Below are 72,089 nucleotides of genomic sequence, written 5' to 3' on the forward strand. Positions count from 1 at the left end.
CTCCTTTAGCCCTCGCAAACTGGCTTCCGCCCCAAACATGGGACGGAGTCGGCTTTGTTGGCGGTTCTGGAAGAAACAAGGGGCATTTTGGATCGGGGAGGATCGGTGGCAGTCATCCTCCTCGATCTCAGTGCCGCTTTTGACACTGTAAATCACACCATCCTGCTGCAGCGCCTATGGGAAATTGGGATTCATGGAGGAGCTCTGGAGTGGATCCGCTCATTTTTATCCCAGAGGAAATTTCAGGTCTTTGAAGGAGCAACCACCTCCACAAGTAAGCCCTTGGACTGTGGAGTTCCGCAGGGCTCCTCATTAAGCCCGACGTTATTTAACGTCTATATGAGACCGCTGGCTGGGATCGTCCGTCCTTATGGCATTACTATCGTTACCTATGCGGACGATACCCAGCTGGTGGTCTCCCTTACGCGGGCAGGAGACCATGCGGGCACAGTGGACTTGGCAGGATGCCTGAGTGAGGTCAGCAGGTGGATGACCCTGTCTTGTCTCAAACTTAATGGGGACAAGACAGAGGTTATGATGCTAGGGCAACAAGCACCATCCACGATCAACCAGATCTGGCCAGGATGTCTGGGTACTCCTCCAGTCCCCAGGGAGACCATCAAGAGCCTGGGAGTCTGGCTGGATAAATCCCTGACGTTTAACCACCAAGCCGTCGTGCTATCTGCCACTTGTTTCGGCCTCATTAGAGTATTGAAGAAGATCCTCCCACTACTATCGTTTGAGGCCAGACAAACTGTAGTCCAGGGACTGATACTTTCAAGGTTGGATTTTGGGAACTCGCTATACCTTGGGGCCCCTGAATCCACACTAAAAAAACTGCAGATAATTCAGAATTGTGCGGCTAGAACTTTGCTTCAGCTTCCACGCAGGATTTCTGTGAAGGCCGGATTGATAAGACTTCACTGGCTCCCGGTGAAAGACAGGATAAGCTTCAAATCCCTTTCTGTTGCTCATCGATCTTTCTGGGACACTGGTCCAATAATTAGTCGCCCGTTAATTACCCCTTATCTTCCAGCCAGACAACTCCGTTCCACCAACGCCTCACTGGCTGTTGTACCTAAGGTTAAAAGATCAAGATCAGGAGGTCGCTCTTTCACTTTGAATGCGGCCAAATTGTGGAATAGCTTGCCCCATCAACTTAGGTCCAATCCAGATCTCACCTCTTTTAGGAAAAACTTAAAAACTTTCCTGTTCAACAAATAGTCTCTCTCTGGACCTTGTCTATTGGGGAGTATGTGATTAGCTTTTCAGCGCTGGGACGCCTCCGGGCAGCTAATTTGCGCTTTATAAAACTCATTTTCATTTCATTTCATTTCATTTCATTTCGGAGAGAACCTGAGATCTGCGAGCCGGAAGAGATGATACCAACCCACTCCCAATAGTGGGTTGCCCTGCGGGAGGTGCGCAATAGCTGGGACGGAGAGAGTCCATGATGCCCAGTTCCCCTTCGGTGTGATACCCGACTATGTTAACAGCCCCCCCCCCCCGGGAACCGGTGGGTGACTCCCGGGCAGCAGGGAGCTTGTTTAGCCTTTTGGTGACTCTCCTTTCTGCTGCCTGCCCCGACTGTTGAGATCCCGCTGTGGATCCTGCTGAGTCCGGGGGTCGGACCCGATCCTGAGGTGCGGTGGGGGGGAAAGAGAACGTGACGGCTGAAATGGCGGATGATATTTTCCCGTGCACCCCTCACCCGGGCAGAGAAACCGGTGTACAAGAGAATCCCGGGGTCTGGCTATGCGAGAAAACGCCCACGCCCACACTTATACTGGCTGCACTAACAACCCTGCAGACAGCCCTGATCCGGGAGGCCCGAGACTTGGGACAAAGAATGGCCGCCATTGTTGTCCCGCCATCTTGTAACGGCACGGATCGCTCTCAAGGAGGTGCCGATGTGTCTGCCTCTGCTTCATCGACGTATTCCCCGGATGAGTCTACATTCTTAGAGACGTGGGAAGATTTGGCTCATGAGCTTACTGTGGATGCACTTGTGGCGCATGTGATTGTCTCACCAGGGCCTTTCTCTGATCGGCAAGTGGAGGAACAGCATCGATACCCGGCTTGGGCGGCCCCGTCGGGGTTTTGGCGCTTCCCGCATTGTGTGTTTCCCTTCCCGTGTCTGGTGGGACTGTGTTCGGACTTGAGACTGTTGGCGGTGTTGACATTGTCACAATCAGACTTCCGCCATGCATCATCGGCGAAAATTCGGTGGCTGGGAGCCTATGGAGCGGCGACACTGCCTGACCCTCCCGGTGCAATCGGACCCTTTGTGCTACTTTATATCCTGTTGAACCATCCCGTTTGAGGGATGGTTCAACGTTGGTACTATTGACAGACGAGGCCAGGGGTGAATTTGCTTGGAACATGGAGGGACTCATGGTTGGTTGATGTTGACTTGAGGGGCGCTTAGCGGGGATGTCATTGATTGCGTTATACGTGATTGCTGCTATTTGTACTTCTTTTACCATTACTGTTTCTACGATTTTTGCACGCGGAGGTGGGAGGGGCCGGATAACCAGATCGAGGGCCCTTCTCCTGTATATTTTCTCTTCTTTTTCTTCTCTGTATTTAGGGTCTCTTATTTAGGGCGACAGGCACGCTGCTGGGGGGGTAGCCTTTTGCAGGGGTGCAGGGTTGAGGGTTGGGGGCTGGGGGGCTGGGTTTGTTATTTTGTTCTCTCTTTGTTTCTATGGCCCTTTGCCCTTTTCCTTTTTTGATGTCGTCGTCTTCCATGTCTCCCTTATAGTGTTTCGCCTTGAGGGGTGGGGCTAGTTCGCCATGATTGCTTTGTGTTTATTGCGTCTATCCTGACTCATGTGCCCCCTCCCCCGTCTCTTTCAATCTGTGTACATCACTTGCGTAAAATCTTTTGCTTTTCGTTAGCTATATCAGGGATGTGTGTGATTATGCGACATTGATTTTCACTTTCTTTTTCGTTCTTACAAAATGAACCGTCCCAGATCCTTCTTATCGCATGGTACCTAATTATCTGATATATCCTGGATGCTACTCAGCTTTTGAACTCCGGACCGATGTATGTTTTAATACTGCATTACTTGTTCCTCGATTTGTATAGCGGCCGGCCGGAGTGGTTGTAGGCCCATGTTTGTATCTCTGTACTATAACACTAAAGGTTCTTTAAAAAAAATAAAAAAATATATATTATTAAGTTATTTTATTTCTCGAACCAATCCAAGCCTGGCACAGTGAAATAAATGCTTTGCAAAATCTCATGCAATGTTTTACAATTGACTACAGGTTCAAATACAGGTAAGCCAAGTAGTCGAAATTACTTTTCAGATTACTTTTCAGTTACTTTACAGATTACTTTTAAAGTAAATTTTTCTACTCATTGTGATATGCCCAGATATCACACTGGGACATTTCCTGGAGAAAAGGTAAGTAAAATCAGCTTTGCATAGTTGTAGTTTTTTAAGTTCTCATACAAATCAACTCCACACTTAAAACTTTTTTCAAGGGAAAACAGTCAATGTATTCCTATGGAGAGAAATGAAGTTATTGGTTAACAAGTAAGTACTCAGTCTTTGGGGTTGAGTTTCTGGGTTTAGAACAAGGGTCCCCCCAGGGTCAAGGATGCACTCTCAAAGCACCCTCCGCGGCACTAGGTCGGCCGGGTGCAGAGTACTGCGGCCCAATGTTATCCAGTGGGTGATAGGGGGCCACAGGGGTGTGGAAGCAAAGCTCCTGGTGTTAGGCTCAGGGCTAAGGGGGATCCGAGTTAGCACCCAAAGAACACCCACAGCGGCACAGGGGTGGCTGGGTGCAGGGTGCTGTTTTGGCTTTGGGTGCCCTGCTGGTTTCAATGGGGATTCACCGGTTTTGACAAAGACTGCAGGCTTGGGGACGAAGATCTTCTGGAGGTGACCACCAGCTGGAGAGGTAAGTTGGGATACCTGGAGATGCTGGGACACTGTCGGTTGAGGCCACCCAAGACTGTGGGAAGTCGGGTGCTGGGGTGTCTTTAGGCACTGGGTTTCCTTACCAGCTCTGGTCGCGGTCAGAGAGATCCTCCAGAAAGAGACTGCAGGCGTCATGGAGAGGGTTGAGGCAGATCAGAGATCACCAGATCTCACTCAGGATCGCCAGGGAGACCTCCTCGTGGTGTTGGGCCACTCGAACTCAGGCCATGGGCATAGGGTGCAAAGTGGTGCAGGCTCGCGGATTTGGCCAGAGCCAGAGTCTGTGGATGAACAAATCTTGTGTTCACTAGAGACAAAGTCTTTGGGGTGGAAGCAGGGCAGGTCAATCGGGTTCTAGAGGCTGCTGGCTGCAGAAAACATTGGGATTTGACTTCCGCAGGTTCGAGGTGGGGACAGGCCGGTAGGACTGGGGCCAAGTCAGTGGACGTCCTCCTCTTCTTAGCTTTAGCAGAGCTTCTTCAGTCCTTCTTCTTCTTTTCTTCTTAGTCGGTTCTTGTCTGAGGAGGCAAGGTTCAGGGGTGCCCTTGAATACCATATTTAGGGGCGTTACAGGTAAGTAAAGGTTGGGACCAATGGGTCCCTTCCTTGGGGTAGGTACATTCCCTATTATGCAACCTTCCACTGGGAGGGGGGCACATGCCTTACTCTGGTTGGCTGGGTCCCCCTTCTGCAAGATGGCGGGGACTGAGAGTTGTGCTTCGCCTCGCTGCACCCACCTCAGGGGTGGGGTTGACAAAGGTGGGCACACCTCCCACTTGGTTTCCCCGTAGATTCTCCCACCCAAAGTGGGGGTCAGAACTGGTGGGGGCCAGTTGCTGAAAGGAGCAAAATGCCTGGGAAAGCTCACAAAGGTGGCAAGCCTTTTAAGCTTCCCCTTCGTGGACCCTGCCCATCCTGGGAGAGGAGGCTTGGCACCTCGTCCCAGGATGTGCATTGTTTAAGACCCCCGAGAGCAGCAGGCTCTCGACCCAGGGGTCCCAAAACATGTCTGGTGGTGGCATTTGGCGAGCAGCCACTCAGCCTGGACACTAGTGTTAGGTCGTTTTTCAGGGAGCATCTCTAAGATGCCCTCAGTGCGGGTTTAATGTGCTGAGAAGTTTGATACCAAAATTCCCAGTTATCAGTAAAGCCATTATGGTGCTGGGGAGTTTGTGATGACAAACTCCCAGTACCATATACTCTTAATGGCATTACTGCACTTACAATGTCTACAAAATGTCTTAGACACTGTAGGGGTACAAGGCTTAGGCCCCTGTACCCTCACCACTGCTATAGGGCACCCAGCTAGAGGGGTGGCTGACCTTTGCCAGGGCCGTGTGTTGTAGGCATGGCACACAGGGCTGTGTGCCATATCGACTCTTCACTTTGTTCTGCACCAAAACACACAGACTGCAAAGGCATTGTGTGTGTGTGTGAGTAAAGGTACAGGGCCTCTAAAAGTGGCACACTAAGTGCTGCAGCCCTTAGAGGCCTTCCCTGGCCACATTGCCCATGGTACCGGTGATACCATATACAAGGGACTGACCTGTGGCCAGAAGAGTTCCAATTGGGTTTTGTTTTCAATGCAGTTTTCGGGAAAGAACCTAGGCTCTGGGTACCTGTTTGGCAGGACTCCAGAGTACACTCAGTCAAAGCACATCAATAGTGTAGCAAAAAGTGGTGGCAACCCTGCAAAAAGAGGGCACTTTATTAACATAGCTTTTGAGTTTGGTTGAAAAACAGAGATGAAGCGAGTGATCCTGGGTCGTATTGAATCTGGTATGTGTAGCACTTGCTGATAGGGTAGTAAAGGTGAGTATTTAAGGGCAGATGTATCAAGGTGGTTTTTTTGTCGCAAATGTTGCGAATCGCAATTTCACAGCGTTAGCGACAAATTAAAGTGTTTCTGGTATGTATGAAAAATTTCGCATCGCAGATTAAGAATTAGCAATTTCTGCGATTTCTTAGTTTGCGAGAATTGTTTTTCTCAGAATTCATTGCGATTCCTTATTTTGCATGTTCTTAATTTAGCGATTTTCGCAATTTAGAAATCACAACGTAAGAAATCGCATCAGAATGTAAGAATAATTCGCAAATTGCGATTTTCAGAAAATCGCAATTTTAGAAATCGCAATTAACATCAAATAGAAGCAGGTGGTAACTGGAAAAAAATATAAAAAGGCAGCCAGAATGCATTTTTTTTGCTTTTCAAAATGGCGGGACTGTACCTCATTGCCAGGAGGCTGCGCATTCAAGCTCTTGCTCAAAGAAGACAAAGACAGGAGAGAATCTTCAGAATACGCATTACGCTGTTCCAGCAAACTCAGGAGGAGATATATGACAAATACAGACTTCATCCACACACCATTTTGGACCTGATTAATGAATTGGAACCTTTTTGGAACATCCTACAGGCAGGACACAATCAATCCCCACACATGTGCAGGTATTGTGTCCACTGCACCTTTTGGCTTCAGGGTCTTTTCAAAGTGTGATTGCAGAGGTTGGTGGAGTGTCGCAAAGTACACTATCACGCTTCTTCCATGTGTTCCTGGATGCAATGCTAAGGAGACTCCAACATCATATATATTTTTCAAATACACCACAAGCTTTACAGGAAGCAAAGTTGGATTTCTATCAAATAGCACGATTTCCACATGTGATAGGATGCATTGACGGTACCCATATTGCTATCACTCCACCTGCTGCCACAGAATATGTATTTCGGAATAGAAAAAGCTACCACTCTCTCAACATTCAGATCATATGCAATGCCAAAAACATTATCAATGACATTGTGGCAAAGTTTCCAGGGAGTACACATGACTCCTTTATATTCAGACATAGCGCAATACATTGATGTCTTAGTGCTGGTCAGTTTGGAGACGGATACCTGCTAGGTGAGTAACAGTCATGCAAACATCCATCCATCCATCCTTCTATCCTTTTTTTTTATTTTTAACATAGTTTCTATTTTCTCTTTAACATGCAGGTGATAGTGTCTATGCAGTGCGTGATTTTATTCTAACACCATATTTGAATCCTGCAAATGCAAGTGAAAGACGGTATAACAGGGCACACCGGTCCACATGTGAGATAATTGAACGTACATTTGGAATTTTAAAAAAGCCGTTTCAGATGCATACACAAAAGTGGTGGAGCTTTGCAATACAATCCTGAAACCTGTTGTAAGATTGTTACAACATGTGCAATGCTGCACAACATGGCCATGCGCAAAGGCACAGAGATTGAAGTGAGTGAGTCTGACCCAACTGATGATGAAGACATACCTCCACCTAGAATGGCTGTTGCAGGAGTTGGAGCAATGGCTGGCCGACAAAGAAGGACAGAGATTACACGAAATCATTTTTAGGTAAGAAAAGACAAACTACAGACTCATGTTTGCAAATGTTGTTTTAATTCACAACAGACAAACCGTGCAATGTCAGGATATGTGAATTTCAAAAAGAAGTTAAAGTAAATAATCATTCGTGGAACACAAAGACAGATTCCACAATGAAGTTATGCTAAGGTACTAATCCAAATGTTACTTTTTGCGCTGGCGGCTTGAAGCATGTTGCTCCTGTGAATTCATGGCTTCTTGTTCTGGTCCTGCACTGGCACGCCTTCCACTTCGGCGTTGGCTCAATTGGGATGTTGGGGTGGGGTTTCTACTGCTCCTACTGGAGTTGTCCTCACTTTCAGTTGAGCCTAGGAGAGCGCTTGCACCAGAGTTTGATGTTTGCATTGTTTCTAATACTGAGGTCATTTTGTCCAAACTTTTAGCCATTTCACGTGTGCAGTCGCTCAATTCACGCTGCATGTTAATGCTGCGCCTGTTGAAATTACTAGTGACAGCACAAAGCCTGTTAATTGCCTTAGTGTAAGTAAGCATCCTTACATGTGCTGTCTGTGCAGCCCTGTTACGAGCACTTTCTGTTTGTGCAAGGGTCAAGCAGAGTTTCTCAATAGATGCAGCCATGCCTTCTTGATTTTTATTAGATTTTAAAAGCTGCCTATTTATTGACCTCAGTGCCTTGTGTTGCAGGCGATGTACATGAAGCATATCCTGCTCAAGGCCAGCAAAAACAGTACCTCCATCATTTGACCCACTGCTGCTCCTACATGTCTCCAAAGGGAATGATCGTGCCCTCCTTGGTATTTGTGGTTGTTCTTGTGACTCTTGAGTGAACACTGTGTCAGTCTCATTGGATACTGAAACTACATTTAAATTATCATCTTCTTCCATTGCTGGCAGAGGAGCAACATGTCTGCACTTTCTATGTATGTTTCTATTATGGGCAGTGGCATCAGTGACTCCATCTTCTGTGTCAGTGGTAACATGTTGCGGAGAATTCTCCAAATCACTTTCTGCCCTGGATTCTCTTGACTGTTCTGTGGATGTAGAGTGTGATAAAGGAATTTGTGTTTGTAAAAAATAAATTAATTTCAATGCAGACAATAACTTCCACTACACTGTTTTATTAACCAAAACTATTATTTGCAACACACTCTTGTGTTCCTATGCTGACAATTGTGAGGATCAATATGGCACTACAACTCCCATGATGCATTGCTTACTTTACATTTTAAAGTCTCACTGGATTACTATGTTACTTAAAATGAGTATAAACACACAACACACACACATTCATTACACACATTCTTTAATCTACTTTACATGCTTCTTACCTTGTGTACTTGCTGTTCGGTCAGAGCTATCAATGCTAGCCACTCCACTCACACTCTCTGGTAACAGGGTTGATTCTATTAATTCCTCATGGGGTGTTGGTTGGTCTGCAGATGAAGTCCCACCACCTGTTTTATTTGCCTCTTTAATTCTGTCTGCAAGTCTCTCTTTGGACCTCAGTCGCATGTCATACCATCTCTTCTTGATCTCATCTATGGAGCGAGTGGTAACTCCAACTGAATTCACTTTTTCCTGAATCTCCATCCAGATTTTCCTTTTTCTTGAATCAGGTACTTTTAGTGCTTTTTTCCAAAAAGAACCTCATGGTTACAAACCATTTCTTCCATGAGGATTTCTTGCTCTTTTTCAGAAAATGTTTGTTTCCTTTTCCTCTTTTCAGCTAACATTTCCTCCTGTGCCTTTTGAGACTCCATTGCTCTCCAAACAGGTCTGCTCTGCCTCACAACACTCTTCCAACTGCCACTGGGTGTGGCTCAGGAAAGCAGGTGCAAGCAATCACTGGAACTGCCTGGTTGTGATGTCATCAGCCTGTTCCTGCATTGCATGCTCCTGTTTTTGCGATTTCTAAAATTGCGAAATTCGCTATTTAAGAAATCGCAATTTATTCGCAATAAATTCTGCGATTTTTAAGAAATCGCTAATTTCTCGTAAAAAAATACATACATTCCATTTTGCGATTCCAACATTGCGATTCGCAAAAAATCGCAATTAAGGACTCGCAAAATGAAATGTTGATACATCTGCCCCTTAGAGTGTAAGGGAGGATGTGGTCCTGTCTGAGGTTGTACAGTTAATTCAAAAGGGATGGCTGAAGCAGGAGGGGAAATGGATAGGCATACAGTTGCGGCTCCTCCGCTTTGGTGGAGGAGTGTTGTCCCAATGTTTTCAAGTAGTGCGAGAAGCAAAAACATAAAATGATAGTAAATTTCAGTTACTATCATTTTATGTTTGTGCTGCTTTGTGGGAGGGCGGGTGTGTGGGGCTGCTCAGCTCCTGGAGCAGGGCAGTGCAGGAGTGGGTTTGGTTGACCCTCTCGGGCCACCCAAGCCAGTCATGCAAACTTTCCCTGTTCTCCATGCAGGCTGCATTACCCCTGGTTGACCGCTGTGTCACGGCGCTCAGATCAATCACAATGCTGCATTGCAACATTGTGATTGGCCTTGGGGAGATAGCCTGGCTGCCTGCGTTCTGTTCCTGAAGTCGAAGGCAGGAGAGCAGGAGCAGAGACGCAGGACCCGGCGGCAAGTTAAGTTATTTTTTGTAATTTTTTTTATTTTGCTCACTCCCTCCTGCAACCGCAACTCCCCCGAACCCTCCGTGTGACTCCCCCAAGTGGCACACCGAACCCTCCTGCAACCCGCGCCCATCCCCCACCCACGAGCTATGCCGACTGCCACTGTAGGTAGGGTGACCAAGCGCCCGGATTTGCCAGGACTGTCCCCGTTTTTCACCAGCTGTCTGGGCAGATTTCGATAAATTTAGCTCATGTCCCGGTTTTTGGAGCGGGTCGACTAAAAATGGGGTAGGTGTTTTTTTATGTGTTACAAAGCAGGAATAGTTAGCAGTTATTCCCAAAAAACAATTTAATTCACAGGCAAGCTACTGGGTTTAAAAATTGCATCCTATGTATGTTCCCCTGCCTGTTTTGTAATTCTCTACTGAGGAGCGCTGTCATTCTATGCGCTCGGTTGACGTAAAATCATAGTCCTTCTTATATTTTTGTTAAATGTCCCGGTTTTTTGCAATACAATTCTGGTCACCCATCCTGTAGGCATAACCAATAAACAGACTTTGGAAGATGGAATTGTACTTAGGTGTACTAATGTTATAAGAGAAATGGGGATTTAATATTGGTGCCTAAAAGACACATTGGACTGTAGAGATTGACTGGGCGTGAGTGTTTGATTTGTACAAACGCTCCGTCCATCATCCCCTTTTGTATCACATTGGACTGTAGGCCATGAAGAGATGCTTAAGGGAGAATTTTTAGTGACCTGGTAAGACAGAAGTGGGCAAAATGTTGTCAGAGAATGTGTAACATTCCCAGTCATATCAATAGAAGTTCCAAACAACCATGGAGTATGTTGGCATTAGATGTAGCTAGTCCATATGGTGTTTTCAGTATAGGACCAAAGTACACCATGTTCCAATTAGGTAGAAGTTAAGTTAGATAACAGTATTGTTTATATTGTATTTATGTGTTTTATTTATTTATTGTTTATGTAAAGCACTAGAACCACAAGTTGTCACATTAGAGTGCTGGAGATAGGGTGAGAAAAAAACGTAGACAAAAAAACCTACCACATCATCAGAAATGTACATTAGTGGGATCAACAATAGAAAATACTCAGATGAGTTTTACATAGTAAGCATCCATAGGTTTCTTATGGTTTAAAAGCCTTTAAGAAAGATCTCTAGGCCTCAATGTGCATGTCATAGGCATATGACTATCAATCAAGTCTAAGAGGTCAGGAGAAAGGGGATTGGACAGAGTCGTATATTTTGTTTGCCAAAATTGGGTAGATCCAGGCCAAAGTAGGATCGTAATAGCTATATATATAGTTATTTTCCGAAATTTAGGGGGCCTTTTACCAATCTTAAGGGCTGAGGGAGGGAGAGAGCTCCAGAGGTTGGAGATCAGTGCGTGCAGGGTCTCACACACATGGGTTAACATACCTAAGAGATCAGACAGATTAAGCCTCTAGTAACTGATGGAATGAGGACCCATGTCATGTATTCAACTCTCAGCACAATTAAGTAAAGCGGGAAGACTCTCAATGTTCTTTTGTGACTGTAAACTCTGTAGTATTGTAGCCTTGTGAGCCTTGTGACGAATTTTAAAGTTATGGATGGAGTACAGTGCTGCTGAACCAATGTAGCAATGGGAACATCCATTGTGCTGATGCAAGAATGACATGAGCTGGTCTCTCTCAAATGAAGTGGAGCACAGCAGGTAGTGAAAGGGTGCCTTGGCCAACTTGCAAATGCTGTTTGCCTGTATAGGTTGTGTAGCTTTCTGTCTTCCTTGAATAGCACTGTCCACAGCCTTCATCATGGGAGGAAGGTTACTTCAATCAACTTAGTAACGAATGGTTGCAAATTCTTCATTTAATTTGTGAGAAAATAAATAGAGCGTGATTGGGGTTGATTAATCAAATCTTAACAATTACACCCACCCCAACCCATAGCATTTCCTCTTTTCAGCTAACATTTCCTCCTGTGCCTTTTGAGACTCCATTGCTCTCCAAACAGGTCTGCTCTGCCTCACAACACTCTTCCAACTGCCACTGGGTGTGGCTCAGGAAAGCAGGTGCAAGCAATCACTGGAACTGCCTGGTTGTGATGTCATCAGCCTGTTCCTGCATTGCATGATCCTGTTTTTGCGATTTCTAAAATTGCGAAATTCGCTATTTAAGAAATCGCAATTTATTCGCAATAAATTCTGCGATTTTTAAGAAATCGCTAATTTCTCGTAAAAAAATACATACATTCCATTTTGCGATTCCAACATTGCGATTCGCAAAAAATCGCAATTAAGGACTCGCAAAATGAAATGTTGATACATCTGCCCCTTAGAGTGTAAGGGAGGATGTGGTCCTGTCTGAGGTTGTACAGTTAATTCAAAAGGGATGGCTGAAGCAGGAGGGGAAATGGATAGGCATACAGTTGCGGCTCCTCCGCTTTGGTGGAGGAGTGTTGTCCCAATGTTTTCAAGTAGTGCGAGAAGCAAAAACATAAAATGATAGTAACTTTCAGTTACTATCATTTTATGTTTGTGCTGCTTTGTGGGAGGGCGGGTGTGTGGGGCTGCTCAGCTCCTGGAGCAGGGCAGTGCAGGAGTGGGTTTGGTTGACCCTCTCGGGCCACCCAAGCCAGTCATGCAAACTTTCCCTGTTCTCCATGCAGGCTGCATTACCCCTGGTTGACCGCTGTGTCACGGCGCTCAGATCAATCACAATGCTGCATTGCAACATTGTGATTGGCCTTGGGGAGATAGCCTGGCTGCCTGCGTTCTGTTCCTGAAGTCGAAGGCAGGAGAGCAGGAGCAGAGACGCAGGACCCGGCGGCAAGTTAAGTTATTTTTTGTAATTTTTTTTATTTTGCTCACTCCCTCCTGCAACCGCAACTCCCCCGAACCCTCCGTGTGACTCCCCCAAGTGGCACACCGAACCCTCCTGCAACCCGCGCCCATCCCCCACCCACGAGCTATGCCGACTGCCACTGTAGGTAGGGTGACCAAGCGCCCGGATTTGCCAGGACTGTCCCCGTTTTTCACCAGCTGTCTGGGCAGATTTCGATAAATTTAGCTCATGTCCCGGTTTTTGGAGCGGGTCGACTAAAAATGGGGTAGGTGTTTTTTTATGTGTTACAAAGCAGGAATAGTTAGCAGTTATTCCCAAAAAACTATTTAATTCACGGGCAAGCTACTGGGTTTAAAAATTGCATCTTATGTATGTTCCCCTGCCTGTTTTGTAATTCTCTACTGAGGAGCGCTGTCATTCTATGCGCTCGGTTGACGTAAAATCATAGTCCTTCTTATATTTTTGTTAAATGTCCCGGTTTTTTGCAATACAATTCTGGTCACCCATCCTGTAGGCATAACCAATAAACAGACTTTGGAAGATGGAATTGTACTTAGGTGTACTAATGTTATAAGAGAAATGGGGATTTAATATTGGTGCCTAAAAGACACATTGGACTGTAGAGATTGACTGGGCGTGAGTGTTTGATTTGTACAAACGCTCCGTCCATCATCCCCTTTTGTATCACATTGGACTGTAGGCCATGAAGAGATGCTTAAGGGAGAATTTTTAGTGACCTGGTAAGACAGAAGTGGGCAAAATGTTGTCAGAGAATGTGTAACATTCCCAGTCATATCAATAGAAGTTCCAAACAACCATGGAGTATGTTGGCATTAGATGTAGCTAGTCCATATGGTGTTTTCAGTATAGGACCAAAGTACACCATGTTCCAATTAGGTAGAAGTTAAGTTAGATAACAGTATTGTTTATATTGTATTTATGTGTTTTATTTATTTATTGTTTATGTAAAGCACTAGAACCACAAGTTGTCACATTAGAGTGCTGGAGATAGGGTGAGAAAAAAACGTAGACAAAAAAACCTACCACATCATCAGAAATGTACATTAGTGGGATCAACAATAGAAAATACTCAGATGAGTTTTACATAGTAAGCATCCATAGGTTTCTTATGGTTTAAAAGCCTTTAAGAAAGATCTCTAGGCCTCAATGTGCATGTCATAGGCATATGACTATCAATCAAGTCTAAGAGGTCAGGAGAAAGGGGATTGGACAGAGTCGTATATTTTGTTTGCCAAAATTGGGTAGATCCAGGCCAAAGTAGGATCGTAATAGCTATATATATAGTTATTTTCCGAAATTTAGGGGGCCTTTTACCAATCTTAAGGGCTGAGGGAGGGAGAGAGCTCCAGAGGTTGGAGATCAGTGCGTGCAGGGTCTCACACACATGGGTTAACATACCTAAGAGATCAGACAGATTAAGCCTCTAGTAACTGATGGAATGAGGACCCATGTCATGTATTCAACTCTCAGCACAATTAAGTAAAGCGGGAAGACTCTCAATGTTCTTTTGTGACTGTAAACTCTGTAGTATTGTAGCCTTGTGAGCCTTGTGACGAATTTTAAAGTTATGGATGGAGTACAGTGCTGCTGAACCAATGTAGCAATGGGAACATCCATTGTGCTGATGCAAGAATGACATGAGCTGGTCTCTCTCAAATGAAGTGGAGCACAGCAGGTAGTGAAAGGGTGCCTTGGCCAACTTGCAAATGCTGTTTGCCTGTATAGGTTGTGTAGCTTTCTGTCTTCCTTGAATAGCACTGTCCACAGCCTTCATCATGGGAGGAAGGTTACTTCAATCAACTTAGTAACGAATGGTTGCAAATTCTTCATTTAATTTGTGAGAAAATAAATAGAGCGTGATTGGGGTTGATTAATCAAATCTTAACAATTACACCCACCCCAACCCATAGCATTTCCATGTTCCTTATCTACCAACACCATTTGTAAATCATCTCATTATTCAAAATGGGATTCCCCTTATATTTACTTCTGATGATGATGACATAGGAGAGTGTAACTTTAGAATCCATAACTATCCCTGCACCTGGAATCCACAATCATAGCATCTGGAGTATGTAGATTGTGGGGACCCTGTGTTTCACTTAAACGAGACAATCATACATTTCTCATTGATCCTGTTGTTTCCCAGTTGATGACAGAATGGCACCCATCTCTCTGTGGAGCTGCGAGGTGGAATTATCAGTTTGTCTTAGGTAGCATATCTGACTGGTACTTGATTTTGTTTTTGACAATAGCTCTCATATTCTTCATATTAGCACTGTCTTGAGCTGGAACGTTTCTAATAATAGATCACATTTCTTGTAAGCCTTTCATGACCCTGCATTCTGTTCAGCTCACGTCTTTAAAATACGCCTTTCTGCATATACGTAATATTTTGCTTGGTAAATCTCTGCAAACGATGCATTGGTGTGTTATTTATCAGCGGAACAAAGTGCTTCTTAGTTTGAATGACTAAACATCCCATCCTTGAAGTACTCAAAATGTATGGCAATTTCAAAAAGTCTCATTAGTGTAATATTCCAGAGATGCAGAACCTGTTCCACTTCTGTCTCCCCTTTCACTGCCTGTGTAATGTCTAATTAAACACATTTAAAACATTGGAATCTTGCAATATCAGCCATGTGACTACATTCGGTTTTAATTTCTTTCATCCACTTCAAAGTACGTACCATGGCCTGTACAATGGCATTGACTTTTTACGGTCACGATTTTTAGCCAATGATTTCTCCTGTACATTTGAATGATCAGTGCACCAACTGTTCTCATATAAGAGATTTCATAATGCCCCCAAAGTAGCACGTGCGTGTCATACTGTTTACATTTGCCACATAGCTACTCACCCTTCCAGGCTTTCCTTGTACACATGCAAAGAACCTGTGCCTTTCCAGTACCACATTATATCATTGCCATTTCGTAGACACCTCAAAGTTCACCTTCCTCGATTCCTACCAGTAATTTTTCCATACTCTCATACTTGTTCCTTCCCTTAATGCCCACGTTATGAAGTAACACCCCTTGTTTCCTATGTGGTGACAATAGCATAGGAGTGAAATTTTTTTTCCGACAAAAATAGGTGCCATGCTTGCTCATGCCATACTAGTTACTAACAACACAGTAAGCTATATAATTAATAACACGCTAAAACAAATATTCACTCAACAAATTAACAGAAAAATCAAAAATAAGGAAACATCAATATATGGTGATTAAAATTCCTTTTCAGGACTGGCCATGACATTATGGGTCTTATTTACAAGCCCCTTGCGCCACGAGTAGTAGGGACTTGTAAATAAGCACATATGTTTCTTAGAGAAAGATCACTGTCTTCTATGGCGTTCACATTCGACTAAATAGCAACCTTCAATGTAAATATCTTTTTTTTCACTGAACTTGTTAGATAATGACTGAGCATTTCTCAATTTTCAGTAAATAGAGCTTTGGGTACATGTCCCTATAAACAACTCGGCTTCCCTTCCTTCTCTTTCAAATCAATCTAAAGCCTCATCGAATTGTTTTATTCTCCAGATAAATGTGTTTTGCCCAACAAAGTAGTAATAGCGCCTCTGAAACCAATCTGGGTTCCAGATCCAATGTGGCTACAGCATATACATGATACTATGCACTTGAGAGGTTGGGAGGTCACACTGGCTTCCACATTATTAGGTGTTCTTACCTCAACTAACTCGCACTGGGGAATTCTGACGGCTCGAACACAGGTGCCTCATGAAGTTCATCTATTGGTGAGGGAAAAAAAGCTGCTGTATTACCTCATGCACAGTCAACATGGAGTGTGCTGCACACTCCCCATAGTAAATCGCTCTTGGCTGCTCGGTGCCTATCCCTTTTAGTACTCCTTAATGAGATCACTGTATAACTGCACCACACAAGAAAATTGTTGTTGTACTTCATGTTCCTGGCCAAATTAACTGATATCAGACCATGGCTTTCCGCGGTATTCTCAGGTCACACAAAATTAGGTTGTGGTAATGTGCAACCAGTGGCAGCAGCCGGCACCGGTAAGAGCAGTGGGCGGTGTGGTAGGCGGGGGCGAGGCAAGATGGGGTGGGGGTGGGGAGTCGACAGACAATGGTATAGGTAAAATTAAATAAAAAATTAATAAAACCACTTACCTTGCTCTCGCCGCATCCCTGAGACAGCGATGCGGCGAGCGCAAGGTAAGTGGTTTTATACATTTTTTTATTTAATTTTACCTATTCCATTGTCTGTCAACTTCCCTCCCACCAGGCCCTGGTCCCGCCCTGTCCCACCGCCTAACCCCTGTTACCTGTGCCGGCCGACATTGCGTGCAACATTGCCTGCTGCACAAGTCGTCACCAGGTGTTGCAAGTGCTCCCTGCAGACAAATGAGGCAGATCACTTGGCATTCAGAAACAATGTTTAAAAGAAGATAAAAGCCACACCAAAAGCAAGACTCCTCTCTGGCAACTGAACTCCTAGAATTCAATAGGTCTCATACTGCATTCCACTGATGGCACGTTGGCCTTCCCAAAGGTTATGTGCTGAGGATGTTCCATAAGCAACAAAGAATGAGCAAGCACACTAGTAATGTTTTTTAGGTCGAGCCTAGCATTGCAGCGAGCATGCCCTGCTCGCTCTGCGAGGCATTCTGTAGTAGGGTATGATGTTGAAGTGCTGTGGAAGCCTCGCCCACTCTCCGTGCATATTTTTCATTGGCTGGTGGCATTGCCTTTGGTAAACGCTGGCTTCCAATTCAATATGAGGCTTCTTAGTCCCTCTTTGTTATCGCCCTGTCTCCTTTTGTGACCGCCCATAACGTCTGGACCTTTTACTTGCGGTGTTACACGGTCAGCGTTATGTAGTCGTGAGCACTATTTTCTTTCAGGCGCACACTGCTCAGCAGTGGTGCTGCTTTGCTTCTTTCCAATGCCATAGGTTTCTCGTTTAAATGCGAGACCTATTGCATTGAAAATATTTTTATTTCAAAGCTGAGAAGCTAGACCGAAAACACTTAGCAAACACGGCATAACCCACTCTTCTATGGATCTGGGGCCAGCCTCTGTGCCAACACCGAGGGCGGCGCCCTCCAGAACGGTGCAGAGTCTGCCTACAGCAGTGCCCCCGGCCCTCGAATTATCCAACTACATTTTGTTTAAACTGTTTCCGAACCGACTGATGGCAGCCACGTTTGCATTCGTTTTTTTTTTTTTTTCTCATTTTGTGGCAGTAAACTTTACCCTACCCTCCCTGCAAATTTGTGTCAGACAGACAATTAAAGAGGGCGAGAAGGGGGTTACAAATTTGGTTCCACCCCGAGTGCTATCTGAGCAAAGACCAGCTGTATCCACCCTTCCCCCTCTTGCATCAGACCCTGGGCTTGTGAGTATTTACCAATACCCAAAACAAAGGAAATATTAAAATAGGTCAAAAATCCTAGGGGACATTGACACCAAATAACTGAATCGAAAGTATAAAAGCAAATAAAAAAACATAATAGAACAATTGTCATTTAAAAATGAGGACGCAGTAAAATATGTATCCGTGATACTCTTGGTTGTATCCGATGCTGTATTTTGGAAAGACCGGCATGAGAATAATAAGCTCAGGGTACAATAATGCATGATATGAGGGCCTCGCCTAACGGGTAGATTTCAAACCTTGGTCCAGAAGTCTGTCATATCTTAGCTCATGCGTCATAGAATTGTACTCGTGTGAACTTTCTTTGCTCACTACGATCTGTTTCTACGCTGCTTGGTCTTATTGGATATTGTAGAAATTGTTTGTGTATTGCCCAGACTAAGCCCTATTGCAACAGCCTACTACTTATTTTATCGATCTTGGTATGATGAAGGTCTGCGCCGCCCAGGATTTCAATGCGTGGCCTGTAAGCTGCGCAGCTCTTGCGCACGTGTTAACCCACTGAACTCAGTTACAAATGTTGATAGACTGCTTGCTTGCATGTTAATTATGCAGTGACTCCAATATATCGAAGCCTCGCTGCAGGACACCACGGCCTGCCCCCGCCTGTCCACAACCAGCAGGTGACTCCAGGCCACCTTAGGATGCGTGAAATGGAGCAGGCGGGGTCCCAGCAATCCCGGGAGGTTTGGCATTGCAGTGAGTCAAGAGAAGGCCATGCGCCCATCCATCTGGTCGTGTCACTATCCCACTGCGTCACAGGGCGCCAGGGGCGACGCTCCGAAGGCTGCACTGCATAATTCATTAAGTAGTTAGGTTGTATCTATGAAGAGTTATGTTAGCATATGACCATAACGTATTTGTAATATGTGCTGGAAGGTTGGTGAAGCAAGTGGTAAGCAGAATTAATACCATCTTGTGTAACCGTTTGTGCTACGTTGTTGATGTTTCGTGGCGCTAAAATGTTAGGATCTCAGATGGTAATGGCATTTTAGTGGCTGACATTGAGAGAATGAACCGCCGAGTTGGCCCTGTTGGGATTATTACTCCCATCCGGTCCTGCAGGTTTTCCCATCAGCGCCTTTAGCTTGTCTCAATGTGTTAAGAATTTTTGGAGTCTCACTGCGTTGAGTGATTGCGTTCTCACTGCTTGAGTGATTGCAGCCTCACTGCGCTTGTCAGTGTAGAATCGTTTTACCCACTTAACTACCAGCCCCCGTGCAAATAAAGAACAGGATATGCATTTTGAAGTCTCTTCCTAAAAAGATTGCACCACACTGATATATTTTAAAAAAAAGCATTTGCAATACAATAGGCCGCGCAATTGCGAGAGTTTGAGCTATTGGCATTGTAAATGACAATGTCTTTCATTTATGTGTTGGTTTTTAAAACATAAATAAAAGGCATTGCCATTTACAATGGCAGTAGCTCAAACTCTCGCAAATGCAAGACCTATTGCATTGCAAATGCTTATTTAATACCGCTTAAAGTAATGTCTTAGAATCATAACCTCATAGAATTACTATCCTATACATAGTTTTCATTAAGTTTTCATAATAAACCCTATCACTGGTTAGATGTTATTACTTAAGCTGTTAGTTTTGAACGAGGTGTCTTTTATGCATGAGCCTGGAGGCATCCAATTGAGAACCATGTCTGCCTTGAGCCAGAAATACAGCCAAAGTACAGCAGTTGGAGATAAGAGCTTTTCTCTCCACTACATTTAGTGGATCACATTGCTGTACACAATCATGTATCTTTCATATACCATACATCTCATATACCATATATGTAACGTGTGTACCTGATGCCATAAATAAAGTCTTCATTCACACAGCATTAGACGTGATCATCCATTGTACCACTGGGGTCTGTACCTGAGGGAATGAATGCATTTTTACCAGAAGCACATAAAAGCTAAGGCAAGTATATGAGAGTCAGACCTCAGTAGAGCCTAAAATTCTTATTTTCCACAGCAGGGGTGGGTAGAAAATCATGATTTTATAAAAGACACGGAGGCTGATATTATGCATATCCTCTTTATTGCAAACTCACAGCAGCAACTACAACAAACACTTAGAACTTAAAATAGGAATCTTTAAACATTCTAATCCATTCATAATCCTCTGTCTAGCAGCCATCTTCCTTCTTTGTTGCTGCTCGCAGCTAATATAAGTAATTGTATTTTTTTTATTTTTTTATTAGAGTGATATGTGTGAGCAAAATTAGTTTTAATTGAGCAAAATAGTTGGTGAGCGTGTGAGCCGTATGCTGTAGTTCACCGGCAGTGTAAGTTTTGTATTTTTTAAAGAACGATTTAATGAGGAATGATTAATTTTAGTGATTGGGGTAGGAAAACAGAGCCCCTATAATTTTATTTTTTAAAGCGTAAATTTTCCGGTTTGAGTGAGGTTGGGGGAGTCAATTGCTGCAGTTACGGTGGCGGCGAGTGGTCTTCCCGCGATTTAAAAAAGATTCTTGTTAGACTTGGCCCTTTTTGCAGGGTCATCCCTGAACTTTTTGCCTTCCTCCTGGTATTTTTTCTGACCTGGTGTTGGTGGTTTTAGGACTCTGTGCACTTTATCACTGCTGTCCAGTGTAAAATGCATGTGCTTTATTTGGCAAACCTGGTAAAATTGGTCTAAACCGGTTTGGCGTATTTAATTTACCTATCAGTCCCTTGTAAAGTGGTATTTCTGATACCCAAGGCCAGTAAATTAAATGCTACTGGTGGGTTCGCAGCGCTGCTTGCGCCACCCACCAAAGTAGCTTTTCAAACCTGTCTCAGGCCTCTGCTATTGCAGGGCCTGCATGCGCAGTTTACTGCCACTGTGACGTGGCACATAAAGTGGATGCCACGTCTGTGACTCCCCTTTTACTACATATCAGTCACCCCTAAGGTAGGAACTAGCTAGCCCTATGGGCAGGGTGCACTCTAGGTAAAGGGTAGGACATGTGCCTTAACTGTGTGGCATGTACTGGTAGTGACAAGCAGCCACTTTGATTTCTCACTACTGTGAGGCAGCCCTCTCATAGGAATGCATTGGGGATTCCCTGATATGTGTTTCAGTAGTAATTCCTGACATGAGAGGAGTAGCGTGGTCAAGTTTGGAATGTTTGGAATAGTGGTAACAAATGCTGCATAATGGTGTTCGCAGATTTATTATTACTATTTTAGAAATGACACTTTTAGAAGTGGGCATTTCTGGGTGCTATGTGTCTTTGTGCCTGCCTGTTGTTTATTGCATGTCTGGATCTGGATTGACAGGGGCTGGGTAGGTGCAGTGGCTCCAGAGGGGTTGGGTGAGTCAGCACTAGGCTGAATAGGCTACTCTGCATTTGGAGTAGTGGGAGGAGTAGCAAATGGGCCTGAATAGGACTGTGTCTGCCATCCACAATGCTGATGCAGCCCCCCTGTGGTGTGTCTGAGCCCAGAGCCTACACTTACAAATGAAGTTGTGTGCACTGTAAATAAAATGTTAAGTGCCCCCCCAGAACTGGTTTAGACCGGGCACAGAGCCCTGTGCCAGGGGGATAACAAAGAACATAGGGGGTATAAATATTGGGGCTGTTACCCCACGTAAAAGTGTGCTGCTTGGTGCTTACTGGGACTGGACTGACACCACCAGGAGGAACTGCCGTGGGTCCCAGCTGCTGCCCCTCTGCTGGTAGGCCCCATGTACTGGCCTGCCTGCTCCCAGCTCTGCCCTGGTGGACTTGGGGGCAAAAGAGCATTATCTCCAGGAGGGAGACAGGCTGAGCACAAGTGGATTGTTTATATCAACGAAAGAGCGCCTACAAAAGTGAATTGGCTATACGACAGTTTGTCACAAGTGAAAACCTACAACACAGTGGAATAATCAAATTACTCTAATTCAAGTGGTCAAAAAAACAACAAAAAGAAGGGGGGCAGTAGTGAAGGAAAATCTATTATTTTCTAAAAGAACCCTCACTCACCCTAGTGGTGACATGCTTCATCATGGGGTTCAGTCACAGGTGGGACCGACTATCCCCACCTGTGTGCTTCAACGCCTGCAAGTGCAGCGGAGCAGGTATGTGTGAAGGAGTGATCAGTGAAGGGAAGTGTGTTTTAAAAGATCACAACTGTGCCTCAACAAACTTTATTAAGGGCCAGCTGTTCACAATAAAAACAGTGAAGTTACTGGGATTTTGAATTAGAATTCCAGTAACTTAGTGTGGATGGTCGACATGTTTCTGCTGGTGATGCTGTTTCGGCTCAGCTTTCTTCAGGACCAGGAAAAAGAAAGAAAAAGAGTCCTACGGGGGTCTAAGCACGCTAAGGCCTGCCCACACCGTTAGGATTGCAAGAGAGAAGACACAATACATTTTACTCTCCTCATCAAACTCACGGTTTTATCCGTCTTCAGAATTCCTGCTAATCGTCAGGATGAATTTGGTGCTTCAAGGATTCAACAAGCTTCGTAGGCTCGCAGAGTCGGGCATGTTTTCACTTCCAGCTTCATTTCTTGCCGAAAGACTCGCCGCTCTAGACCTAGTGATCTCACCCCTGCGGCCCGAATCGGGCACCAAATTCATCCTGACGATTAGCAGGAATTCCTTAATAAAGTTTGTTGAGGCACAGTTGTGATCTTTTAAAACACACTTCCCTTCACTGATCACTCCTTCACACATACCTGCTCCGCTGCACTTGCAGGCGTTGAAGCACACAGGTGGGGATAGTCGGTCCCACCTGTGACTGAACCCCATGATGAAGCATGTCACCACTAGGGTGAGTGAGGGTTCTTTTAGAAAATAATAGATTTTCCTTCACTACTGCCCCCCTTCTTTTTGTTGTTTTTTTGACCACTTGAATTAGAGTAATTTGATTATTCCACTGTGTTGTAGGTTTTCACTTGTGACAAACTGTCGTATAGCCAATTCACTTTTGTAGGCGCTCTTTTGTTGATATAAGCTATAAAATTTGGGGTAGGAGAGTAGCCATTATTCCCTTCCTCTCTTGTTGTACATACACACAAGGGGATTGTGCCCTCTGCAATTGAGGGCTGGTGGGCGTGTTGGCCTGACCCAAGAACCAGAGAGTGGGACTAGATGGAGATGGGGGCTCACCCTCAGGAAGAGAGGCAGCGCTTAGGAGTGCAATCGCACCCTCAGCGTCCTAGGCCGGGTTCCAGCCCGTGCCGCTGAAGGCAGAGACAACTGCAGGGGAGTGAGCACCTGGGGAGCGCTGCGTGCTTCTGTCCCCAGAGTCCGTGGTGGGGGCTCTCAGCACCAAGCAGAAGAAGAAGGGCTTGCAGTTCGTTGCCAGGGCTGCCGGAAGTCAGGCGTGATGGTGCCTGGTTGCAAGCGGGGCCGGCAGAAGAGCAGGAGCCTTGCGGGCTGTTGCAGTTCGACAGGAAGCCAGGTGACTCTGCCTGACTGTGGACGGGGCCCTGATCCAAGAAGAGGAGAGACTGTGTGTGCAGGAGCGGGAGGGCTCCACCTGAGACGACAGAGACTTTGCTCCGCAGAAGTAGAGCCCAGCCCGTCTCCCCCGTGAGGGTAGTCCGGCCCACCCAGATTACGCTGCCAGAGGCACAGAGGAGAGCACAGAGACTCACAGACCTTGTGGGACTGTCCCAAAGGAGACCGGGTGAGTGCCCCTTGTCCCAGGGCCGCACTGTTGGTTCTCAGTCCCGGGGGACCATTGAGGGTGACTTGCTAAAGTGCCTTCGTAGCACCAATGCCATTCCCGCATGTTGTCCACCTCACTGCCGCTGTGCCGCATGGTTGCGGGCAGCTGCGCCTTACCTGATATCAGGGACAAGTTGGTCATAAGTGGCATTGCGGGGGGGCCCTCTTCAGAAAGCACTGACTTGGAGACACACAAAAGGAGGACGGGGTGGCAACACTCGACAGAGGTCCAATTCCTGCCATTGCTATGCAGCCCACACCAAAAGCCTTTAAGTGCTGGGGCCGCCATTTGGGGGCCAGTGGGCTCCCGGGGATTTGGCGGCATATTGTTGCCTGTGGATCATTATATTTACGCCCAAGAGGGGCTAATGAGATGTGCACCTTTGGCAGGGGTTACTGTGGTACACAGGTGCTAAGTTAGGATGTTATGCCACATGCCTCATGATTTATGCATAATGTGTCTATACTGAGTGTACGGTTGCCAGTAGGTACTGGTTGTTTTTATTTCCACTACTTGTGTGTTCTAATGGTGATAACAGTGGTCCAATTGGCCATGTAAGTGTATATAATCACTGTAAAGTAATACCTAGTGCCAGGTGGCACAGTGTATATATGTGATTGCTTTCTAATGTGTTTTATGAGTAATACAAAGGCTATTGTTATATAACCTTGTGTGGAGTTTCTTTTGTGGTGTGCCTAGTGTGTCGCTGCTGTGTGAGTGTGTTGCGCACACGCTTTACACATTGCCTCTTGGATAAGCCTGACTGTGCTGCAAAGCTACGAAGGGGGTGAGCAAGGGTTATCTTCGGTGTGTAACTCCCTTGCCCTGACTAGAGTGGTGGTTTCTGCCTGGCTTAGGCGCATTTCCTAGGCAACCAGAAATCCAATCTCTAACAATTCTTATCCAATGCGGCACAACCTGTTGGTCGGAGTGGACACGAGCCAGAACGCATGAGCTTTACATGTCGCACGACCTGGAGAGCTGGGAGTGTGCATGCTTTGCCTTTGGAGGAAAGCTAGATGTGCATGTAACAGTGCGGTCTTGTTGTAGTGTGCGTGCACGGATCAGCACGTTTAATGTACATTTATGCTAAAAATGCCCACACGACACGCATGTAACAAGGGTCAGCTTGGATTAATAGTTATTAGTTTGTTACCTAAGGGGTCAGATGCGCCTCAATTCCCCCAGTTGCCGGGAAGGTTTTGGTGTCAGTCGGCTGCCATAGAAGTGTTGAAGGACGTGGGCGGCCATTTTGAATCGGGGTCAATATATTAATAAGATAGGCATGTGTGGCAGCCATATTTTGGGTTCTAAATAACGTTATTTCTAGTCAGTTTTGACAAGTGTGAGGAGTGCAGAGGAATGCATGGTAGTTGAGGAATAGGACTGTTGTGTTTTTTTCCTGGCTTTGTAAAGTGAGGATTTTATTGCTATTGTAGCACTATTGAGTTACTGATTGTGATTATGATTGTGAACGCTCCAACACCGACGACGCTGCCCACAGCCTCAGATGCTGGATTGAGGACCGCGCCACCACCCTCGCCCTGCTGAAGAAACCCCCCCAACAAAGACACCAGCAAGAGGGCCAGCTGGTTTACCCCAGAACTCCTTGCCTCCAAGCAAGCCTGCTGGAAACTAGAGAAGGAATGGCACAGTGAACAAACTCTGGACAGCCACGCAGCACACAAGGACGCCATCCGCAATCACCACCACCTCATCAGGGCGGCCAGGAGGACCTCCTTGACTGACCGCCTCAACAACAACGCACACAATAGCAAGGAGCTCTTCAACATCGTGAAAGAACTCTCCAACCCCAGCTCCAACAACATCCCACCGTCGCAGGCCCTGTGCGACTCCCTCGCCACCTTCTTCCACCGCAAGATAGCAGACATCCAAGATAGCAGACATCCATGACAGCTTCAACACCCAGACAGCCCCTACAGACAAGTACACAACAGACCCTCTGCACACCATCGACCATGACCCCCTGCTAGCCTGGGCGAGCGTGAGCGTCGATGACACCATCAAGACCATGAGCACAATCCACTCCGGCTCTCCGTCAGACCCATTCCCGCACCACGCCTTCAACAAAGCAAAAAGCTCCATCCCACCCCACCTGCACAACATAATCAATCTCTCCCTCGAGACCGTGACCTTCCCAGAAAGCTGGAAACACGCCGAGATCAACACGCTACTCAAAAAACCTAAGGCAGACCCAAGACACCTCAAGAACTTCCGGCCCATTGCTCTGCTTACCTTTCCGGCCAAGGTCATTGAGAAAATCGTCAACAGACAACTAACCCGATACCTCGAAGAAAACAGAATCCTGGACCCTTCCCAGTCAGGGTTCCGCAGCAACCACAGCACCGAGACTGCCCTCATCGCCTCCACCGACGACATCAGGACCCTGCTGGACAAAGGTGAGACTGCAGCACTCATCCTCCTAGACTTATTTGCCGTCTTCGACACCGTCTGCCACCACACTCTACTCGCATGCCTCCACGCCGCAGGGATCCAAGACAAGGCTCTGGAATGGACCATCTCCTTCCTCTCCGGCAGAACCCAGAGCGTCCGCCTCCCCATTCTGTTCCAAAGCCTCCGAGATCATCTGCGGTGTATCCCAGGGATCCTCCCCCAGCCCGACACTGTTCAAAATTTACATGGCCCCGCTCGCACACGTCGCCCGACAGCACGACCTCAACATAATCTCCTATGCCGATGACACTCAACTGATCCGGTCCCTCACCAAGGACCTCATCACTGCCAAAGCCTACCTCCACAAAGGATTGAAGGCCGTCACCGACTGGATGAAGATCAGCCGTCTGAAGCTGAACTCGGACAAGATAGAGGTCCTCATCCGCGGCTCCAACCCTTCAGCCTGGGACGACTCCTGGTGGCCGACAGCACTGGGGGCAGTCCTGACACCCACCGACCACCCACGCAACCTGGGAATCATCCTCGACTCAACGCTCTCAATGACCAAGCAAGTCAACACCGTCTCCTCCTCCTGCTACAACACCCTCCGCATGCTCCGCAAGATCTACAGATGGATCCTGACAGATACAAGAAAGACAGTCACCCAGGCCCCCGTCAGCAGCAGACTCAACTACGGAAAAGCCCTCTACGGGGGAGCCCCGACCAAGCACATCAAATGACTACAACGCATCCAAAACGCCTCGGCACGACTGATCCTCGACGTACCACGACACGGCCACATCACCTCCCACTTGAGAAACCTGCACTGGCTCCCCGTCAACAAGAGGACATCCTTCAAGCTCCTCATGAAATGCACACAAAGCACTCCTCAAGACCGGCCCAGCCTACCTCAATAGACGGCTCTCCTTCTACATCCCCAACAGACAGCACACCTCCGCTGACCTCTCACTCGCCACGTCCCGCGAATCTGAAGAACAACCACTGGCGGGAGATCCTTCTCCCACCTGGCCGCCAAGACATGGATCACCCTCCCACTGAGCCTACGCCAGACCAAAGACCTGCTGACCTTCAGGAGGATACTCAAGACCTGGCTGTTCGATCAGTAGCCCCCCCCCCCCCAGCACCTTGAGACCCTCGTGGGTATGTAGTGCGATTTACAAATAATTGATTGATTGATTGATTGATTATGGATAATAATGGTGTTACAGAGGGATATAGTGAGGATAAGGTCCAGGATCGTGTTAATAAAGTGGTGTCAGCTTTGGAAACTAAATTGGGAAAGAAAAATGATGATTGTATGGAAAAGCTGGACGAAAAGTTTTTAAACAGGAATTAGAACAAGCATTTACAATGCAACGGTTTCGCCTTTAGAAAAGTTAGAGCTATTGGCATTGTAAATGACAAAATTTGTATTTATGTACGAAAAGTGTGAGTCCCGTTGCTCTAGGGGAAACGTAATATACAGTCCCATATCCAATGGTGATTAAGACATCCACTTTCAACAGATTGTGGAACAAAATAGATCTGAACTGATGTGCATAATGCAAAGTTTGAGTTTACAGAGTACCTAAGCTGTAAGATTCATTAATACCGGCCCTCATATATGTACCCCTCTAACATTACTCAGTAATGAGAGCCCAGATTCCACTGTTGCGCAAGAGTGGAATGAAGGAGCCAGGAAAGTCCAATTACTTGAAAGTGCCTACCACCGCTCTTATAAGTATCAACAAATGCCACCTTAATGAAGCCACTGGAGGCTTTACCCTTCCTTTAATGAACTCTGGTTGGGCTTCTGGGCCTAGACGCAATCTCGATAGCTTGAATTTGAATTTTTGAATTTAAAAACATTTATTGAGCGCGCTTATACCCAGCGGTTTCATGGCGCTTGGTATGCACAAGTGAATCGTCATTTCTATCAATCAACATTGATGATCCTTAACCACGCCCTCCATTTCACTTGCTGGTACGATGAAGCACGCAGAATCCACTAATAAATTCAGTGCAACTCTCAAACTTCAAGTAAAGTGTCAAACAAAGGAAGTGGGTGTATAAATAAATGGCAAATCACGCAGACCTTCCTCTCCCAGCCACACTTCTGTAAATGTGTTAAAAGTCAGTTCTCTCGGATTCTATACTCCCTTTCTATAAACACTTTCTTCCAATTGATTCAATGTACACATAATTTAACTGGCAGCGTTCAAATATAGTTATTTCCAGAATATGTGTAAGGCCATATCACGACCAAATTGCATTCACTTATGAAAAAAAAATGCAAATAAAAAGTGTATGTCAAACTGCAGGCACATGACGTGTGAAGCAAAGTAAACAAGTGGCATTCGTCTGCTTAGACTAGCGAAAGTACAGTTTACATTTAAAAAATCCAGTTCCTCACACTGCAAGCAAACGAAACAGCACTCACGTGCACAGAAAAGGCAACCCACAACGTGGCCCGAAATGACTGCGATCTCAAAACCATGAAGATACCAGTCACAACAAGGCGCCGGCGGGCGTCGCGATTAAAAGGCGAAATTGTTTTCTAACACTTCAACTGCAGACAAGAAAAGCAGTGATAAAAAGGGATATTTTTTTAATTCATCGCTTTCGGTCATCGGGTCTCTGTGTTTATCAATTTGCATGTGGGAGTAAACTGTATAGTCCAGGTTACTTTGTATTGTAGTACATGTACTCTTACAACATACAAAAGAATAAACGGAAATGAAAATGCCAAAATGAAAAGGCAACTCAGGCACGATAAACTGCTCAGACATAAAGACTAACATTCTAGAAGAGGAGAAACCCCTCCGTTCGGGAGGGATAGTGGAGCCATTCAGTAATGGAGTTGGGGGCAAGACGAGCCCCCGAACTCTTAAGGGCGTGGGTAACTCGTCCAGGCTGTGTGATTCTGTGATTTAGAGGGGGAAGAGGAAATCATAAAGCGTAACGAGAATGCAAGACAAATATCAACGTACGAGCCAGTGAAATAACTCACTTTTATAGACACAGAGACAGCGATGCGCCTTCCCTTGCTTCTTAAAGCCAGGCAGAGGCCGGCGTCAGTCAGTCAGCCGCAGCTTCGAGGCCGGTCGCAGCCCTGAGTCTGAAGCAGCAGCAGTTCCCCTCTGGGGCCCACACGAACCAACACGAGGAGGCGGGAGGAGGGACCAGCGCCGTGTCAACGCAGAAGGCGGGGCGGGGAGGAGGAAGTGAGTTTAAAATAACACGCATCTGCTGTCTGGCGGATTCAAACTCTCTAAAACTTTAAGACATGGAAAAACAACAGCCCCAACTTGTCCCCGACCCCCCCCCCCCCCCGGGCTATGACAGCCGAGTCTGTACCTGAGCAGCTTGGCAGGGCCTTCCTCACAGCATCGAACACAGACAGTGGGAGGGCGGGAGGGAGGTGGCACGGACAGTGGGCGGGCGGGCGGGAGGGAGAAGGCAGGACAACGGGAGGGAGGGCGGGGGAATCACAGCATCGAAAACATACAGTGGGCAGGCGGGAGGGAGGTGGCACGGACAGTGGGCAGGCGGGCGGGAGGGAGAAGGCAGGACAACGGGAGGGAGGGGGATTAACAAGATGTTAAGAAACCAGGTTGGACAGCATCGAACACGGACAGTGAGCGGGAGGGAGGAGGCACGGACAGTGGGCGGGCGGGAGAGAGACGACTAAAAAAAACAAGAGAGGGAGGGCGAGGACAGGGGAATGAATGGACGGGGGTGGGATGGGGGTGCGTGTAGGGATTCGGGGGCGTGTTTTTCGTGCTCTCCCCTTCCCATTGGCTGGAAGGTAAAATTCCAGCCAATGGGAAGAGGAGAGGGCGGTACTTAAAAAAAGACACGGAAACTCCCCCGAATCGCGTTTTCACGGGGAGAAAGTGATTGACGCTGATGTCTTCCAATGGCTAGCCTCCATTTACGGAGCTAGCCAATGGAAGACAGAGTCGGAACCAAAGCCACATATGTAGGACATCAGATTTCGCCCTGGGCGGAGCAACTGCTACGCAGTTGCTACGGCCAGGGGGAAACCTAAAAAGCAGTTTTGGTCTGTTGAGGAGATCGTAGGGAAGGGGACAGGAGGAAGTAGTAGTCATAAAAGTGACTCAGAGAAGAAAACATATTCAAAGTGAGAAGGACTTGAAGGCGAAAGGACATTATCATCCAAAAGGAAATCAGAGGGCAACTCGGTTGAGTTGAGTGAGAAGGCTATAAAGGCCAGAAAAAGGGACTACAAAGCAGTGGCCTGTGATGAATCCTCCATCAGTGGGGATATTGTGATTTTGTGTTCATCTGATCTAATGACACGAAGGAGGTGGAGTTGGAAAAGAAAAGAGTTAAGAAGAAAAAGGAGAAAGGGAACAGGTGGACCAGGTTTAGGATCCCTTCGCGGACTAGAGGTTTGACCAGCAATCTATACAGCTTCCACTATCCCCTCAGCGGGTCCTTGCATGGCATGTGGCTGAATATGTGTAGTACTGGATAAGGCGGGAGATGCCTAAAGAAGTCAGGACTAGACTTCATTCTGAAGCCCAAGACCGTTTTTGGCCATTAAGGTAGAGTTTACACAGGAGATAGATTCAAAGATGCTAGCATTTCTGAACAAATCAGGGAGAGATCTCAGACGTGGTCAGGACAAGGGATTAAAAGGGTGTTAGGATCGCGTTCTAGATGTGTTTAGGCGCTTAACAAAGATATTTTATATGAGTGAGGAGGCTTATTTGCAGGATACTTCAGTGGATGTTTTGAGCTGCGACAATGGGTGCAGCAAGCAGTGTGTTTACTAGGTAACACAAATGCAGCTCTGTGTGCAGCGCGTATGATATGATATGATAAAGTTATTTATTGAGCGCACATTCACCAGCGGTTTCTTGACGCTTAGTAGGAAAAGCATGGACATGTGCAGCGAAAAAATGTTAATTAAAAGCCAGGGAGAAGAGCCACGTCTTGAGAGATTTTCTGAACAGAGGATAGGAATGGATTTGACATAGTTCGGGGGGAAGAGTGTTCCAGAACTGAGGTGCCAAGAAAGCAAACCGTAGTCCACCATGTTTTTTCCATTTGAATGAGCGCGGGGTCAGGATGTTGGAGCTAGCAGAGTGTAGGGCACGAGGGGGGACAGTCCGCTGAATTCTGTTCGCAATAAAAGCGGGTCCGTGGGATGACAGGGCTCTATGGATCAGGCAACCCAATTTGAAGAGACAGCGCTGGGCGACTGGGAGCCAATGAAGGCTGTTAAGCAAGGGGTTCACATGGTGTGATTTAGGTTGACCTGTACACAAGTCTGGCTGCTTGATTCTGCACCAGTTGAAGCCGATGTAATTGATATGCAGGGATTTCGGCGTAGAGTGAATTAGCGTAATCGATACGCAACATGACTAAGGCCAGGGTAACTTGGAGGAGGGCCTCAAAAGAGAGAAATATGCTAATTTTTCAAATCCTGCGTAGATGGAAGAAACAGACAGAGACTACCGAATTAATTTGGGTCTTCAAAGTGAGGTCGCTGCTGATTGTCACACCAAGATTTTTGACCGAGCTAACTGGAGAAGGTGAGAGACCCATGGAAGGGGGCCAGAAGTTAGAGTTCCAGGGGTTGGCCGAGGTCCTAGTGAGGACAAGCTCAGTCTTGTCCGAATTGAGCCTAGGAAGACCCTATTGATGAAGATAGATCTGAAGTTAGTGGAATTAGCATGCAAAGAGTTGGGTCAGGAGGCTAAAGATCTACTTTATGACGATGAATTTGTGAAGAAAATGGCAAAATATGCTGGGGCATTAATTTCTATCCAGAAGGTACAGAAGGATATTAGAAAGGTCTTCGGCGGTGCCGGGCGAATGCGAGGTCGAATTCCCACCCTTGGGTTTGGAATCACACCAACTACTTTTTCGCGTGGAGGTAGACCCAGTGGATATCAATCAACATGATATCAATCATCAGGATTCTATCCAAAGAGACAGAGGAGAAGAGGAAGAATTAGAGGAGACAAAAGAAAAGACAACAAGGTATGTTTGTAAAAAGACCCTCTGTGTATTGCGGAAAAGTTGGGCGGCAGAGTTGCCCATTTTCTTAGACAGATGGAAGGAAGTAACAACAGATCCGTGAGTATTTACAAAGAGTAAAAGGTTATTAGATAGATTTTGTAGAAACTCCAGACTAGGAAAGATGGCAGAGGGCACTACATTTTTCAAAGCGAGAAGAGAGAATGGTGGATCAGGAGGTAAAGGAGTTCGCAAAAAAAGGGGTCATACATAGGGCGATATGTTGCTAGTAGAGAAAAAGGGCAAGGGCATGAGACCTATCATAAACTTGAATGAGTTGAACAACTGGGTCCAGTACAATCACTTCAAGATTCATATTCATATTCATATGTTGAGAGACATCTTGAGGAAGGAAGATTGCTTAACATGTATTCATTTGAAAGATGCGTATTTGACAGTTCCAGTGTAGTGTGGTTTATGGGCCTCTTTCTGCATGCATGTTAAGTTAGCATGGCTTATTAGGAGTTTAAACGCCATTTTTCCTTTTGCTGCTTTTTTGCACACGACACTGCTTAGCTGTTTTTGCAGAGTTAGCTTACACGAAGGACTATACATGAGAAAAGGTTTTCTTTTTTACATCTCTAGACATACATCGTGTCCCCAGTCTGTACAGTGAGTGCTGAGCCGCCAAGGTTATCATAACGTGCAAGCCTGTTTATCGACGTGTCCGTGTAACACATACTAGACACAACAATGTGGCAGCTGCAAGCCGAGTAGGTTTCTGGCGCCTTTATCATAGCACACTTGCCAGAATTGAACACACTTGGAAGATTCCAGGCATGCAGTGAGACTAATCGATCCTGATGTAATTTACACTTACTGAGCGGACAGGTAAATGGGGTCCCCCTAAGAAAGCTCAAGAGACCTTCTATAGTTTTATAATACATAGTTCCTAGATAGGGAGGGTGGTTCAAATAGGCGCTTTTATCACATGTTTGCACTATTATTATAATATGATTCCTCCTCTTGTATTTTATGGAATTGTAACCATGCTGACCGTATTATTCTTAATCATATGTATGCTTATGTTGATTAAAATACTGCGCTTGAGATCACGTCGTTATAATAAACATTTTAACCTTACCGTGTCTCTATTTATCTCCTGTTGTGGACTGGTATGAACGTATAACAAAAGAGTGTTCTCACTTCCCACCATTCCTGAGATGGTCCTAAGTCACATGTTCTAGGTTGTCTAATCATAGGTTTCCTTGCTATAGGACGAAGAGCTAATGTGACACTGATCGCTAGTCTAGTAGGGGATTTTGGGTACTAAGGTGAGTTTTGGCACACCCTAATTCACTGAGGTCCTAAGTCACTATGCACAGTTCTGTGTCTGAGCAGAATCCATGTAACACCAGTTTGCAAGGAACAGAGGGGTTTCTTGAGATATCATTGGCAAGGGCTAATATGGAGATTCAAGAGTCTTCCATTTGGTTTGACGTCAGCTCCTTGGTGCTTCAAAAAGTGATGAGACCAATAGTCACCTGACTGCGGACAAGAGGAGTCCGATTGATAGTGTATTCAGGCGTCATTTTAACTACGTCACAAAGCAGGTTGGCACAGAAACATAAACGGTGCTTGCAGTGCTAGTGCTGGAGGATTTGGGTTTTGTTGTGAACAGGGTGAAATCGTGTCTGGAACCAGCGCAGGAAATTGTGTTTTGGGGATTTTAGATTTCGACATTAGAATGTATGTTGGGGTTACCAATCGAGGAGGTGAAGAAATTTTGAAGGAAGATAATGCGAATGGAAGGTGAATGGATAACTTTACAACTGATAGCCAGAATGGTAGGCCTTTTATCTGCATATATTCAGGCAGTTTTTAAAGCCTGTTGCATTATCAGGCACTTCAGAGATTGAAAGCAAGGTTTCAGATAGATATGGAGACAAGAGAAGAATTAGAATGGTGACTGAAAAATTTGGAGGCATGGAATTGACGGGAGATTTTTGGGAGATGTAGCCATAGAGTCAGATGGAAGTCTGCAAGGCTAAGGAACAACGTGTGACTCAATGACTACGGGGGAATGGGCAGTTCAGGAAGATGCACATCAACTGTCTAGAGTTGATGAGAGGTTCCTTTGTGATCAATAATTTTGTAAGGGACCACGTGAAGTGTTGCGTTCTATTATAGATGGACAATATTTCTGCAGGACATTATGTTAACAAGTTAGGACCTCGGTTGAAGGTTTTATCGGATTTAGCAAGAGAGGTTTGTCATTTTTGTCTGAGCAAGGATATAATGGTACAGGCACGTACATACCAGGAATGAAAAACATGATCGCGGATTGGAATTCAAGGACGTTGAAGTACTTCAGGGATTGGATGTTGAACTGGGACGTGTTCAGGGCGGATGAGGTCCATTATTAGTAGACTTGTTTGCAAACAACGTGAATGCTCAAGTACACAAGCTCTTCTGTTGGAGGCAGAAGCGGAAGATGCATTTCTGCAAGATTGGGGAAAGGTTCACAGTTATGCATTCCAGTTGTTTGCATTGATACAGAGATTATTGTTATATTTGAGAAGAGAACAGGCAGAGTTAGTATTGATAGCTCAGTTTTGGCCGTCCCAGTTATGGTATCTGGATGTCTTGGAGATGTTGATAGATGATCCAGTTCTTCTGCCAGAGTTAGCAGACTTGTTACTGAGTGCTATGGGCGGAGACACTAGTTAATGTTGCAGGAGCAGTTGAAAATGCTGTGATGTTTTTGGGGAGAACCTGGCAGGTGTCAGGGTTATAGATGGTGGCTTCAAGACCCATCAAGGAGTCCTGGTCTCCTAGAACATCAACGGCATATAGGTTGGCATTGAAGAGGTGGGTTTGTTGGTGTGTTTCGCAGAATTTGGATGCCATATCAGCACTTGTAGAGGTAGTTAATTATTTGACAGAGATTTTCTTGGAGGCGAAATTGTACAGATCAGTGAATATGTAAGTCTGCAATTTCAGCAAGACACAAATTGATGAATAGTTTATCAGTAGGACAGCATGATGTGGTTAAAAGGTTGTTGAGGAGTGTGCGGTTAAGGCTAGCGCCGTGTTCAAAGTATTCTTCTTTGTGGGATGTGGATCTTGTTTTGAAAGAACTGGCTAGTTGGACGTAGAATTAACTTTTGGATTTAAAAAAATCTGTCATTTAAGTTAGTCATGCATCTTTGTTTGATCTAATTTAGGAGGGTGTCAGATGTAAAGGCATTAGAAATAACAGCACAAAGGTATTTACCAGAAGGAGTAGGCTTTCATATCGGAAGGAGAACTACGACCATGTCTTGGACAATTCATCACCCAAATTTGAACGATAACAGAAAGTTATGTGTGGTCAGATGTTTGTGTGAATATGAGAGAAGAACAGAGTTTGAGAAATAATGAAGAGACACACTTAATAATGTCATTTAGGCATCCTAAAACAGCTGTGTCCACCCCCAATTTAGCACACTGTGTTAAGGAAGCTATGAAAAGGGCAGAAATAGATCTTGCGAGGTTTGGAGCACATTCTGCCAGGGGGCTATGGCGTCCAAGGCTTTCCTAACAGGAGGTGGCTTAACAACTATTTTAGCTGCCGCAGAGTGGTCAACAAAGTCAGTGTTTAATACTGTTTACTTTAAGCCATTGGAGTGTGCTGTGAAGAATATTATGACAAGGCTTTAAACATGCATAATGTTGGCCTCCGTGCCTTGCCATAAAATTCAGATATTCCACAGCAGGTGTGGGTATGAAATCATGGTTTTATTAAATACACAGAGGATGATATTATCCTGCCCTGTGTTTTACTCACCCTATAATTTATTTTTAAGTTATTTCAGGAGGAGTTGCATAATATTGCCCTCCGTGCCTTGCCATAAAATTCAAGTATACAGGGGTTATAGTCATTCCCAGTAGGTCTGGCAGGCAGAGTGTTGGTTAGGAGGTAAAGTGAACCAACAACTTGATGGTGATGTGCCTGAATAATATAATGTGAGACAAGAAGGACTTGAGAATTAGTTTGATTTATTCTTTTGTGTACTGTCAATGTATTGGTTGTTGTAGCCTGTAGAACATCAAGCATCAGTGTGACAGTCAGGATAAAACATGTTTCTGTGATGAGGGTTACATCAGTATTGCGAATGGTGATAGTATTGGTGAAGCCTGTGGCATGCCATAAAAAGGTTTATGGGTTGATAAACATTATGCATGGGTGAGTTGTCAATGTCAATGAATGAGATGTGAACAGGCTTCTTGAAAGTGGTTAGTAGTTGCTCATAAGTGAGGTGTTTCTTTGTGCACTTGTAGGTGCAGGGGACACCGCAATTTAAGACACCCCAGAATTTACATACACCATTATGCCAACAATTTGATGAGTCAGAGACGGTGTTAAATCTCAATTTCATAAGACAACATGTCGCTGTGTTATGGCATCTCATATTGTATCAAAAATATCAGATATACAGTCTTTTAAGCAATTGCTGCTGTCAGTGAGTAGAGCAATCCAGAGAAATACAAGTCTCAAGTGGCCAGCAAAACTGTGAGAGAAACCCACAGTATCCCTAGTAGAACAGGAGTGTCTCTGGCTCACTCCCAAAGTCAAGGGTTTTTATACATTTTGTTTGCATATGAAATTAACAGAATTGACTAATCACTGTGATGTGAGCAAATGGACCTTTTCATCAGCAAAGTGGAGCACAACATGTAAAACCTCATTATACCTTAGCGCCTAAGCACTATCCCACTACATAAATAATTATTGTGCCCCTTCTACACCAATTTAATCTGGAGATGCGAAAACAAACTGTATACCTAAACAACAGCATTATATGAATGAATAGGGCACAGTGGTCTAGCTGAAAGACTTTGAAGAAATAGTTGCAGTTTTGTGACTGAGCCAGGAAAAGTTAATCGAAGACAGCATGAACAATGACAGTGGAAATAAACATATAATGTTTCACTTGACTATGTGCTGCAGAAATGACAGGCAGTTGGATGTGAAGGTGAAAGCCAGGAGTGGAAAGGGTGACATCCATTTTGAAAAAGGTGGCGATTAGTCCCACATTGAGGCCTAGTTAACAAATGCCTTTCTACACATCATAGAGCATTTGTTTTCAAAATAACAGTAGTATATCAGTGTGAGCATGTGCAATCAAGTGTAAAACTGCATCCTATATGTTGTTAATGATGCACAGATATATCATTGCACAAGAAAAATCCTCAACAACTGTTCATAAAACCATAAATCAGCTCTTGTCCAACGCACATAATCTCCTCCATGTGCTTTCCTTAATGGGGATTCTGAAACTGTACCCATTTCTGAGTCACTAGGTGACCCCTTTGCTTTCTTTCCTTACTCTAAACCTTTCTTTTTACAAGAAACGTCTTTCTTCCACCTTTCTCTGCACTTTAAATCACTCCGTTCCCTTGTCTTTTCAACTAAATTCTTAATATGAGCTCTTAAAGTTATTAAAGCCAATTCCTTTATTTCATCTTTGGTCAGATCCATTTTGTAATTTTTCCTCACCTTCTTCATTTTACTGATGTCTACCTCACCCTCATTAGCCAGTGCTTCAAGTGTGTCATGTGCTTTATTTTCACATCTTGCTGCTTCCCTGATCAAATATCTAATTCATCAACATTGTATAACAATAATCTGTGTAGGTCAAATGTCCCTTGTAAAATTTCCCGGAATCATGTGCCAGATGTACAAAGCCATTTAACATTTTTTAATGATCCAAATTGCAATTTCAGGCCGTTTAGAGATGGTAAATGGGCTTTTCATATGTACTAAGGGGCACATGCATCATTTGAAATTGCATTCGCAAATGGTGCAAATCGCAATTTTCGGACGTTTGCGAATGCAATTTCAAGTTTTGAGATGTATTATGTTTTTGGGGATTTTTCGCAATTTAAGGAATCGGTAATTTTTTTGCGATTTCTTAAATTTTCGCAAAATTAAGGATTTGCTAATTTAGCTCAAAAAAGTACATGCATGAAAATTCGCTATTTGCGATTCCTTAAACAATTGCAAATACGAATTCTTCAATTTAGAAGAACTCAGAACAGGTGGTAAAGTAGGAAAAAAAAATAACAGGTGAAAATCATCAGGATAGTATTTAGGGGAGCCCAGATTGGCTCCAAAAATGTTTCACAATGGCAGTACTCTTTTTTGTGGCACGGAGGCTGAGGATGAGAGCTGCAGCAAGGAGGAGAAGGAGGATACATGAGAGGATTTTTAGAGTACGCGTCACCTTACTAGGGCAGACAGAAGCTGAAATATATGATAAGTATAGACTCAATGCTGACTCAATCTTGGATTTGATAGATGAATTAGACCCAATCTTGCAGAGACAGACACGCAGGACACAAGCCATACCAACACATGTACAGTCTTGTGTTCACTACACCTCCTTGCGTCGGGGTCCTTCCAGGGTGTCATAGCTACTGCTGGAGGTGTGTCCCAGAGTTCCCTATCGCGTTTCTTTAATGCTTTCCTCAATGCAATGTTGCAAAGGATTAGGCATTACAATCCATTTCCCAGCACACCACAGGAATTGCTACCAAACAAAATTAGATTTCTACAACATGGCACATTTTCCACCTGTGATTGGCTGTATAGATGGCACGCATGTCCCCATTTGTCCTCCATCTGAAAATTAGTACATTTACCGCAACAGGAAATGTTACCATTCACTAAACATTCAGGTAATATGCAATTCCAAAACTATAATCACTGACTTAGTTGCAAGTTACCCTGGAAGTGCCCATGATTCTTACATTTTTAGGCATAGTGGCATACACACACGACTGCTTGCCGGAGACTTTGGACATGACTATTTACTTGGTAAATATATTCCCTTCAATTATCATACATCTCTGAACCTTGTTGTCACATTGTACTCCTAATGTGTATCTTCCATCCCATTACATAGGTGACAGTGCATTCGCTGTGAGGTCATACATTCTCACACCCTATTTGAATCCAGCTACACGGAAAGAACAGCACTACAACCACGCACACATATCAACCCGCAACATAATTGAGAGAACATTTGGTGTCCTCAAATCTCGGTTTCGTATACTACATAAGACTGGCGGTGCTTTACAATATCGTCCTGATATATGCTGTAAAATAGTTGCAACATGTGCCATGTTGCACAACTTAGCCACTAAAAGAGGCATAGAACTACTGGAGGAGGAGGATCTACTACCTTACAATGATAACCAGCCTCAACAACCACAACCAAGACTACGTGGACCTGACGCAGCAGAGGGGAGAAGACGAAGGACAGAGATAACTCAACATTACTTTTAATAGAGGTAAGAACCACACAACACATTTTTCTGCATAACTGAAATCATTTTATTTTTGTTTTTTTCAGCATGGATTTAGGGTACTTAAAACATCTTAGTGCATGCAGTTTGTTGACAGCAACTTAAAATGCATTTACTGTTCATAGTCATTGCAATGCATTTTCTTCAGATGTCCTTTGTACAAAAGCTATTTAGGTTATTAAGCCATATCCTACTTCTTGCGTCCACGCACCCCTAATGCCTTTCCAGAATTTTTTGCATTACCCAAAGTTGGCCTCTCTGCAATTTCATTTCTTCTGGTGCTTCGGCGTCCCCCAGGCACAGAAGATTCAAGCAGGCTACTTACATTAGAGTCACCATCAATCCCACCAACATGTAGTAGGCTCCCACTTGCAGCTTCACTTTGCATACCCTCGACAACATTCATGAGTTTCAACGTGCCCCTGGCAACATCTCCGCAACATTGTGATATCTCCAATTGCATGGCAACTGTTCGCTTTGAAAGCTGAGCTGTAGTGTTGCAAAGACGGTTCAATGCCCTGATATACCCTTGCATGCTGGACATTGCCCTATGATGCCTACGGTCACTTGCTAATTACTGCGCTTGTAAAGTTGTACACAGTTTCTCCATTGCTGTTGCCACACGGTCAAGTTTCTCAGCTGCTGCTCTCTGTCCTTGCTCAATGACATTTGACATTTGCTGAATACAGTTGGGTATGTCACCAATGTCATGACTGATTTGAACAATTTTGCCCTTCATGACACGTATGTCTTTGCCTTGCAGGCGCTGGACTTTCAGGATTTTAACCTCCACAACACTGGCGTTCCTCTCATCTTCTTCTGCAGTTTGATGCTGTGAGGGTCATGGCCTGCGCCTATAGAACTGTTGCAACCTACTATGCCTGCTCTGCTGTGTGTTTAGGGTTGCTGGGATTGGAGCAGCCTGTTGCTGTTGGACAGATATATTCTCATCATCCTCACTCTCTGACTGTTGCAGTTGGCGCACTCTGCTTGTCAGACTCCTACGTGCAATTGTGGGTGAAGATGTGGCTGCATTTGATTCATCTGTGTCTTGAAAGTCCTGACTGTGAAACTCGGACCCTTCATGTTCATTTCTGTCCTGTTCTGTATCTATAATTGAAATAGTGCAAACAGTCTGTTACTTTTTTCATTTGCACTTATGACTGTGTAAAATCAAGTATTTTACAAATAAAAACCTACATAATGCATTATATGTCTCCTAATCTTACATTAATATTGTAAAATATTCACTTTTACAGTCATTGCCATAGTACTTCAGAAATACATTTGTAAATGACTACGACTCCCATGATGCATTAGCGCAGTAAGTGAAAGGGGTTCTAGTTACTGCAATTTCATACATTTCAGTTTCTACATTAAGGGGACAATTTCTTAAGAACTACGACAAACTTAGGGGTCTCTCAAACTCACATTTCCATGCAACACACATGTTGTGTTCTTACCTTTAGATGTGTCTGCATGCTCTGAGGTGTCAATTCCTATTACGCCAACAACTGCCTCTGGAGTAAGGGTGCCTTCCACTAAGTCCTCAAGGGGGGTATTAGGCCTATCCCTGGGTGTTCATCTGCCAGTCTTCTTAGCTGCCTTCATCCTGTTGGCAATCCTTTCCTCTGCACGACTGCGCAGATCATACCAGCGTTTTTGTAAATTTGTAATGTCACGGTGGGCAACCCCAACAGCATTTACTTTTGCTTGGATTGCAAGCCATAGTTTTCTTTTCGCAGCTTCAGGCACTTTCAATGATTGTTTGCCAAAAAGCTGGTCCTCCCTCTGAGTTACTTCCTCAATTAGTATTTCCAATTCCTGGTCACTAAATTTAATCTTTCTTTTTCTGGCTTGTAGTTCTTCTCCTATATTTTCTGATGCCATTTCCCCTTCTGCTGCAGGCTCACAGTCAGCTCCAGTACCTCCTAGCTGAGCTCCAACTGCCAACTGCCTCTGCTCCAGCTCTCCCTGGGACCAGGTGTGTGCAATTAGTGGCCTTGCTTCCTGGTTGAGATGTCATTGAATGCAGCAATATGGGAAATTAGCTATTTACGAATTCGCAATTTGCGAATTCGCAAATACAAAATCTAAAAAATAATGCGATTCGGTAAAAACGGCGATTTTTACCGAATCGCAAAAAAATTGCGATTTTCATGATGCATTTCATTTTGCGATTCCTTAATTGCGATTTCTTATTTTTCGCAAATAAGGAATCGTAAAATGAAATGTTGATGCATGTGCCCCAAAGTCCTTTAAGCCTTCGCAAATCGCAATTTCTGCCAATTAGAAATCGCAATTTGCAATCTCCTAAATAGGAAATTGCAAATAAGGATTACCTATTTGTGATTTCTATGCACATGTACAAAGCATTTCCTAAATGTCAATTGGGCATTTAGGAAATGCAATTACCATTGACTCCAAGTCAATGGTAACCATGTGCAATTTAAAAAAAGCACACATAGATGCTTTTTTGAAGTGCGATAGAATGCACACATGCCCCTAGGGCATATGTGGGCTCTACATGTGCACCACTATTTTTGGGGTGCATCACGGAGGGCCTTATGCCCATAGTCATCCTTGGCACATTGGAACGAATGGCATGGGATTTCCTATTTGCGATTTCCTAATAGCGATTCCTACTCTATAGGCATCTCTATTAGGAAATCAGATATTTCATACATATTATTTTGCATTTCCTAAATATCGATTTCTAAGGAATCGCTATTTAGAAAATGCAAAATTGCATTTTCGTACATCTGGCCCTAAATTTTCAAAAGACCAACATTAATAACTTCATCATCAATAACCACAGTAGTAACAGGCGGATCTACTGGAACTAGAGAAACAGCTGCAATTCCCCACTAGTTCTCGGTAAGGCTGTCATTGCAGTTTCAGATGGGGCACTTGTTATTGTACTCATAACTAGAGATGTAGTTGGTGCCGGGGCTTGCACACCCACATTATCTCCAACTGCACCCGAATCTCCTGGTGCTACAACAACAGGACAAGGTCCCTGTCTATGTACCTCAACTTTATACAGAGGAGGTCTGGAATTCAAAAGATCCTTTAAAAACGACCCTCCTCATCTGGATCTTGATTTTGTTCCTCTCTCTTTCCCTCATTAATTTTCTTTTTGTCTGCTGTCTCATTGACTATGCGGGAAGAACTCTCACTCCCTCCATCATATGCTATTTCCAGCATCTTTCCTGATGATCCCACTTCCTTTCAAGCAATGTTTAGATGAGTCTTTCACCTGCGTTGAAATTTTCGTTCTTGTCTTCTCTGGAGCTATCCGGTTCCATTTCTTCAAAACTTCAAACTTTGTAGGTCTATGTAGTAGCTTTCGATCATTCATAGGGGCAGGCATATTTACTAGAAACTGGTGGAGCGTAGTGTTACGGCAAAATTGGTAACTCCACGCTCCGTTAGTTTCAAAATGAAGGGATGTGCCATATTTACAAGAATGCAGCGCATACCTGCCTTTCCTGTAGCGCTGCCACTAATGAAGCTGCCTAGCGCCAGCAAAGGCCACCCTGCACCATATTGCAAGGGTGCCTGCTCTGCAGTGGTGATTGTTTATGTGCAGAAAGGAACACCTGTCTCTCCATAAACAATCTTTACAGGTGATTTGCTGTTTCTATGTGTGCTGCATGAGCAAAATACGACAAGACATGGAAAATTTCTCCTCGTATCGCCTGCTTAGACCAGGCATACTCTGGCGATATTCTTGGTGCTGCCCCATACTTTGTAAATATGGGGCAGCGTCAAAAAGCAATGGGTGTTGCAACGGAACACCCACTGCAACACTCATTGACTGCCCCTTTCATGCTAAGTGCTTCATGAATAGGGACATTATTTACAAGGCAGTGTTAACCCATGTTAAGTGGCTTAATGTCACCTTGTAAATAAGGCAAAGGACTTAACGCCACCAGAACATTAGAAAAAGTGACGTTATGGTGGTGTTAACTCTATGTAAATAAGCCCCATGGTTTGTCTCAAGAAATATAACTTTCTAGTGTTAAAGGTAAGCAGTATTGGAAACTGCAAAGTCTTTCCCTGAAGCAAAATCTTCATGCCATTCAGAAATCCATGTACTTGTATAAAACTCAATGTCTGTCAGTATTCTTATATGCAAGCATTTCCTCTGCAGGTAATGTCTGATCCTCAATAGGAAGTACACAAGGGGCTTTAAGCTTTTTCAACACAGTTCCCATTATTTTCCCTCAAAATAATATGAAAATCGCACAAACCAAGCTAGTGAATAGCAACTGATCGCAGAGTGGCAATGCAAAAGGTCAACCAATCACAGCGCAGCTTTGACAGCAACCAGCCATTGGCAGCACAACTCTGTGGTGAACTTTCACCAATCCCAGCATGACTCCTTGGCTGACTAACCATTCATAGCACAGCCTCTTCTTGAATGAGAAAACAATTGCAAAGTCTTTCTCAATAGGCACACACTAAATCAACCAAAATAATTGTCTGCTTAACCTAAATAGGACAGAAATTAGCAGGTTTCAACAAGACAAATCTTGCAAACAACAGAAACAGGACTAGAACCTTCACAGCATGTGTCGAACCCAATTCACACCAAGCAGACTCCTGTCCAGGGGCAAACCACCTTTGGTTAATGTATTTACTTCCATGCACCAAGGACCAAAGTACACCAACCTAGATTAGACATGCAAACTCCCAGAAAGGAAAACTCATTCATTCAGGAAACCATATCTGTGTGCATGTGGTTCTTTGCAAAACACTACCTTTGTGCAGATAAGTTAAAAACAGTATTTCGAGATCTCGGATTTCAACAAATCTGATAACCAAACCAGCCAATTATAAAAACTAAAACTCTTTTGACACAAATCAGAAATAGAATAGTGCATCAAAATGACAGTAATTAAACCACCAATGGAACCCAGAATCATCATTGCATAACTAAAAGCCTCACACACAGCATAACAATCCCATCATACAACACAAATTTCAGAACCGCCATAATTCACCACCAACACTCTCAATCACCAGAATCATTCTGCCATATTCATACTTACAGTCCAAATCAATCAGGATCAGCACTGCGAGTCAGGTTCCTGACAAGATTTATCAAGAAGATTCACACCGGAAAATCCACTAAGGACTAGGCTAAAAGGGAAATTTCAAAAGGAGGTGCTCTTTAAAATGCAACCATTCTCTGTGACCAACATTTGTGGGTGCAGAGGACCCCTCAGTGTACCTAAAACAATATACTTACAATTCGATGAATCTGAGCCTCAATTTCATGTCCCTGTATTAAGGCATATCCTAATGCTTCAAAATTTGAGTAATGCAGTGAGTTGAGTAAATGGGCCCACTCAGTAACTGAGTTCTAGATCAGCAGACTAGTTAAAGAGTTTTATTACAAAAATAAAAATACAAAAAAGGCAACACAGATTTAACAGCTTAAAATCTCTTAGTAAATAGGGCTTCAGAGAAATACAATTAGTCTAAGGGCTTTATTAAGAGTACAGCGGTCCTCAGGACCGCCGTACTTGTGGTGAGGTTCCAAACCACTGCCACCACTGCGGGTCCACCTGTAGTATTCTGAGTATGGTGGTCAAACCACCACAAGACCACCAAATCTGCCGGGATCAAGGATCCTAATCTGCCAGAGGTCTCCAATCGGCCTCAATATGCTGGTGGTGCTGATTCCAGCAGAGCTGAGCATTTTACGACCTACATATCCACCGCCTTTTTCATTCCAATGAGCCAGCCATGAAAAGGGTGATGGACATGCAGGAAAGGGAAAAGAGACTTTAACAGGGCCCCTGGTGAGATCTTAACCCAGGGGAGCATGCAGGGGGAATGTTGTGCCCCCTTGAAACTGCACCTATGTTCCTGAACAGTGTGGCATGCATTCCACACCATGGAGGAAGGTGCTGCAGAAACTGTCACGGCACCGGTCTCCTGTTAAGGTTCTCCTATGAGCCTTACGCAGCTGCCACTGTGAGACTGCCATAGCACCACCCGCCGGCCTGGATTACACTCATAATCTGGCGGGCGGGTGCACGACGGACTTGGCGGTCCTCCTGTTGGTGCGGCAGTGGCAGGTAAACAGGAGGACCACCAAACTCGTAATAAGGCTCTAAGTCCGAAGAGGGTAGCAAAATCGTGAGAGAAACAGTCAGCATCACTAGTAGAACAGGAAAGTCCCTGGCTCACCACTCAAGATCTAGGATTTATAGATTTTTTATTAAATTAACAGAACTGTAGAATCACTGCAGTATGCACAAATGTATTATTTCATCGCAATCAGAGCAGATTCATAAAATGTCACATTGCCTTAGCACCTAGGCACTATCCCACTACATGACTAATTATTCTGCCCCTTCTATGCTAATGTCACCTGGTGATGATAGAAAAAACTAGATACATAAACATCAGTGTGTTATATTAATGAACAGGGCACAGTGATCCAGCAGAAAGACCTTGAAGAAATTGTTTCTGTTTTATGACTGAGCTGGTGAAAGTTCAGCGAAGGTGGCATTAACAATGACAATGTAAATAAACAAACAATATTTCACTTGAATATGTGCTACAGAAACAACAGGCAGTGAGATGTACAGTGGGAAGACAGGATGTACAAGGTTGACAAACATTTTGAAAAAGAGGGAGATTAGGCCATAGTTGAGGCCATGTTAACAAGAGTCAGAGAAAGGCACTACTACACATCATAGAAATGTGTTTCAAAGACAACATAGTACTCATGGAAGTACTATGCAAGTGTCTGCACATTGTGAATGGTTTGTACAAATATAAATGCGCAAAAAAATCCTCAACACACCTGATGATGAGGACTGAGAATTATCACGTATATGATGTGAACTTACCTGAGGTGTGGGTAGCATATTTACATGGAGGTGTTTCTTGTTTGTAGTGCAGGTCATTAACTCATGTGATGCATGTGACTCATGCCTAAAAGATCTTTACTCCCCACTGCCCAAATTCCACTCTTCACAAAGGCAAGGAACCTCTGTTCAGACTTCTTTCATAAATTGGGATTTATAATTGGGTTTTAAATTCAGAGAAAACCGGATTGGATAAACCTATAATCGCCTTATGTGTAGGAGGGCCTAGCTGGTTGTTTGGCTGTTGGGTTGAGACACTACACCAACAGAGAGATGGTCTCACTGTGGTCTACGGTAGCTCACAGTAAGTGAGTGGTGATGTGTATCAATCCATGAGATGTCACCTTCAAAGGAAGCAAGCTCATGGAAGCTAGTTGCCCATCTCCCACATTATCACAGACCTAGGTGTGCTCTTTTTGACATATGGCATCCTCATTAGCTAAATGCCAACCCCCTCAAAGGGGGAACTGACTTTTCTCTGATGACGTGTGCAGTTTGTCTGGGGTCAGGTTCCACAAGGCATATGCTACTATGTGTGCAGATATTAAGCACAAAGTCAGACGTTGCATACATAAATAAAGCAATAGCCTTATTTTAGCTGGGGCGCTGTGCCATCATGTTCTTAACTGAGGACACACCAAGTGATAATAAAGGATGTAGCTGAATATATTCTCTAACAATAAAAGCTAATACATGAAAATGCCTCAAACGATTGATAGATGTATTAATCTCTTGGACAGAGCACTCCAAATATAAAAATGCCTTTACATTAAGAGCAGTATTGACCACAATATAAGATTAGAGGGATTCAGCATGTGGGATGAACAAAGCTCCCAAGCAACACACCCCAAACAGTGTTGAAGGTAAAAACATACCAATCTTGTGCCCAGACAAGTCTCCGTTCACAAACATTGGCAAAATCACAATTCAAGAAAAGGGAGGAGAAATAAACTACTGAAAAAACAAAGGCACAGGACCCTTAACACTTAATAATCCTTTTGTGGTACTCAAAATACACCTTCAGAAATAAATTGGTCTCTAAAACATATCATAAAATAATGGGTGGGTGAAAAACAGAATCTAATGGATTGGCAAAGGTAGCATACATGGAGCTTTGACCATGAGAGCTTATGGAGCCCTAGGACAAGAAGTACGACCGTTTTTTGCTGTCTCAAACGGGAAATAGGTCCATTTATGACTGCAAAATAGGTCCGCCCTAATTACAAACCCTATTTTGCGAGTCCGTAACCTATTACTGACTTGCAAAATAGGGTTTGCAAATCACTAGTAGGAAGGGCGTCCCTTCCTAATTGCGACTCACACTTCAATGTAAAAGTTTTGCGGTTGCAATTACGGCCGCAAAACACTCACAGTTTACCACTCATTTCAACTGGGTACTAAGCCACTCTCACACGGGAAGGGGTTTCCAGCGGACCCCTTCCCCTGAATGGTTGCGAAAATAATTTTTGAAAGTAGACAGTGGTCCCACGGACAATTGCCTACTGAAACAGAAACGCTTCATTGTTCTTTTTAACATGCATCCCGGTTTCTTTTATGGATAACGGGCTGCATGTTAAAAAAATGCTTTATTTAAAAAGCAGTCACAGACATGGTGGTCTGCAGACCATAGCAGGACACCATCCCTGGGAGTGTTGGCCAATCCTAATGGGGTCGCAAATTGTGCTTGCCTCATGAATATGAGCCTAGGTCATTCACCCATCTATTAGTGCCTGCATGCTGCTGCCTCAATAATGGCAGGGCTTAGTATCGGACTGGCCAAATGGAGCAGTGTAAAAGGCCAGTATGCGTGCCAGTTGTGTAGCTTTGTAGGCCAAATTTGTGGTTGTATGTGGGCTGCTGGTGGGAGAATATTTATATAATTAGAATGCTATAGGTGACAGCACTGTGTGGCCAACAGTGGTTTGCACTTCGCACACAATGCAGCACAGGTAAGTGTCTCACATGGGGCCGTATTATGTATTGGCATTGTTTGCGCCCAACGCACCTTTTAAAGGGTATGCTGGGCACTAACAATGCCAAGGCACCCCATTATGGTGAGTGTGCTGCCCTTTGTGCAGCCGCGCACTTGCGCTGCTGAAAACACGGAGCAGCTGCCCCATGTTTTCACATTGCAAGCGGCAAACGCCTGCACTTTCAAAGGGGACTATGGATCCCCTTGCAGGCGGGTGCAGTCAGTGGCTGTACCCACCTGCAAGGGGATGTCTGGGGGGTCTATGGGACCCCCTTTACCCCCTGCAGACAGTGTGCCACCTTTTAAATGGCACACTCTCAATGTGCCTTCTGAGGGTTTTTTTGACTCTGCGCCCGCGTCTGTAATATGGCACAGAGTCAAATGAATTCCCTCATTTGAATAGGGCACACCCCTATGCAAATGAAGGAACACCCTCTGCTGATAACGCTGGCCCTTTAAGTGCGCCAGTGCTATCGGTGCTATAGAAGGGGACACACAAGCGTCTGCGCACCCTTCTATAATACCAAAGTGCCCCGGGAGTGCGCAAAGCGCGCACAAGCCCCCATTGCGCTCCCAGGGTACCTTATGTAATACTGGCCATGGTATGGAAAGGGCTGCATCATGTCCAATTGGGTGTGCTGCAGCAAGCAATGCAGTTCTCATTTGAAAATAAATCAACTTCAATAAGACCAACGATTGCTGCTGAACACACACACACACACACACCTTCCTCAAGATAAATGTACTACCAATGAATGCTTATTGCCAAATTCCTATGAAACGCTAGCACTGCCTACAGGGCTTCCCTTTGGGGCAAGCCGGGCCCAGGTCGGGGGGAGGGGACAATATTTCATGGGCCGCAGCAGGACTTAATGTCATGCAAACACCAGCTCGTTCATCCTACTTGGTCTCAGTCGGGTCCTGTTAAAGATTTTGTAATCAGCCCTTAATGTGCCTCCGCATAATTGTAAGCAGCCCATCAACTCCCTGCCCTCCTCTCATCTTCCTCACACCTCTTGCCCTCACGCAGCACTAGTAGCAGTCAGTGGTGGGAGTGCTGCCGGGCGGTGAAGTGGGGCGGGGTTGGGTGGAGGGTAGTAAACTATGGAATACGGCCAATAAATTCGATGCAGTGCTCGCAACAAAATTCGTTTTATTTATTAATATGTTTACTTACCTGCATTGGCCCGTATTCCATAGTTTACTACCCTCACCCTGCCCCTCCCCCGCCCCACGTCACCGCCCGACAGCACTCCCACAACCGACCGCTACTGCGCAGCACCCCCTTCGCCCCCCCACAGCAAACACCACATTTTCTTGCGTTCTTCCGGTCACTCCGACTTAGGGCCAGTGCCTCTACGGCAGGGTAGGATGTTCATGCCTTTGGTGTGGGAGTCCTGCACACATGGGAGGGAGGCATACTGAAGTAGCCCCAGCACAGGATCTTCAAATATGGGACACCATTTTTTACTACTTGTTGGACTTTGGCCCTTAGGGCAGGTTCACCCCTAGACTTTTTGCGTGAAATGGTGACCTGGCAATGGTGATTTTTGGGATTCTGCGCACTTTCACTGTGTCCCAGTGGAAAGTGCGTGCGCACTCTGAGTGCATGTGCTGAGCTAGGCCTGCCCGCCCATAGGAATGCATGGGGAATGTATGTGTCCCTGGTAGTTCCTGATGCGTGGGGTGTACAGGCTTGAGTCTGGTATGTGTGAACTCGTGAGAGTGAATGCTGCGAGATGGTGTATGCAGCATGTATGTGTCTAGTAGAGAAGCGCCATTTCTAGACATGGCTGTACGTGTGCTGTGAGGGTGCTGGCGTGTGATTGGCTGGAGCTGGCTGGCATGCCAGGCTCCAGGAAGTCTGGATGGGTCTGCCCGGTGGTGAGTGGGAGATCTGCATGAGTAATGTGTGGGAGGAGTGTACCTGTGTCCTGGATGGGCTGGGTTTTCCCCACACAATGCTGGCTCCGCCCCCCTGTGGAGAGTCTAATGACCCAAGCCCTGCCACTGAATAGAGAGGGTGGTTGAGGTAAACAGAGTACTCAAGAACCAGCTGCGACTGGTTCCGCCCCCACTCTACACCCTTGAACAAAGGAATGCACTGTATAAAAATGGGGCTGTGTCCCCACTGTGTATGTTCTCTTCCAGGATCCTGAGGGGGCTGTTGCTGCTGCTGGGCCAGAGGACCGCCACTTGGGCTGTCTCCCTGCCTGGAGACCCAGTGTGCTGGCTCTGGGCCCAGCCTTGTCCCCCCTGCCTGCCCAAGGACTGCTGGGAATCTGCCCTGCTTGCTGAGGGCACCTGGGAGCGCTTTATTTTACTCATAGCGCTTAAGAGCGCTTTATTTGGCTTGTAGCGCTTGGGAGCGCTGTGCCTTCACCCCAGCGCTGAGAGCGCTTTATTTTGAATTATAGCGCTTGGAGCGCTGTGATTATCTGCCTAGCGCTTGGGAGCGCGCCAATTGCTGTGCAGGTGCCCACCCTGCTCGTGGTGGCCTAGCGAGTGCCTACCTCGCTTTATATTTGCGTTGGCGGCGCGGGTGCCACCCCGCTCCTCGCCGCTTTGTTGTGCCCGTGGTTATCGATCTACGAGGGAGCCCACTCCTCGGATCATCTGGGAAGCCGCCTGCCTGCCTAAAAGCGAGCCGCCGCGCTGCCCGCGGCGACCCGGAAGTAGTAAAGCGGCCCGGCCAATCGCAGCGCGGCCCAGGAAAGGCCGACCGGAAGTCCCGCCTCCTCCGACGAGCCGGGGAGAGAGAAGCTGCCAGCCGGGTCCCCGAGGCTCCCGTGTGAAGAGGAGAGCCCCGGGACCAGCGGGAGAGACCCGCCTCCGCTGGAGACCAGCCGGTGAGTGTGGCCGTTCTGGAGGGAGGGGCGCCGGGACACATTGTCGGTGTCCGCCCCCCCCCCCTGCCGCCCTCGGCAGCGCGACCTCGCGCCCACGTGTTTAGAGCCTGAGAGAGGCTCTGGGGGCATTTTCTGTTGCAAAGCCTTGAGAGGCTCGAAAAGGCGGCATTTGTTGGTTGGAGCCTGAGAGAGGCTCTGGGGGCATTTTCTGTTGCAAAGCCTTGAGAGGCTCGAAAAGGCGGCATTTGTTGGTTGGAGCCTGCGAGGCTCAGGGGCATTTTCCTTGGAGCCACGAGGTGCCCCGGGGGCATCAGTTGTTTCGAAGAGCCTGCGAGGCTCTTGGCAAGCATCATTGCTTTGGGTCCCCAGAGCGAGGGACCCCACAGCCCAGCGAGGCTGCACCTTTTGTTGCTGGAGCCCTGAGAGGCTCAGCAGCCCCCTTACTTGTGTAAGAGAGCCTGAGAGAGGCTCACCAGTGCCACAGTGGTGGTTCTTCGAGCCCAGAGAGGCTCCAACGTTGCCCTAACTTCCCCTGCTCCAGTTGCCCAGCACTTTGTGGGCAACTGCCACGTTTAGGCCCTGACATTGGGACACATGGACAGTCACAGGTGGTGACTTGTGAGTGGGGCGCAATGGTATTTTCTCTGCACCTCTGAATGTATTGATTATGCGTCATGTGCCTTTACACCTCTGAATGTATTGTGATGCATCATGTGTTTTCCTCTTTACACCTCTGAATGAATGTTATGCATTGCATCATGTGTTTTCCTCTTACACCCCTACAGGTATTGTAATACATAGGTGGTTGTTTTCTCCCTAGTGCAGGTGGTGCTAGTGAGGTCCTGTTACCAGTGATTACTGGTTGTGTACACTATTTTGATATTTGTGCTACAGTGATTTATATTCTAAGTGCTATTTCTGAAAGTGCTACTTCTGATTCCTGACAGTGGTCCAGGTGGCCCTGTCTTGTACATATCCCCTGTAAATTCTGCCCGTGCCCCTGGCACATTGTAAAGTGTGTGTTTTATCTAATGTGTTTTGGTGTAATACAAAGGCTATTTTTATATAACCTTGTGTGGAGTTTCCTTTGTGGTGGGCCTTTGGTTGTTGTTGCTGGGGTGCGTGCGCAAATACTTAGCCTACATCGCCTCCAAGTTTAGCCTTGCTGCTCGCACCACGTTACCTAGAGGGTGAGTAGGGGTTATCTTGGTGTGTAACTCCCTTGCCCTGACTTGGGTGTGGTGGTCTCTGACTGACTTTGGCGAAAGCCCTGGCCAGCCGGGGATCCCATTTCCAACATTGGCGGGCAGCGGTGGGATAAGGATTTGTGTTTGCCTTGTACCTTAGTAGCGGCTGGCTGCACCACAAAACTCTGCATTTTAGATGACCACATTTTAGGGGATTGTATTGTTTTTGAAATTCCATTGTTTCTTCTCCTGAAGAGTGTCATTTGATTGTGTTCAGTACATTTGTCCCCCGCCCTGCTTCCAGAGTTTGGTACCTGTGTCACTTGTGGTCAGGTTGAGGAATCAGGGGTGGTAGAAACTGCCTTACCAGTCCGAGGGGGGGGTTGTGTGTGGATGAATGGTGTGTGGCACTAGGCAAGTGAGTGTGAGTTCTCTGGGGTAGAGAGCTTGCTGAATACCTTGTGAATTGTGTACTCCTGTGTTAGCTCAGACCCCTAGGTTCCCTGTGTGATCTCTTCACTAGAACGTCCGCCAGAATGGTGCCTGCTTTTGATGTCTGTGATCTGTTTAGATACAGTATGGGAGAGTTGGTAAGGTTCTGTGAAGAGAGAGACATAGGGGTGGATGAGTTAGACACTCAGTCCGAACTTAGGAGCAGCCTGATCCTATGGCAAAAGTGTCAGTGGGACCTTGAGCGCAGTGAGGAAAGGGCCCGGGCTTCACACCAGGAGGGTGGTGGGTCTGTGGGGAGCCCTGAAGATTCAGAAGAGGAGGAAGAAAATGATAGCACAGGGACGCCAGCAGATAGTGAGGACCCCATAGATAGGGAGTCCCTTGCTGGGTCCAGCATAGGAGGCAGCGCCTCATCCCTTTCCCTGTCCCCAGAGGAGCTGGAAGATAGGAGGAGAGAAAGGGAGCACCAGCTGGCTTTAGAAAAGCTCAGGTTGGAGCATGCCCAGGCTATGGCACAGCTGGGCATTAGAAAGCAACAGCTGGAGACCGAGAGGGTCTTAGCGCAGGAAAGGATAGAGGAGGCTGAGAGGGCCGCCACCAGAGGCAAAGTAGCTCTGGAGGGTAGACTATCCCCTGCACGCAGTGTTGAGTTTCTGGATCCCCCAGGGAGGGTTGGGTCCAGTGGTGGCAGCTATTTAAATCTCAGTCTAGAAAGTCCCAGTTCCCAGAGTATGGTTCCTGTTTCCCCAGAGGAGGAGAATAGGTTGAGGTTTAGGAACCTTAGGAAACCGTCTCATCAGTCTTGGGAAGACTTTGAGGATGACTGTTGTGAAGCCCTGTGTGATTGGGTACGGGAGCCCACGAAATGTGATTGGGACCTATTGTTCGATATGCTTCTCAGAGAGCAGTTGCTCAGTTGTTGTTCACCAGGGTTGCGCCAACACCTGTTAGGGTGTGGATTGTCTGAACCATGTGAGCTGGCAGAGGAAGCAGACCGCTGGGAAGGGACCAGAGGTTCTGTAGAGTCATTGGTGAGTGACTCCAAAAGTAGTGGGTCAGGGATCTTCCAGCCCAGCGTGGTGGAAGAGGCTCAGTGTAGCCCAGCTAGGTCCCTGGTTAGTGAGAAGGGTGTAGGGGCTGACTGCCTGGCTCAGTGGAGCAGGAGTCAGTGGGTGGCTGAGAGCCCCCAGAGGCCCGAAGCCCTGTCTCAGAACCTGGGTGGTTTCTTGAGGGAACACCAGGTTGGGGACCTAGGCTGTCCTGTTAGTCCACTTGAGGAGGATCTCCTAGTGAGTAGAGGACCTGGAGTGTCTGTAACCAGAGCTCCTATGGTTCTAGAGTCTGGCAGTACCGCTCCGGTAGGGAGGGTACAGGAGTCCAGAGTGAGGAGTGATTGGGGGAGTTCCCCAGTGGAAGGACCAGTGGGTCAGGGACTACCAAGTTGGGCTAGGTTCCCGTGTAGTGACCATGGTAACACCACTTCTGGTCTGGGGGATCGTCACGCACTGTCAGGTGGACAGAGGGCGGGAGATCGGCGCCAGACAGACAGTCACACAACATATGTCTCATTTGTTAGCCTCAGGGGGATGGAGTGTAAGTCCCCAGAAGTCCTGGAGTGCCAGGCAATTGTTCCACCGAAGGTTGTAGACCAGAGGTTGGAAGGCCAGGTTCAGGATCAGCCTGACCTGAAGGGTAGGACGACTGTAACCAGTGTCCTGACCGGTTCTTCTTCCAGAGGAACTTCTCCAGGTGGGAGAGGGCAGACCTCTGGAAGGGGGTGCAGAGGGTGGGAGAGCCCACCTCTGACCCCGGTGCAACCTGAGTGGATAAGTCCTGGGTTGGAATGGCGTTCTAGGGGTACCCCTCGCAGAGGGAGGAGGAACCCTAGAAGAAGAGGTAAGGGGAGGAGAGCCTTCCCTGAGACTCCTGGTCCGCCTGAGGTTGTAGGCCTTAGGCTGGAGAACCAGTGGCAGTCTAGTCCTGTCTTGCAGACAGGAAGAGTGGAGAATGGCTCCTATGTGCCAGGGGTTACTACCCCCCGCTCTGCGAATTGGCATGGACCAGTGGCACCTGGGTGGCCCAGGGCCTGGTCCTGGCCGCGGACAGCTCGGGAGTACCAGTGGGGTAGCCCAGTTGGTCCGGATAGTGGTTCTAGAAGGAATCCCATGGGTTCACCGTGGCGTAGAACAGGAGGGTGTCCCTGCAGTTGCGGGCCTGCGTCCGTGTTCTATCGCCCCAAGCAGGGAAGTCCATCACGGTGGTGATTGGTCTCCCCTGCGTTTTGGCTGGAAGGGGGTTATGTTGGACTTTGGCCCTTAGGGCAGGTTCACCCCTAGACTTTTTGCGTGAAATGGTGACCTGGCAATGGTGATTTTTGGGATTCTGCGCACTTTCACTGTGTCCCAGTGGAAAGTGCGTGCGCACTCTGAGTGCATGTGCTGAGCTAGGCCTGCCCGCCCATAGGAATGCATGGGGAATGTATGTGTCCCTGGTAGTTCCTGATGCGTGGGGTGTACAGGCTTGAGTCTGGTATGTGTGAACTCGTGAGAGTGAATGCTGCGAGATGGTGTATGCAGCATGTTTGTGTCTAGTAGAGAAGCGCCATTTCTAGACATGGCTGTACGTGTGCTGTGAGGGTGCTGGCGTGTGATTGGCTGGAGCTGGCTGGCATGCCAGGCTCCAGGAAGTCTGGATGGGTCTGCCCGGTGGTGAGTGGGAGATCTGCATGAGTAATGTGTGGGAGGAGTGTACCTGTGTCCTGGATGGGCTGGGTTTTCCCCACACAATGCTGGCTCCGCCCCCCTGTGGAGAGTCTAATGACCCAAGCCCTGCCACTGAATAGAGAGGGTGGTTGAGGTAAACAGAGTACTCAAGAACCAGCTGCGACTGGTTCCGCCCCCACTCTACACCCTTGAACAAAGGAATGCACTGTATAAAAATGGGGCTGTGTCCCCACTGTGTATGTTCTCTTCCAGGATCCTGAGGGGGCTGTTGCTGCTGCTGGGCCAGAGGACCGCCACTTGGGCTGTCTCCCTGCCTGGAGACCCAGTGTGCTGGCTCTGGGCCCAGCCTTGTCCCCCCTGCCTGCCCAAGGACTGCTGGGAATCTGCCCTGCTTGCTGAGGGCACCTGGGAGCGCTTTATTTTACTCATAGCGCTTAAGAGCGCTTTATTTGGCTTGTAGCGCTTGGGAGCGCTGTGCCTTCACCCCAGCGCTGAGAGCGCTTTATTTTGAATTATAGCGCTTGGAGCGCTGTGATTATCTGCCTAGCGCTTGGGAGCGCGCCAATTGCTGTGCAGGTGCCCACCCTGCTCGTGGTGGCCTAGCGAGTGCCTACCTCGCTTTATATTTGCGTTGGCGGCGCGGGTGCCACCCCGCTCCTCGCCGCTTTGTTGTGCCCGTGGTTATCGATCTACGAGGGAGCCCACTCCTCGGATCATCTGGGAAGCCGCCTGCCTGCCTAAAAGCGAGCCGCCGCGCTGCCCGCGGCGACCCGGAAGTAGTAAAGCGGCCCGGCCAATCGCAGCGCGGCCCAGGAAAGGCCGACCGGAAGTCCCGCCTCCTCCGACGAGCCGGGGAGAGAGAAGCTGCCGGCCGGGTCCCCGAGGCTCCCGTGTGAAGAGGAGAGCCCCGGGACCAGCGGGAGAGACCCGCCTCCGCTGGAGACCAGCCGGTGAGTGTGGCCGTTCTGGAGGGAGGGGCGCCGGGACACATTGTCGGTGTCCGCCCCCCCCCCTGCCGCCCTCGGCAGCGCGACCTCGCGCCCACGTGTTTAGAGCCTGAGAGAGGCTCTGGGGGCATTTTCTGTTGCAAAGCCTTGAGAGGCTCGAAAAGGCGGCATTTGTTGGTTGGAGCCTGAGAGAGGCTCTGGGGGCATTTTCTGTTGCAAAGCCTTGAGAGGCTCGAAAAGGCGGCATTTGTTGGTTGGAGCCTGCGAGGCTCAGGGGCATTTTCCTTGGAGCCACGAGGTGCCCCGGGGGCATCAGTTGTTTCGAAGAGCCTGCGAGGCTCTTGGCAAGCATCATTGCTTTGGGTCCCCAGAGCGAGGGACCCCACAGCCCAGCGAGGCTGCACCTTTTGTTGCTGGAGCCCTGAGAGGCTCAGCAGCCCCCTTACTTGTGTAAGAGAGCCTGAGAGAGGCTCACCAGTGCCACAGTGGTGGTTCTTCGAGCCCAGAGAGGCTCCAACGTTGCCCTAACTTCCCCTGCTCCAGTTGCCCAGCACTTTGTGGGCAACTGCCACGTTTAGGCCCTGACATTGGGACACATGGACAGTCACAGGTGGTGACTTGTGAGTGGGGCGCAATGGTATTTTCTCTGCACCTCTGAATGTATTGATTATGCGTCATGTGCCTTTACACCTCTGAATGTATTGTGATGCATCATGTGTTTTCCTCTTTACACCTCTGAATGAATGTTATGCATTGCATCATGTGTTTTCCTCTTACACCCCTACAGGTATTGTAATACATAGGTGGTTGTTTTCTCCCTAGTGCAGGTGGTGCTAGTGAGGTCCTGTTACCAGTGATTACTGGTTGTGTACACTATTTTGATATTTGTGCTACAGTGATTTATATTCTAAGTGCTATTTCTGAAAGTGCTACTTCTGATTCCTGACAGTGGTCCAGGTGGCCCTGTCTTGTACATATCCCCTGTAAATTCTGCCCGTGCCCCTGGCACATTGTAAAGTGTGTGTTTTATCTAATGTGTTTTGGTGTAATACAAAGGCTATTTTTATATAACCTTGTGTGGAGTTTCCTTTGTGGTGGGCCTTTGGTTGTTGTTGCTGGGGTGCGTGCGCAAATACTTAGCCTACATCGCCTCCAAGTTTAGCCTTGCTGCTCGCGCCACGTTACCTAGAGGGTGAGTAGGGGTTATCTTGGTGTGTAACTCCCTTGCCCTGACTTGGGTGTGGTGGTCTCTGACTGACTTTGGCGAAAGCCCTGGCCAGCCGGGGATCCCATTTCCAACACTACTCAATTTGCAAATTGCGAGGGGAGGAACCTTTATTTTGGTTTCCTGCTACAGTCGGACTGTGACAGTGCAGGCGGAATTTTGTTTGCTTTTCTTGTGTGTTTTTTTTGTGAATGGAGCATCACGTCTCTATTTTCTGTATCACCTTTGTACGGTTGGCCCTCTCTGTGCAGCAATCTTTGCCATTTTACTTTTGTGCTCAAGTTAACTTAATGGAAGGAAGGCTGGTGAGGAGGAGGAAGTCATTTTAAAAAAATGAAAAAAGAAGGCATCTCAGGAACCCACAGACATTTTAAAAGCTTTTGGAACAATGACTTAACAGTAAATCGTGCACTTCTGCAGCAATTGCTTTTCACAGAACACCATGATTTGCAGCTGAAATTTTCTCGTAGCCTATACATCCTTGCAAAGGTAGCCGATAAAGCATTTTTTTTTTTGGTTGATTCGGTTCCTCGGCTCATTTTTCCTTGATGTATTGCGAAGCTCCCTGGGACATTGGGCAGACTGTCGAGCACCGCTGATGAAATTCTTCTTTCCAATACTGTATTTATTTTCCGTGTCCCCAGGTACCACTCTTCGCTCCAGAGATGTAGCCCGCTTGCTACAGTCCACTGCCAGCGACACGTCATTGGGTTTTCAGCAGGATCATGAGATGATCGTCTCCCACCTGATTGAAATTTCCTCTGAAGCAATTTGTGAGAGAGGGTGCCGATCTTGCACAATTGCTGCTGAGCCCCCGAAATCTGACGTCCAATCATCTAGAAAGTTAAAACGACAGCAAACCATGCAGGGTGCTTAGAGAGAGGAGTAGCACAAGGCTAGAGAGTACAGGAAAACTCTGAACCTCAGAACTTGGCTACTTGTTAAAATAAGCAGTGGCAAAGCCAATAGGTCTAGCCTTTAGGACCAATTTATTTTCTTAATGGCTTGTAGCTATGCTGTATAGCATCCCTGATGCAGTGCACCATAGCTAAATAAAAAAAAAGCCTTTTGCGTCATTTTGTAGGCTAGCACACCATGCATTCGCAAGCCAACAAAATAAAGTGGCTGCTTTTTTTATTTTTTTAATTGGCAATCCAAGTCAGAGCTGCAAATTTAGAAAAAGCAAAAGTGTTGGGGATGGGGAAGCAACAAGGGCGGTAGGATATGGAAGCAACATGGGGCAAAGTAGGGGGGATAACATGGGCTGGTGGCTAGGAACCAACATGGGTGGCTGGCCGTGAAGGTAAGCTACATGTCGACGTATACATTGTCCAGGACGCTTGGGGAACTACCGATACGCACATGAGCGCTGGCCACGCGATACTAATTGTTTAAGGTTCGATAAAAAGAACAGGAGGTACCTTCCCTGTGGTGCATTGAATGATTAGAGGGGTACACGCCGGACATATCAATGTGAATATATCAGACCAGAAATACGTAGAGTTTATATGGTGGCTGACGCTAACTAGAAATTCTGTCAGAATATTAACTTTTGAGCCCTGAAGAAGTCACGGATGTGACGAAACGCGTTGGCAACAAGCAATTCTGTGAATTTTAACTGAGAACTTGAATAAAGAAAATTGAAAAATCTTCAATCAAATCTTTTTGAAATTCTTACTTGTGGGAAGTTTCTGTCTGAATATCTATTATCACTGTGAAATATAGAAATTTGATAAATCAAATACTTGTGTACAAACCTTGGTGCGGGTCAACTTTCTGTGAAGCTACATGAAGAGCACCGGTGGGAAGAAACGATGCTGAAGGTGTGGGTGGTGAGTAAGCGAGAAAGAGAGAGAGCAGCATAGAGCACAATGGATGGGGAGAAAAGCAAACAGGTGTGTGAGAGAGAGAATGCATTTGAAGCTGGGAGGGGGTAGAAGCATAGAGACAAAAAACCAGGGCTGGCAAGAAAGCAATATTGATACGGTAGCACAAAGGCGCAAGAGCATCATGGAAGGGTCAGGGCAGGCACACTCCTGTGAGAGAAAGCAGAACAGAGAGTGGGGAGAGGCACACTAGGGATATGGATGGAAAACACTTGCACTCTCATAGAGTGCTTTAACAAAAAGAAAAATGTGGCACCTGAAAATGCAAGCACTGTAAGTACACAGTAATGTGTCCATGCTCCATGGCAGGAATAAGCACAAGAAGAGGATCGAAAGCCCACACACGTTAACGAATAAGATGCAAGCAAATTAGAGAGAAATTGAAGGCAACCAATGGGTAACCTCTAAACCCACTGTAATCTAACAATTTGTCTTGCAACAAACAGCGATTGAGCTGTCTTGTAGGCAAGTGTGCAGATTACGTTTTTAAGGGGTCATTAGGATTTGTGCCATTGGTCTGTCAGTACACCAATATGGCAAAGGCCCCCGCATCCACATTCTCAACAGGGGAAGATCAACTCCATTAGGAGATCCTTGTTGGCATTGCAGGCTTCATTTTGGAAAAAGTGATGCTAGACATAAAGGCCCGTTAGCATGTTTTTTTTGCATTTCAAAAACAAATACCCAAAGCTAGGGGTTGTGTCTGAAATGCAAAAATCATGGGCCTAATGTGCACAGAGTTTTCTTCACAGAGTTTTCTTCCCTGGACCTGGGCGCTAGGAATTATTTTTCATGTCTGGGCAGGACGGACATTGTAAGGCCAACACTTAGAAAGGCAGGCCTTTCGCTACATTGAGCCTGGCAGTGCAGTGGTGGATGGGTTGCTGGGAAAGATGTTTCCATAAATTGACATAGTTACATTTTCACAGAAATAAACTTGTCAGTTACCCCACCCCAGAATGAGCAGGGGGAACTGTGAATTTGGTGAAACAGTTAAACTACTGAATTCCAGTAGTTCAGCCATTCTGCCGGATTCTAATTGACCTGTAAGCCTATAAATATACCTGCTCCTCATATGTGATTAAGGAATGTGAAATGCATTGTAGGAATGCCTCAAACTGGTAATTGCATTACAACTGGTAATTATGGTATTACCAAATCTAGCATTAAATGGGGAATCCTATGCAGAAAAATACTTTCCACTTTTAGGTGTGAGATACAATGCTCTTCTGCAGGGACTGGGCTTTAGGTATTCAGAGAATAGGTCCTGCATGTGATAGGGCATGTAATTTTTACAGATAGAGGAGACCATGTTTCTCTTGATGATATAATAAGGCTACCCAGTTTTAGGTTTAAACCGACAAAAACCGATAAAGCCCAATCACATGGTAAACTGCTCTCATTAGTGTAATCATATAAACACTGATACACAAACGCAGTCACAACAAAAATGTTATTCAAACAAACGAAGTGAATTATATTTCTTTAATTAGAGGCAACACAATGTCACTTTGTTATGCACAGTAGCAGGAAGAAAGTCTGATGTTAGATTATTCTGTTTGAGATTTGATGTGTAGGGATGTCACTAAAATATTGTTTCTGCTCCCTTAAAGGTGCAGTGTTTAGAGGCATATTTTAGGGCTGATATAACTATGTTATACATTGTAGAAAATCAGGCATATTGAAATTATATTTGCTCTTTTGGAAGTATTTAACTTATTCATTGATTGGTGAATTGTTGGCTCATAGGAATCTTGGGAAAAAGAGCATTGGTACATCAGGCTCCTTTCCGGTGTTTTGTGTGATACTGTCAGCTAATCCTGGCTTTTTACCCAACTGCACTATACTACTGTAATGAATGAATGAATGAAATATGAAGTCTTTTAAAAGGTCAGGACTGGCTGAATGTGAGACATTTGCCATAGAGACACTTGGCATCTCTAAGGGCCTCATTCATGAGAAATGACACATCGCTGCGTGAAAGCCGCGAAGCGTCACTTCTCAGTGCGCACTCCTTACGACATCCCTGAAGCGTCATATTTAATGTATGACGCATCATGTCGCAAGGAGGTACAGATATGTCAGTAATTCTGACGTATCTGTAAGCGCAAAAGTGACGCATTGCTGGAGTGTGACACAAAAGTGGCGCAACTCCAGCAATGCGTCCTTTTACATGGGGCAAGACCCATGTGAAAGGGCATGCGTCAGTCTCACTCCTGCTGTGAGGCAGGCGCAAGATTTTGACGCAACAGCGTCCTAGAAGTGATGCAGTGAAATCTCATAGATTGTATAAAAACTAACGAAAGGCCTCATAAATGAGGCCCTAAATATCCACACAAAAGCAATATTTCAATACTTACCTTTTTAATCCATTGATAGAGTGAGTGTGAGAGGTAATGAGATGTGAGTGTGAGACAGACTTTCTATCCTTAAAACAGTCTAACATAAGTCCATTGGACACACTGCTAATGGACAGACAGTACATACCCTGCATTACTTTCCTTTAAATTAAATATGTGCTTTATAATACCCACTACAAAAAACAAAATTTTTTGTACACACTAAAAAAACACAGTATTGTCTATTTAGGGGATTAGTTAGTTGAATAAACATTGGATAAGCACGAATTTCAAAATGTTTTGAAACACTAAGAAAACACCACTGAAATCCACAAAAAAGAAACACTGAAAACAGGGCTGCATGGACATAATATTGCCAAATTTCAAGTACACAAATATCGACTTTAAATACTTTTTGTGGGAATTACAAAAATATCAACTAAAAAAACAAGTGAGCCAAAAGATCGACGTTAAATAGGTAAGTATATTGATTTTTAAATATTTAACATTAAATTAACCTTAACAATATGTTAACTAAATAAATATCATCTTCAAAAAATATGTACATATAATATAGAAAATATATAATTACATTTTACAATGTAGTAAACATAATATGGAAATTAATAAAAAATAATAAAAATGAACAATAAAATAAAATATACGAATAATTATTAAGTATAATTAAAACCCAGTGGGCCTGATTACGATGTCTGTCAGAAAGCTTCAGACTGCTGGTCAGAGGCTTTCCGACTGACATAGTAGGTTTAAAGTGCGACTGCCGTTTTATGATGACGGCGTTCAAAGTTTAAATCAGTGGGAAATCTGAGTTGGAAACCCCTCATAATTTTTTAAGGACGACATTTCTGCCATCAGGATTATGATGTCGGTTTTCCTTCATGGATTGGCTGTCACAAACTGACTTTGGAGGCCCCTACTTCCTGGCTCTCGCACTAGGGGCACCAATGGTGCCCCCCTTAACATCCATGCACCATGTGGCAGGCACCATAAGGTATCTGCCACAAGGTGCAGGGATGTTTTAAAACTTCAATTTTTCAATGGGAGCTTGTGCTACAGGCGGTTTCAGTCGCTGCACATTCTGCCATTAAAAAATTTAGGTTTGCAACCACACCATGTGCAGTCGTATCCTAATTGTACGGTCGGAACCTCCGACCTATGGTCCGGTGGTTCCTTCTACGAAACAGTGTCACTGTCGACATCGAAATGAGGTACTATATTTTTTTAAATTATTAAACACAATACAATAATTCAAATTAAAAAGTCCTTTAATAAAAATGATATTGAACCCAAAAAATGCAATAAAAATAAAGCTAAAATCACTTTTAAAATTAGATTGCAAAAACTATATGTTAAAAATAAGATAAATATGACATTCAATGACAAAATGAGACTTGGAAGGGTCAGATTTACTATTCCAAATCAAACACAAAAATCAATGGAAAAGTGTTGGGCATTGGAGGGGTCCCTTGTTTAAAGAGTCTGGCTACAGCACCACCGAAAAGCACCCCTTATTTCTGGATTCACTGGAATTGCCTCCTCAAAGTTTTCAGACTTCAGGTTCCAATTTTCATGCATGCAGAGGCGCAGATGAAACCTTGCCCATGCTACTGTAAAGACACATATCCCATGTGTCTCAAGACTTTTTACCAATCCCTCACTACTACCACTGGATTCTGCATGATGTTCGACACAATCCTGTGAAGAGCTTCTGCTCTGACTAGCGGTAGGAGCATTTTGTTGATATTTGTTCGGAACCTGACCCGATAAACGTGAGGTCCTGGGAAAGTAGCTACTGACACTTAAGGATGTTCAGTAGAAATTCACAATTTTTCAGGCAGGCACATATCACATTCATTTCCTGAACCAACTTTTGAATGATGCAAGCTACTTCCAGTCATCCAGGTAAGGGTGAAACCTCTTTGTATTTGGAGTAGCGCCTCTACCAAAGCTAACATTTTTGGAAAAAACATCCGAGAGGCGGACTTCAGTCCAAATGGCAACACTCTAAACTTAAAGTGAATTTCTTGATGCAAAACTTTAGATTCTTCGGATGATGCTAATTATTGGAACAAGGAAGTTACCATGTAATCCCCTTTGAGAATGAGGGAGAATATCTTCTGCAATGTCTACTTTTTGAATGGAATTGTCTTCAACCATGTCTTCATCCATCTGTTCAGATATTTTATACCAGTATGATTCTAAACCCTTCTGATATGTTCGATACTGGAAAGACTCTTAAGTAAAAGTCCTGTCCTACTTCCTCCTTGCTGCTGTGATTGCTCTCTTTGCCAATAATGTGTGTAATGCTGTGGACAAGGCTTTGTTGCATGGCCATGGTGTTAACCTGCTCCTAGATTCTAAGGAAATACTCAAGAATTCGATTTGATACCCTGATTTGGTAATCTGGAGTACCCAGGCTTTTGAAATAGATCCTATACATATTTTTAAAAACTCCAAGATTCTCCTTCTGAGCAGAAATTCGTGGCCCTTATTGGCATAGTCAGGATCTTTGTTGCTTATCTCAAAAGGGGATTTTTTTCTGCTTTTCTTTCAGTTTATTGGCCTTGAATTTGCTTGTCTGCTGTCTTCATGAAGGCTAGCGAAATCTAGATTTCTTTGAGATATGTTGGAAGATTACTGGCTCTGCTTAAAGAGGGGTGTTTTCTTTCTTTAAATTATTTGTGAATCTTTGAGCTCAGGACCAAACAGATGACCCCCTTTAAAATGTCATTCTTAACACCGCAGCCTTTGTGTTGAGTCTTTGTGCAGTCCTTTTAAAACTAGATTACAGTTTTCTGCAATATATGTCCCAACTTATAACTCATTAGGTCTTATAGCATCACATGAAATGTAGGACATATACTCAGTTGGCCTTACCATGTTTTTAAACATGCCAAACACTCTGTACCATCCTCTTTGGCTTGAAAGAGTTGTTTAAAATCGGATAAGAGGACTGCGACACATACGCCCCATTCCTGTTCTGTGGAATGTGTGCACTAGAATATAACTCTTTAAGGTAAAATCTATTCGTAGTCAGATTGGACTTTGTGATGGATTCTTCTGTCACCGATTTTCTCCCCACTATGCTTACTACTAGAAAATATATAGGAGTAGCATCAGGTAGCTCTTTACCATGTCTGTCAATGGATGCAATTTTGACAAGAATGGCAATTTTATCTAGATCATCCATTTCCCTTATAATTACGTCAATAACGTGAGGACGAATAGATAAATCCAGTTGTAGGAAGAGCTGAAACTGCGGTAAAAGTAAACATGAGGAAGGTTCTGGCACCTCCTCCTCACGAAAACCCATGTTTTAGTCTCTCACTCATCCCCCTTATTTCCTGTGCTTCTTCCAAGAAGGGTGGCGGGAGGGAAGACAGGTCGGAGGATGTTGCGGAATCAACGTAATTACATTTCTTGGTATGCTTGTCCATTCTGAAAAAGGGAACTTGTCTCAGTCTGACAACAATAGCCTTGTACCAGGCCCCAATAGTGCTGGGTTTTCATTGCCACCAAAAGTCTTTTTCTGGGCCCCTAGAGCACTTGCATTTTACTGCACCAATATAATCCATGAATAATGTGGCAGCAAACAGAGAGTTCTGCTATACCAGTTGGAATCCATGGCCTATTTCCGTCTCCCACTTCTGTGAGTTAAATGAATTTGCATGTATGCGTAGATCTCCCTGCACATTCTCTGTGACCCAGAAAATCTTTCAATCAGGAAGCACAAACCTACTAGTGGACTTCAATCATGTCCTATGCATTTCCATTAGTCCTCAAGGCACATAGATGTTCGGTTAGATATAGAAAACCCATATTTGCTTAACTTTTAATATTGGGCCCTCTATATTTTGCCTCTTATTAGTGTTCCACAGTGTTCTGTATCAGTATCAGTATCGGCACCATTTGTTCACATCGGCAACCTTGAAATTAGTACGTGTTCTTCTGTGGGCCCTGTGGGGTTTGCTGGTGCCTGCCATTCAGGCGTGCATCACCGTGCTATGCATCTGTGTACCTGTGACAGAGCAGAGATGCTCAGTGATGCTAGAATCCCCGGGGCCCTCCACCCCATTTTCAAGTGTCCAGGTAATTTTGCATCAGGCCACAGCCTGAAGTCATTCACTTTTCCGATTTCCCACTGATCATAGGGGCTGGAGTTCAAACACAGTTCAGGACGCCATTGGGATTTTATTTGACACCCGGTAGTATTTTCTCTGCACATTATTTTGTTCGGCTAACGTCTTCAATTCCACTTCAGAATCCTTGTGTATCATCCGTCGACTGAATCCTTTCAGATGTATGACTGCCAAGAGGCTCCTGTGCGCGCATTAGGTTTCCTCTCAGGGGACGAACTCTTACTGGAGAAGCGAACTCATCCCAGCTGCTCCTTGGAGACAGTAATCCCAATACAGGTTCTCCGCGCAATGATATGGATGCGGCGGACAAGGAGTGCGCGTCAGATAGTGTAACTGGATGAAGTGCCAGGTCGGGCGCATTCAGGATTCAAGTAGTTGAGGCAGAGGGTGAATCTTGAAAATGCCATTTCAAAAGGACATTCACAGGCACAGGGTAGCGACTACTTGAAGTACCCTCCCAACAGAAGTGGGAGATACAGATATATAGTAGAGTAGTTAAAAAACGCATGAAGCAGGTACTGGAAAACAATATTTGTTTCTTTTATTCCATTCCACCTATGCTATTTGGACAAAATATCGAGTTGTAAATATCAGGGGATATAAATATCAGAAAAAAATATCGTAATACACAAATATTGTGATGCAGAAATATCATTGTTCAAGAATATCGTTGTAAATATCATTTTCAATAATATAATTATAAAAATATTGTTGTTTAATTAATTTAATGTTTTTAAATTTAAATATAAACCCCTCCCATGCTCATGACGGAATTGTTCCATCATGAGCCACAGTGGGCATGTGCTCATGAGGGAACCGTTCCGTAATGGCACCCAACCATGGAAGAAGTACTGGCATTCCCACCACAGGCAGCCCATATGGGCCTCACAAGCAGGGATGGCAGCGGAGGAATTTCCACTGCTATCCCTGAGCCCCCCTCAGCAATTCCATGATGTCAGCACGCACAGCGTGCGCCAACGTCATCAGGGAGACCCCGGACGCACTGAAGCCATTTGCTTTCAGGTGTCCAGAGAGTAAGGTAGGTTTCTCCCGCCGGATGGGGAGTTTCTTCCGTGCACAGAGGCATCAGTGGAGAGGAAGGAGTTTTTCCCCTACCCTGATGTCTCTTTGCAGGGCAGTCCTGCTGCACGATCACGCATGGTGTTGAGATCGTGCAGCAGGAACGCCCCCACCAGGCACATGGGATTTTTTTTTTTAGCAATGGAAGCGACCCCTTGGGCAAGGGTTGCTTCCAAAGGGGTGGGTGCATGATTATGTTTGTATTTTCTGCCCACCCCTGTGGACAAACTGGCCCAGTGTTTTTTGCCTTTCTGTCCCGGGGTGGGGGGGGGGGTGCAGAAAACCCCACTAGAGCAAGGGATTTGTTTTTATTGGGCATGGGGGTGATCCCTTAGGCAAGGATCGCCCTTTATTGTTTGGGGGTACTTGTGGCTGTTTCCTGCCCCCCCAGGGGCTAATTTGCCCATTTATCACGGCTAATCTGCCCCCATGGGGATAGAAATTCACAAGATCCTGGGATTTTTTTATTTGCTTTGTTAATGGAAGCGACCCCTGCCCAAGGGGTCGCTTTCTAGGGGAATATTTTATTTGTATGTTTTTTCTAGCCCCCCTGGGGACAGATCGGCCCATTTCTTTGGTCTTTCTATCCCCATAGGGGGCAGAAAACCCCACTAGAGCCAGGGATTTATTTTTATTGTTCATGGGGTGATCCCTTAGGCAAGGATTGGCTTGAGTGCTCGATCTATATTTTGTTATCTTGTGCGTAACTGGTTTTGTTTTTTCTTTCTTGTGGGATATCATTGGTTTTCGCGGTGTCTCTGTAGAGTAGGTGCTGGTGAATGTAACTGTCTCTAGCAAGTGAGTCGTATAGTTCTTGAGTATACAGATCTTTGTGATAAAACCACACTTTGTTTATTACTTATTTTGCACAGTGTTGGTTGTTGTTAACTGGAAACGTTTTGCCTATGTTGTTTTCTGTTTCTTATGGAAGATGTATTTTTGGCGGAGATTGTTGAGCAGACTAATTTGTATGCTGAACAGTATTTGAGGGACAACAGCGCCAGACTTAGGCTCCACTCTAGAGCTACCCGATGGACTCCCACGAATCTGGAAGAGTTGAAGAAGTTTTTGGGTTTAACTTTTTTGATCGGCTTGATAAGGAAGCCATTGATGTCTTCATATTGGGATACAAGTCATTGATGTCAACGGCTATATTTCCGGCAATCATGAGTCGTGATTGGTATGTGCTTCTGCTTCAGATGCTGCTTTTTGTTGATAATGGTTTAGCATTGCCACACAATCACCCTGATTGTGAGCGTCTTTTAAAGATAAATCCTGTCATTGATCACTTTGTAGATCAATTTTTTGAGATCTATGCTCCAGGGAAAGAAATAGCCGTGGATGAGTCTTTGGTCCTATTCAAGGGCCACTTGTTTTTTAGTTTTTAGACAGTACATTCCTAGCAAGAGGGCTCGCTATGGAATTAAGATATGTATGCTGTGTGGCAGTAGGACTGGATATGTCTATAATTTCAGGGTGCACACTGCTAGGGAGTTCAGGATTGAACCCCCCGGTTGTCCGTCCACTTTTGGAGTGAGTGAGAAAATTGTGTGCGAACATGGTAGAGGGCTTTTTAATAAAGCTCACCATTTATATGTGGATAACTTCTACACTGGTGTGAAGTTGATCAGGGAATTGGCCAAAGTAGACTTGTTGCTTGCAGCACAATCCTCTCTAATCGTAAAGGTTTCCCAAAATAACTTGTTTGTTAAAAGCTTGAGCGGGGGCAGTGCGTTGTGTAATAAGGAACTTCTAGCTGTGAAGTTTGCAGATAAGAGAGATGCCTACATGCTGACTACCATCCATGATGAAAGCCCTTCACCTTTGACTGTTTTGGGTCAGGTTGCTGAAGTGCGCAAACCTGTGTCCATTTTAGACTATAATAGGCAAATGGGTGATGTTGATAGAGTAGAACAGAGGTTAGAACCTTACACTGTTCTTCGTAAGGCTTACATTTGGTATAAAAAGTTGGCTATCTATCTTTTCCACTTGGCAATCTTTAATGCTTTTGTTGTATTTAAGGATTGTTGTCCTGAGTCAACGAGGACTTTTATTAAGTTTCTGGCATGATAGGCAGCCTTGCTGTTGTGGAACAGGTAAGTGTTCCTAGAGTTGGAGTGGTGGAGATGTGGCTAGATTGAAAGATCGCCACTTTCCTGATCACATTCCTCCATGCCCACAAGAGACTTTCCCAGTAGGAGATGTAGAGTCTGTTGGCGAAGAGGTATGCAGAAGGAGACTCGTATGTACTGCCCGAATGTCCTTCTAACCCTGTGCTGTGTGTGCCTTCTTGTTTTAGAATGTACAACACGCAAAATAAGTTTTGTGAGCATCCATGAGTGCTAAAGTGAACTACCTGGTCTGTATTGTTTTATATTTTTTGTTCAGTTTCAAGGTTGGCATTAGTGTAATGTGTTTAGTTTCAGCTTTTGTGCTTGCAAATTTGTATCTACTTACAATTTGTTTGTGTTTTCTTTTTGTATTAAAAACCTAAATGTGATGGCGGTGTGTGTAGACTGGCGCTTGGCTGATGGTGAGCGCGGACGGGCGATTGGCTGATGGTGTGCGTGGACGGGCGCTTGGCTGGTGGTGTGCATGGACTGGTGCTTGGCTGGTGGTGTGCGTGGACTGGCGCTTTGCTGGTGGTGTGTGTGGACTGGTGCTTGGCTGTAGGTGTTCATGGACTGGCTCTTGTCTGCTGGCATGGATGGACTGGTGCTTGGCTGGTGGTGTGTGTAGACTGGAGCTTAGCTGGTGGGGTGCATGGCAGTAGCAGCTCGTGGAGGGAGTGCCGCAGGCCGGTGGAGCGGGCGAGGGGTTGGGTGAGGGGTAGTAAACTCCGGCTCATGGCAGACCGGAGTAATGTAAGTAAATAAATAAATTAAACAAAAGAGGTTGGTGTCTTGTCGTGGCTTCACTGCTCATTAGCTGTGAGTCAATGGTTCAGTTTCTTGTCCTTTCAATTATCAACAGTGTATTTCATTTTTGTGAAATCTCTTCTTTATAAAATGTTATATACTGAACCATCACTCACTCTTGTGCCAAATTCAACCAGTATGTGTGTGTGTGTTTGAGGAACAGATGGTTGTGCAGGAATAACTGATTTTTCTGTCTTTCTCTACCAAGGTGTACATTTCATCTAGAAAAAACCTACCAACTCAAGATATTTTCATAAACTAAACACCCAGGGGAGTACATGGTGATGTCTCTCTCGTGGATCCGAACAAGTTCTCACCCACAATGTCCTGCAATCCTCAAAATGAGACTGTCACATTTTCCTTTCATTATTGTGCCATAATGTTCACGCTTCAGAAAGAAACAACAAATTTCCTACCACCCAGCATTTCACCAAGTGTCCTGATAAAATGGTACCTCATTTGTGTGGGTGGGCCAAGTACTCGCAGCAGGGAAGGAATCAAATTTACCTATCACATACCGACCTGGTTTTGTTAAGGGGGTCACCTGTGTTTTTGGTCCCGGGCTCGGACGGAAACCTTGCAATTGGTACCTGTCACAGAGCACTGTTTGTGATTGGAAAACACGTTACTGGGTTTGTGGTCATATGTCCTGTGCCTCATTCTTCTTCAAGTTTTCAAGGTCAAAGGAGGCTTCGGACATCTGCAGCTGACTCGCTGCACTGTTTGAAACTGCAAACAGGTGCCTGGACTTCTCGCAGATTCTACAGTGAAATGTGTTTACAATTTCAAAACAATGTTCCTCATTCTTAAACGTCTCCTAATGTTCATATATATTAGGAGAGGTTACAAAATGAAAGTATAGAAATTCAGCAACACTTTCATAGTGAAAAGTGCTTTAACCTTTTTTAAATCACGCTTGGTTCACAAACACAGAGAGATATTATTAAAATATAGGTTGCACGGGAGATGGTCAGTAGCAGGGTGTCTTTTTAGTCCCACTGCTTGTCCTGAATGGGCGGGGTCACTACTAAATACCCTGCCTTGCGCATTGGGCAGCAGCTTGACTTGCCTGCCTTGCCCAAGTGCAGGGGGTGTATTAATTCTGCTCCCTGGTTTTATTCAAGGGTAGTGTTTGTTCCTCAACGTAGCTATATTAGTAAGGACCTCTGCCTTCCCCAAGGCTTAGTGAGCGTTAGGTGCCTAATGCACAGCCACCTGGTCCAAGAATAGTGGGTGGTTTACTCATGGTGCCTTGCCTTTCCCATGAATGCTGGCAGTATGTTACCAATTAAAACAAATAGTGAGAAGCTCCTTTACGTGACCATAACTGGGGAATATCAGTGGTTTCTGGTTTTGGTTTTTAACTGTAGCTGCACTTTAACTATGATTTTCCTTATTACATCTCTGAGGGAATTTAAAACGTAAGCGATAAGATATTACATATTCTACTTTAACTGTGTTTCAAATAGATTTCTGAGACTTTGTCTAAACATAAGCTAAGGTATTATGGCTAAAGCTAACCATAACGTTACTTAAAAATTTAGTTTTTGTGCATTTCAGGTTTTTTTTATCATGTACTAAGCCCAACAGTTCGGCCTAAGTTCTGCGCTAACCCAACGTGGTCACCCAACCTTCTCTACAGAGAAATTGGGCATGCACAGAGGGCAGTTGCTGCAGGGCCTCAACCTATGGTTGCCCAAAACTCACTATGTACAGACTTTGACAGTACACAGCGGTGGCTGGCCACAGGGTCTGTCCACAGGCCCTGGAATCAACCTGTGACAGGCAGCCAACCTCTGCTTCAGTGTCCGCAGGGAACTGACTCATCTTTTTTGAATATTAGTTTGTGGAAAAGATTTCTACATCGAGGGTTTGCAA

This window comes from Lissotriton helveticus, chromosome 3_1 (genome assembly GCF_964261635.1).
Source record: "Lissotriton helveticus chromosome 3_1, aLisHel1.1, whole genome shotgun sequence".
NCBI classification, from domain to species: domain Eukaryota; kingdom Metazoa; phylum Chordata; class Amphibia; order Caudata; family Salamandridae; genus Lissotriton; species Lissotriton helveticus.